Below are 72,089 nucleotides of genomic sequence, written 5' to 3'. Positions count from 1 at the left end.
AGATCTACCCACGACACTTTCTTTTCTTTCCCTTTTGAAACGAGAAAAAATGTATAATTCCATTTTAAGGTGCGACCTTAGGTACGCCATTGCGAGCGGTGATGAAATTGATATTGCCTCGCTTGCTACGAGCAGCAGTCTAATGCTGTTATCCTAAATTGACTGCGTGCTTTACGTTTGTTTCCTTGAATTAATTTATAAAATAGCCATCCCATCAGACGCCCTAGCCCATCCACGGTTCGGTGCGACCTTTGCAAACGGTAGAACGACTCCGTTTAGAATGGAAGTATATTTTTGGTGAAGAAAATTAATAGGAAATAATATTGTACTTCTCGCAAAATGGTAGCTGACTCGGTCCGAGGGTGGATGATAAGCGTTTGCACCGACTGTCCCAAGCATGGAGCCCATTATTTGGTTGGGCGTGCTATAAATTGCCGATAAAAATGTATAAATAAATGGATGTTTGGCCAGACTGTCAGCTGGAGCAACCGAGTCAGCAACACCTCTACAAGCAGGGTAGAGCTTGCTTATACGCTTGCCAGAAGTTGATCAGGTCGAGAAAAAGAAAAACAAAACCAAAGTACATCCCATGGCATACTGACCGTTCCGGTATCGAACAACCAATACGGCAAGCGGCACGAGAAGGAACGGTTCGGATAAAGTATAAAATGCATTAAAATAAACCATAAATTTATCTTCCGTCTGCTCGATTTTAAGACCGACCAATCCGGGAAATGGAAGAAAATGAAGCAATCGGGACGAAGCTTTGGTGTGGCTAGCAAGCCCAGTCCATGGCCTCCGAAAAGCAACAGACAGTTTGGCCTCTCGGTAAAGATTGCTTGCATTACATTAATGGCAAAATGGTTATAGCAGGACGGCATTACACTTTGCGATGGCACCGAATACCGAACAAACGACACACGAAACAAATAGAACCAAATGTGGTCAACGAGGCACAATGATACGACGGTGCGGTTGGACGTCCGTAGGCAAGAGAACAATGTGTGTCAGCAAGTTAGATTTTAGGGTTAAGATTTCAAGTGATGAAAGTGGTAGCTTCACAAGGATAGAATTGTAATTCCTTTCTGTGAACTCTCGTACACTTTCGTACCGGAAAGTGTCAAAGATGTGTTGTTTCTTGGTAGTGTGCTGGGCACAAAACAAAAGGATGAATAGATGGAAAGTTCTGATACAAAGTGGAAAACACATGGTACCCAAAGATTGAAACCTTGGTCATTATCTGTGTAGAATGTTTTGATGTTTGATTGTACTTATTTACTTACTTACTTACTTACTTACTTACTTACTTACTTACTTACGTACTTACTTACTTACTTACTTACTTACTTACTTACTTACTTACTTACTTACTTACTTACTTACTTACTTACTTACTTACTTACTTACTTACTTACTTACTTACTTACTTACTTACTTACTTACTTACTTACTTACTTACTTACTTACTTACTTACTTACTTACTTACTTACTTACTTACTTACTTACTTACTTACTTACTTACTTACTTACTTACTTACTTACTTACTTACTTACTTACTTACTTACTTACTTACTTACTTACTTACTTACTTACTTACTTACTTACTTTCTTACTTACTTACTTACTTACTTACTTACTTACTTACTTACTTACTTACTTACTTACTTACTTACTTACTTACTTACTTACTTACGTTTTTTGTAATCTTTTTCCTTGTTCTGCCTCTTACTTTATTTCATATCGTTTTTGATACTTTTTTACCTTGTTAATTTTTGTTCTTCTGCTTTTTCTTAATTTTGGTAGATTTTATTTTTCTTATTCTAAGTAGGTTAACTTTTCATCATTGTTTAGTTACTTTTAAACGCCCATTTTTCTTATTACTGGTCTATTGCTTATTCAATTACATTTTGTTTTCAAGCCTACTCGATTTTTTTCTAATTCATCTATTTTCTTTTCATATTGTCTTCTTTCGTTTTTCGTTTATTTCTTGGACTGCATCCATTCCTTAACTTAATGTTGCTCTTTCATGTTTTAGTTTTTATTTCGCCAACTCTGAATTATAATTTTATTTGTACTACTCTTAATTTTTTTACATTTATTCTCATCTTTTTTCAAAAGCATGGTACACCAAATTCCCCTCGCACACTGCTGGCAAAAGTTTATTTTTAAGATTTATTCCAGCCGGTTTTTTTTCTTCCTTAAATTAAAAGGAACCACATACCTTACGGTTTGCTCTCGGGAAGGCCAACGATTAAAGTTGGTCGTTTCATGTGCCAGGTAACGGAGTGCAGCTAACGACCAATGCAGGTCCGTAATGGTGCTCCGGGTTCGCGGGGTTCATTGTACAGCTTAAGATTTGTTTCGGAAGTTCGGCAAACAGATTCTTAAGGTGCGGCAATGCAATTCCGTACTGCAGTGTTTCGGCGAACCGGTCGTTCCGTTGGACCACCATAAAACGAATGGTGGTTCGGTCAGTTGGAAGTCAAAAGGAACACTTTTTTTGCTGCTTTCCTATTTCACAACTATTCTTCCCGGTTCGCAAGGGGGCCGAAGCGTGTGCCAAATGTCAAAGCTTTGGAAGTAAAAGTTTCTGCTGTCAACGCCATCTTGACCGTCATTGTTTGATTTTTGAAGTTGTGATTTTTCGCTTCCGGGTGGTGTACCTTTCGCCGTGCCGGGAGGTGATGGTCAGCAAACCCGTAAGAACGTTGTAAGAACACAGCATTGGAAAGCTTTCTTTCGATTTGTGTGTTTCGTCCACTTTTGAAACAAGAACTTTCGCCATTCGCTTCTTCGGCGCAGGAGGATGCACAACGGTTGGTAATGGTTAACGTGCAAAGCAAAGTACAACATGCGAAGTGTACTTGGCAAGTGTATACTAAGTTGAGCGCAAAGGTACACGGTAGAATGGTGCGAAAGTTTTATGCCAAGGAAAGTATAATTTATTAATGCTACCCACCTTGGCGTCTGTCAGCGACATTTGCTGCAGCGGTATCGTACTGGACGTGCGGTGGGCACTGTGCGCACCAATCGGTACCGTTCCAGCCTTCAAAGACAAAGTTTCGCCGAGAAAGTTGTCATTGGATCCACTTCAGAGGACGATAATTCTTTCCCACCGGATGCGTGCGATTGATGTGCCGGTGACTATTAATGATGATTATTGTGTAATGGGTTGTACGGTTCCATTGATCGTATGTTCTCCCTTGGTTCGAATGATAAAAAGTTATTTCATAGGTTTTTGACCAATTTCATTGAAATTTTTAGCGAGTAATCCAAGAGCTGATTGAATATTTTATAAAAATGAAAAATTATCACATATGTGGTTGGAAAACTTTCATAGACTCAGTATGGATCTGCGACAGGGATCCTTAACTTAACTTGTGAACTTAACTGTACTCACTTCAATCTAGTGATAAAGAGTGCCCTCTGATTCTTAGAGGAGTATTGTTAAGAGACTCTATTTGATAAGTCAAACCAGATCCTGGCATAAGCTGACGACATGGACATCATTGGCATGAAGACTTGCCAGGAAGTGTTGGAAGCTAGAGAAGGAATCTCAGAAGACTCGGAGAAGTACAGTTTGGGATCTCTCTTCTATTAGTCAATCCAGAGCCTGCTATAAGTCTATGACATGGACATCATTGGTTTGAAGAATCACAAGGCTGTTTTGTCCTCAACAAAGAACTAAAAAGGGTCCTGGCAATAACTGATGACATTGACAACACTGGTTTGAAGACTTGCTGTGCTGTCTTGCCCCCAATCTGGAGCTGGAGGGCAAAAAAGGGCCTTCCGATATTTGGAGGAGTACAGTTTCCATCCATCTACTATCCTGGAATTCGTTGAAGACATGGAAATCATTGGTTCGAAGGCTCTGGAGGCCTAGTCATGTCATGAAAATGACACGAAACGTCAATTTGTACACAGAGTACTTCTCTTCTTCTTTCTTAGCCTGCTCCTATAGAGCACGTCTTGAAGACATGGCTTGGTGAAGACACGATACATGGCTGCACTCCTCCACCGGTCTATCTCTCTCTCAGGTCTGTCTTCACTTGACGCGCACGCTGTCCTGCTCTACACCTCGTGCCGAACGGGTCGATGGCGAGCACCTTCCTTGTATGGCATGGGTTTGGCATCCTTATCACATGCTCCAACCAGCATATCCTTCTGGCTTTGGTAATCGTCAAGAAGTCTGCATCGCCAAACAGCTCTGCTAGCTCTTGGATCATCCGAAGCAATCGCCGATCGAAAATGGTGAGTACATTGGTGTCTTCCGCCAGCATAGAAGGACTTCCAGGACTCGTGCCCGTAGTGAACTACCCACCGCTTCAGTGTGCAATATGTGGCGCATTTTGAGAGTTGTACGAGTCTTCTGGATCTCAGGAGTCTGTGGAGCTCGAGGCAGAGGCCAGAGGTGGCGTCTTTGGTCTTCGTTGAGATCGAGCGAAGTCGTTGAAGTCTCCACCAAGGATTTTTTTTTAATGCTCAAGACCACGATTACCATTCTTTCTAAAATCAAGTTTTCTTCTGTACCATAATAAAAACAACGGTCCATTTGAATCATCCAATTACAAAGCACAGACGACTCCCACCAATGCACTTAACACCATCCTAAGAAAAAGTTCTCATTTTTTATTCAAACGCAACAAATATAGATGACCGAATCCGATCAAAGGAAAGCGACCGGGCTCACCCGCCCGGTTATCGAGCCAAAAACACCACACTATCCACAACCTACCTTTCAATCAAACTCATCCGATATCAATTTTGTTGACACATGCCCCGTCGAACGACAACTTCATTACTTCCTGCGCTCGGTTGGCGCGACGCCAATCGTTAGCCCAAAGCCCCGACCGAAGGTGCTGGCCACCAGGGACCGGTGTCGGATCAATCTCAAGATTACAGCTGTCACAGGGAGAGGCCAAGCAAATAGCAGAAGTGAAAAAAGCCAATCCAGCAAGACGCACGACGGAAGGTAGAATCCGGTCGATTGACGTGTTAGCTTAAGAGGCGGCACGGGAAGCAAGAAATCACGGCTACGATGCGCTATTCGTCACGTTATCACCGGGCACACACACACATATATGAGCTGAGCTGATTTTGCCATGTTCAGTAACGATATTCCTGTTTGCCCGTGGATGGGCGATACCGTGTCACACCGGCGGCTGCGGAGCCGACGACGAAAGATCGCTCGTGTCAATTGAATTGGACCACGGACATGTACCGGCACCGGAAGGAAGGACCTCTTAGAGGTCCACACCATTAGCGAGGATGGAGGGTGATTTCTACTTTTTTCGTACGCTACAGTGAAAATGAGTCCAGCGCCGGATATGGTGGACGTAGCGCACGTGTCTCATTTCGTTGCACGAATCGTTACCATCGTGCCTGGGTGGCATAATGTAGGCGAGTGATCGAGCGATTCGTCAGACGCAGTCTGGTGGATGTTTTCATCCATCATTCGATTTGTAACGGTTGATTTACTCAATCTCGCTGGTGAAAGATTCATCGGCGTAATGCTGCTTGTTCGTGTTGGGTGTTATAAACCCCCAAATTTATGCTTGCCGCATGGCATGCGGCTCAGTAGTTATGTACTGTCAACCTTTTTAAGGATTTCTAGATGGGTAGATTTAGTCAAGCAATTTGTTTTTTTTTTTTTGTAAGTTCTGTATGTAAAAATATTTGTTGTAGGTAAGATTGTATTATTTATTTATTTTTTATTATTCTGGAAGGTAGGCCTTTCTATTGTTCGTTGAGGAATAAAGGTATTGATCACTTGAACTAGGAGCTGTTTTCATGAGGCATATCGCATCATTATGTACACCAATTCCAATCGCAAGGATGGGCTACACATGCGAATGCTTAAGATCGAAGTTAATGTTACCCTCAACAACAGAAGAACTCATTGCTGTGTGTTGGCTACTAACAACAATGTCCCCCCATCTGATAGCATTTGTCAGAGATAAATGAACAGAAAGTAACTTGCACCACAAAACCTCGCAAGTCGGGACGTCAAAAACCTAGACAAAGTTTGTCCCTTGCTGACGCTCTGCGAAAGTGACCAAATGTTAAGACGAAACAGGAAAGCGCAAGAGCTTATAATTTAATTACAAATCTGTTTTCGTTAATCCACTCCAGTCCTCACTAAATGGCAAAGGACTGTAGCCATTAGCTCCTGGCGAGCCTTGCTCCCCAATTTGCGATGTTTTTTTTCTTCCTCTGTTTGTAGCAAATTGATAGCTTCGATTCGTATAGTTTCTGGTTGCTTTCCGGAGTTCAACTTCCCGATGGACTTCTTAACCATCGAGAAGGAAAGCAATCCCGATCCCGGAAGCTCAGCCTACGGGTGTAACCGGAAGCGTCGGGATCCCTTGGGAAATGCGTGCTGCATGCAATCGTTTGACCGTTTGGGAAGGGAAAAATGGCTTCAATCTAAGCTAAAACATTGACGATGATTGAGCGGATTGGAATATGATTCCCTATCTATCCGGTTTGTTTTCTTGTGGCCGGCTTCGGCGAAGGAAAACCCCAACCCCAGCGGGGTCTGCATTATTCGCCTCACGTCCACCCAGCGAAATGGTCGGCCCAAAATGGAGCAGCCAAGTGGGCTGTCGGATCAAGCGTTCATTAACTCGAGCCACGCGCGTTTTTTGTGTGTCGAAAAGAGCGAGGATGGAACTGTTACTGACGGTGGTTCGGCGATAATTAGGCCGAGCTTGTGCGCGATAGCTCGAATGCTCTAATTGGCAAAACTGCAGCTGCTAATGAAGATAAGAAATTGCTGGCCGGCGTTTTGATTAGTGGTTGCGTTATTGGTCCGGAAAAGGATGGTGATTTTTCTACTGCTTCTATTTTGGTTCGATTTTTCCTTCGATTGTTTGATTGTCTGTTTGAGATGGAAGGTGGAAAAACAATTTGTAAATACCAATGTAAATGGTAATAAAAGGCTATAAAGTAACAAAAAGGAGCAATATATTCTTCAAACGAATTTGAGAGCTATTTCTTTTGAGGAGGATAATCGATAAAATAAAAAAGACCGTAGAATGAATGAATGTAATGAAAGAAAAATACTTAAATTGACTCTAATGAAAGAAAAATACTTCCAATCATATAAATCAACATTAAATCTTGTTTTACCCAACCGAGTGTAAAGTATTTCGTTAAACAAATATTTCCTCACCCTGGAAATCACATCAACATGCCTGCAATATCCGTCACCTTGTTTAGAAATAAAGTAATGAAAAACATTCTTTATTTACAATAAAAACCATTCTTTCGGGTTCTCACCCCCAACCCCTTGAATGATATTTTTTCCCTTCAACTGGAAAGCCACTCTTCGGACACAGAAAATCGCCCACCGAATTTTCACTTCCACACCCAACATTCGCCGGGCTCTTGAGCGAGAGTTTTCCCTGCGCGCGTGTGCTGCGAAAGGAAAAACCTTCCCTGTAGCATGTGTGTAGAATAATATGTGAAACAGTTTTGCTTTGTTTCTCTTCGCTGTAACAGCGCGGTCAGCGCAACGGGCGACAGGAACCATCTTGAACAGGACCGGCTCCTTCTACTAAGGCAAGCAGGACGTTGGAATTGGAAGATTGGTGGTGTTTCTGCCTTACAAAACTGTCAGTGGTCGCTTACTGCCGGAGCCTTATCGGAAGTTGGCTGTCGATGGCTTTCAATCAATGGCAGCATGGAGACGGTGTTTGCGCCCATTGCCACAATTTATCGAGTCGTGCCAATCAGATGAAAAAAGAAATAAACAATAAAGGAAGCATCTTGTTGGAAGATGTGAGGAGAAACGTGTGTAAGGTGAATAAACGTACATGGATAAGCTACGATTAGACAAAATACTACTTGTACTGATTGGTGGCAGGAAACATTCTCTGAAGAGTTCTATATGCATCTGTATATTGAGTTATGCTCAAGTTAGCTTCAACCTGCATCGATGTTGAAATCCAACATAATGATTCAATTTTCCCTTGATTCATACATCCAGAAATCATTCAATTCCGTCCAGTAAGCGTATGCAGCTCCGTAGACCCGATTAAGAAATGTTTACAATTTTAATCCTTGATTTAATTTAGACACTATCCAAGGGCATCTTGTGAAAGCTAATTCACCCTTCAACAGCATCAGCAAGGTTGTGTGTGTGTGTGTTCAGAAAACAATTCACGCAACAGAAAACTGATTATAGCCCACAAAGTTCCCAACTGGTAGCAAAACACCTCGAAGGAAAGGTACACTACTCACGACTCGCCTCGTAGCATTAACATCGCCGAACCGGACCGGACTACTGTGGGTGTCTGCGGTACAGGCAATCATTATGGCTTCTTAAGCTCAATTCAATCAACCTTCTGGACCTTTCGCTAAAAGCGCCGGAGTGGCCAGGAATAGGTGTAGCGTGTGGTGAAGCTATCCTCTCATCGCACTCAATGTCTTGGGCTGCTGTTACGAGCAAGGCCACGGACACGGAACCCATCTTGGCACCGGGTAACGGTGTACGGCTTCAGGTTATTACTTTATCTGATTACATTTAAGTTTTCCCTGAGAAAACACTTTTATCACTCCTAGCGTCGGGCGCGTGTGAGTGTGTGTTTGCGGTTGTCAGTATGGCAAAAGACGCTGATGTGAGAAGGAACGGATCGAAAACGGACGGTACCTTGTGGCTTACGGGAACCTAACTGACTGTTGTTTTAGTGGGGGTTTGTTTATGTTTGTGCTGCTCGATTTTCTTCAGTGACACAATTTCCAGCGAAGGTAGTTTTTGGTTACGGCGAAACGGGTTTTGTAACCAGGAAGGAGCAGTTAACGAGCTTCGTTGACGTGAGTATGCATATCACTCAAGATTACGTCGGTCTTTTTTTTCCTTCAAAGAGGATCATGTCCTGAACAGTGTTGGAGAGTTTGAGGTGGAGAGAAGATAAGGTCCTGCAGAGGGTAAGCAAATGTAGGGAAAGGACCAAATTTAGTTACTAGTGAACATTTTGGGGAGATAAAAATAATTGGGAATAGAGCTGATGTTAGGCGACGAAACGATAGTGAAGCGTATTCCGGAATATTTGGAAAATAGGGCAAGACTGCGAAGGTCAAATGGGAACAAATTATGGAATAATAAAGTTTTTATGAAAGGAAGAGTCATGAGGTCCAAGTTAAATACAATTTTTTGAAAAGGATGAGTTAATCAAAAATTACCAAGATGGCGAGTTAGATATCGTAACTCTGACTTGGATTTATCACTTCAAAAGATATTGGACTAAAGGCACAATCGTCCAAGTGATATGTGTTCTTGTTCGATACGGACATGTGGATTCAGTTGGTTTATTCTGTGTTAGCTTGATCACGACATATTTGAAGGTAATACCTATTCAGTGACTAAAGATGAGCTAAGTCACATTTTTAGCAGACCTTCTACGGCAAGATTGACAAGCCTGCCGCTGGATTTTGAATGCCATGGTTTGCAAATCCATGGTCAAAGTGAATTTTGCGGACGGATAACAAAAATCACTGCCTCTCAAATAGGATCTTCCACGTCTCTTCTGTCGATGAGGGTTAAAAAATCTTTATAGACAGTGTCGTTCGGGAATATCCACCTTAGATGGCCAGCACACCGGAGGCTGGCGAGTCTGCATGATATTTAGCTCGTAGAGCTCGCCAATGTAGTGGGTCTTCCAAATTTTCTTCTATTCATACGGGGTTAAAAATCCTGCCAAGCATATCCCTTTCGATCCTGGCTAAAAGAGATTGTCATTGTTGGAGAGATTGTTCATTCATTAGAGGCGTATGGGCTACTCGTGGTTCGACAGGTTCCAATTCTTCGTCCAGGTATTTTGTGTGAATAAGATTCCTCAGGTTTTAGCTGATGGCTGATGGCGACTAGTTGGCTGCCATCTTGCGTATCTCACCATCTATGGTGTTGTCAGTGTTGACATTTGAAAAATCGTGCATCACCAATGCGATGCATCCGTATTTATTAGCAAGGATATTAGTACAGCTAAGTAAGAATAAGTTATGCAAAAGGAAAGAAAGAGAAATCCATTTCGATAATATGCACGCATTTCATTTCATAAATTAAAAAAATGATGGCAATACTCATAAAAAAATTAATTCTTAATTCAAATATTACTTTAAAATTTTGGGAATATTCGTCAAATAATTTTTTAAGATGCTCCTAACATTTTTCTAGGATAATAAATTTAGATTATAGTTTAAAAAAACCAAGTTCAAAATATTTTGTTTTTGTTTTCTTCCCTAAATCATCAAGACTTACGCCATTAATCCTCTGCAGATAATCATATTTCCATTACTGTAGCGATAAAATTATACGTGGCATTACAGTTTAAGAAGATTATCACGGAACATTATATTTGCTCAACAATAATAATTGCAGTAATCGATAAGATCCGTATTATCGCGTTAATTCACCCTCGCCCAGAACGATCGTTCCTGTGACATGCGAACCGTTGCCAGAAAATACGCTAATGTGTCGTGTGCTGTAAATTATCCACGGGATTTACAATCGAGCCAGTTCTAGTTATGTTTCCCTTAGGAGGACTGATAGGACCACCGCGTTACAGAGGCTTGATAACACCCTGGTTAGCGTACTATTCTAACTAGAATTTATGCTGCTCTCTATATATGCTGCTGCTCTCACTTTAAACAAACAAATTGGTTAAAAATGTTAGAAAACAATATTCTTTAATTTACTGTTTCAGAACACAATCGTAAAGCAAAACAAACCTTCAGCATTTCACGGACGAGCGAGCCGAAACAGTGAAAGCATCCATCCGGCCCAAGGTCGATTGTGTACCATTTCACGGCTTTGCGAGCAAAACTGACAGACTTTTGGCAGCGAGCGTCCGCTGTCCCGGGCGGCACAACAACTATGATCCGCGTGTTTCACGGTGCCTAAATCCGATTCATTATTTGTCCTAAATTTAGCACCCGTCCGTGTCGAATGTTGGGTTTTTCGAGCGAAACCCCGTTCCATTGGCGATGGGAAAGAGGACGCTTGGCTGCGAAGAACCGGAGCAACCGGAGGCAGTCAGAAGCACCGACGGAAGGTTGAGGTGAAATAATAAGTTAATTCAACGGGCGTGAACGATCGGTATCGGTGCGTTTTTGTTCGTTCCAAAACGGAGCTCCAGGGGCAGGGCAAATGGACCCTTTTTTTTCGCTCTCGCTCTCTCTATCTTGTCCCGGGGATTCTCGGTTCTAAGGGTAGCGCGAAAGCCATTTACTTGACGCCTCAAACTGGAAGCCAATCGAATCACCTGGAGTCACGATTCATACGAATGAAATTCCGACGCTATTTGATCAAAATTTCACTCCATGGTAAATTAATTTAAATCGTTTCCCATCGTGCCATTTTAACCGTGCCAAGAGGGAGCTCGTTGGTCCTTGGTTGGTCCTTGCGCCGTTCGAGCAAAGGGCTGGCAAACGATTGTTGTTTTGCTTGGCTTTATAGAACGGACTCGACACGATGATCGGTCCTCGGGTTGTTGGGCACAATTGTCCCATCAGGACCTAAGCAGCGCTCCGAGGAGCTGTCGTACCGAACGGGACACTGCCGATTCGATTTGCTTTATTCTTAACCATTCCGGGCACATCCTTAATTGAAAATCTTGATTTCCAGTTGGCGCTTTTGTCGTGTGGGATAGGGAGCCGATGGAAGAAAATTGGAGTCAGCATCACTTACTTGCAATGTTTCTTGGTGAAGGCGCTAAGAAAGACTGTGTCGGTTGGTGCACAAAAGGTCAACCTCGGTACCCGTCTCGGATCCAGCATCAAACGTAAGCAAATAAAGTGAACAAACAGCGTACGGCCTCATTGTGCAATCAGTAGCTGTAGCATCGTTTTGTGATTGCAATCCTTTCATTTGATTTGTTCTCTGTTCGTTCGATGCTGTTGGGACTAAATGGACTCAACTGAGGACCGTGGGAGCGTTTTGTACCTGCATTAAGCAGCAAAACGTTTTGTTTGTTATCAGCAACGATTTACTTATGCACAATAAGATACAGTTTACGAAGCTGTTTTTTTGCTTTCTGCTGGAAGACGATGAGGGGTGGCATAAGCTTGTTAGGAGGAAAAGTAGTTGATTAAGTGAAATGTTTTTGTTTTGCTTTCTGTTTGCGCTGTGTTATTATGATGAAATAGGTAAAAGGAATAAGGAAAGGACTAAAGAAAGTGTGCTAGTTTAAATAGTTTCGGTATAAAGATAAGTGTTCAGAGGGATTCAGTTTTGATGAAGCAAATTGATTTTGAGAGATAAATATTATTGAGTTCGAATATATTGTGCATTACTATTTTGAATACTCTATATATAATAGTCTTTAACGAAATTTCAATAGAATATTGAATAGAATAGAGAATAGACTATAGAAGACAATAAATAATAGAATAAAAAATAGAGTTTATTATAGAGTTAAGAATAAAATATAGAATAGAATATAGAATAGAATAGAGAATGCATTATCGAATAGAAAGTAGAGTAAAATACAGCATAGAATAAAGAATATAGAATTCTGTATCGAATAGTTTAAATAGAATTCTAAATATAAATATATATGATTGTGCTGATGGTTTTCCAGTTATTTTCTTCTCATTTAAGTACAAGAAAAATTATGGCAAATTTTGAAAATAAATTTCCTTTCGTTGTGTATGCTTCGTCTTGCCAACAGGAGGCAATAATCAAACCATTTAATATAAACCTCATCAATCTGATACCAGCTACAGGTCCCCTTGTATACAATTATTCTCCTCAAGTCAAGCGGTTGTGTGGACACTGAACCCCGTTGTACGTTGAGCAGTCCCTATAATCAACTAAACCAAAGCTCATCACTTTTCAAAAAGTAAGTAAACATGTTCGCTAAAATACGTGCCACGCTTGCAAGACTGTACCTTCTAGCCGGGTGATTTGTCTTGCTGAAAGCAACCCATCCAATGCTAACAACTACACATTTTAATAATACCTGTCTCTTTCCCGGGGTTGAAAATGAGCTCCTCCGTACGGCATGTCGGCCATAATTAATACAACCAACAGGGGAAAGAGGCAATCGTCGAGCCACCCCCCAGCCCCAGGCGAGCGCAGTCCGTTGGCATCATACATCGAATGTGTTTTAGCTGCAAAACATACGCCATTCACCTCGGCGAAAGGTTTGCCGAAAAGTTTTGTGCGTAGTCGCAGATAGTATCACGCCCCGAACTTTTGCTTACTTGCCACCTGTCTGCACCCAATTCCCTTCTGAAAGTCTTCCCGAAAAAGTTAGCACCAAACCCAAAATGGTGAGCAAGATGAAGATGTTTGGGCGCTGTTCAACGCGGTGAGATGTGATTCTTGCCTGTCAGCGACGTCTAATCAAGATTAATCGATTCGTGCTACAGCGTGTTGGAGCTTTTCCAATGTTCCAGGGGGTGGGGACTACACACAACACATCAGTACAATCTTTCGATCCAGTGGCCAAACCGGGCTGCAGAAACCCTGGCAACCCCAATGGAAATGGCTGTGTCACGTGAATGGCAAGCGGAAGAAGTCACCAGACGACGCACCGGAAGCTTCGGATGATGTGCATGAGATGAAATGTGAGTGTGCCATTGCAGTTCGGTGCTTTGCGGACCACCACCTCACGCGGGGCTCGGGGGAGCAAAGTAATAAATTTTCATACATAATAACCATAAATCATAGTCGAAAGCCGGAAGCAGGGGAAACTTGGCAGCTACGTCACTGTAACGTCTCGCAGTCAACACTGGCGCTTCTCCGCCGTGTTACACAGCTCGCATCCTTCCGCCTGCCGCGACTTGGTTGGCTTGTTGACGATGGACAAGCTCCAGGGGAAGAAGCGAATCTTGTCGCCCCGAAAAGAGCTTTTCCAATTCGTACAGCTATTCGCTTCTCGGTGTGAATGACCGCAACTAGCCTGGGCGGAGAATAGCTGGCAGGGAAAGGATGTACCACGGATGTTTCATTTTTCACGCTCATCGTGAAGGAAATGGAATGATAAATTTACATTTCACCGTAGGCTGTGCATCATCAGGCAAAAGTTCCAAAGCGGTTGACGTTGTAAAAACGATGCCTATTATTTTTCCACTAGCTCGTTTAACCCAATTCAAGCCGCGGGAAAGCATGATGGCGAATGATGGTCCATTTTGAATCGAGCAATGTTTTGGCAATCCTTTGACGAGGATTAATCCATTCCGGGGTTTGCGATTGCTTCACCTGCTCCGTACGAATGTATCGTGATCCAGCCAGCGCGAGCACAGCAATAAAGACGAAAAAAAGTATAGTCGAGATAGAATAGCTTCAATTTTATGACACCCTTGGTGGCCGTTAAGATTGCACCGGTAAACATTTGGAGCATATTTCCCGGGGAGCAACATCGGGATAATTACTTTTTCGGATTCTCGTCCCTCGGACCGCGGTCCGCAAAATCCCCTGTCCATCGAACTCCACCAAATGCCATTTTGAAAATGGTATTGCTGGCTCGGGAAAAACCTGCTCTGAAGTGATCATCAAGGTGCATGGACACCGATGGCCACCCCAGTAATCGAAACGGAGCCACGCTTTCTCCGGGGAGCGAATTTTATGACCGTTCGGAGTAATTAAAAGCAAAATTAACAAATTGTATCCAATGTTCGGTTCGGCACGGTTGGGGGTGGGCCGGGCGGTGAAAAGGTTTTTCTGAAAGTCGATACTTGAATGAGGCGTTAAATAGCGTTCAATAGTCATGGCGCACTAATTGGCGAAGTGGTCAGGGCCGAACGGTGGTAATGGTTCTGATCGGGTCGGGTCGGGTGTTGTCGATGGTTGTTTAAATTAGTACAGCATTTATCCTGGGTCATCCACAAACGGGAAGGGGGGAGCAAAACGGTTCGTTTTCCTGTTAAGTGGTTTGCAACTTTTTTTTTAAATAGAAACATTTTTCTTGACTGTTTGTTGGTGTTGTTGTTGTTGTTGCTAGTTGCTCGTCTGGTCATGGCGGGCCATTTCGCTTAATGACTAATTAGATTTGATAGAGCTCGTTCACGGGGGCTGCGGACTCGTCAGCGTTGGGATGGTGAAGAGGAGCATTACATTGTTGACAGTTTGGAAGTTGTTGGAGTGTTTGTGTAAATTAATTATCAGCTAACTGAGGGTTTGATGAGGTAATATTTGACTTGCAATTAGTTTGTGTGTGTGTGTACGGAGTATGAGATTATCGATGGGTTTTTTCTCCTTAAAATGACCTTTTTCTATGTGTTTTAACTCAATGGGATTGGTTCGATAAATTACAGGTCTTCCAATCTTCAAGAACCTTCAAAAGGCATCATGGATATGATGGCTTGTTCGTCTTAGCTGTCACTCGTCGCATGAAACAAAAATAACTGCAGTATTTTTTAAATTTTAGCACGGTGTTGCAATACGGCGTCAAGCCGCCATGATCAAACGAGCCCCGGTTCTGCCGTGTGAAGATCGGTGCCATTATCGACTTGGCCACCGGACCGCCTAGCCAAAATTGTTTATCATAATTTAAATAGCAAAATGATGTTAAACACTCGTTTGAATTTGACTATATAAAAAACACGGGACAAATTCGTTTGGCTAGCTGGCCCGAAGAGTCCCTAGTTAAGGCCTCGAAAGCTTCAACATTCAAGAAAGGAAAATCTCTTCCTAATATTTTTGAAAAAAAAGCACTGTTTATTGTAAAGGTTAGGGTTCTGATGCGGTACACTTCGATAAGGTACGTGTATGTATTATGAGACTGTCCAATAGATAGCTTTTTAGCTATAGTTTCTGTTTAAAGTCTTTCAAGAATCCGCATACATCTTTCTAGATTTGTATTTTTTGAGGTGTAAATAATCCCAATCATCTGGTACGTATACGCTATACAGTACTAGCCTTCCTGAAACGTAGAAATTGCTGAAAATATCTGAAAATCTTCATAATTTATTTTAAAAATCAGCTAGTTACCTAAGTTCTGTTCCTTAAAAATGTCATCTCAGGAAAGCGTCGAACATTTCACTCCTTCCCTATAAAGATCCTCAACTTTATTTTTAATGTACAAGAATTAACAAGTTTTTCTCTTATATTCATTTTTTAACTCCATCCTTAAAGGTTCTTTGTCTACCATTTTCGACTGCTTTGACTTTGTAAGCCCGCTCAAATACTCAAATCATACGAACGGTAAAAGGCTCCGTCAATAAAGAATTATGTTTCTTTTTTCCTTCGCTAGTAGTTTAAATATATTTTCTTCTAAATCAAAGCTACATAATTCTGTCTTCACCACACAACTCGGCAGCAATCACTCGCTCGTGCCATATTGTTAACAATCGATCAATTAAGAGCACTCTTGTTCATACCGCACCGTTTACTAACGCACTCGCTCACGCACCGTGATACTACGTCCGCAAGGCCTTTCGAAAAGTCGATTTGCAAAACCACTAAGCGTCCACTAAACGAGCGTTCCATTTAAATTGCATACACCACTGACGAAGGCGAAGCGGCCCGGTTCCAAGGACCCAACCCGGGTGGGAAGACTTGATGCGTCAATAATTGTATCGTCCATCGTGCAATTCAGCGATCATAATCGGGTCGGGTTGTTTGAGCGGGTGGAACACAGGTGACTGAATGGGTCCGGATTGAATGTCCGAACCCATTCATGGCATGCAAAAAGGCTTCCACTTGAACTGAATCCTAACGAGCGAGTGTGTACGGGGTTTTTTTTCTTCTCTTCCTTTCGCTGTTTGCTGTTATTTACCCAGGTTCAATCACATCCACGATGGAAACGGTTCGACTGATGGTTCACTGTTGGGCTGATCGGAGGGTTAGAAAATTGGTGGAGAGAACCGATAGGAAAAAAAGAAAAATGGGAGTACGTTCAATGTTTAGCAGCGCACTCGTGCCATGTTTGCGAACTATTCCCACCAGGTGTGAGGATATGTTGACGTGACGGCAAACAAACAAACAAATGAACTACGTCAATGGTTTAGCAAAACTCTCGCACGAAACGCACCATTATTATTCTAATCACCACTGGCCGACAAGTGTGACGAGCATCGAAACTAATCGCTGCCATCATAAATCGTGCACCGGAAGCCGTCCGCCGAGTGGGCGCCAAAGAAGCGCGAATCCCGTTGCGTCAGCGATCCCACGATATCGAACGGTTGTTTGATACTGATTTTCGGGTTGCGATTATCATAAATGAAAATCACGAACCTCAGGAGCAACCGAAAAATAAACCGCCAACCGTCTGACGCTCCACGGCCATATCCTTTGCTTACTCCTTTCGGGCCGGACGGATACGCCCACGGCGGAAATCTGCCGTTCCTTCGTTACGGTTCAGTAGCGAACCATGGTGTGTGTGTGCGTGTGACTCTCGCTTTCAAACCCGATCAGATCTTGCCACCGGAAGAAACTGGCCACAGTAAAAAGCAGAAAAATCATCTCACCGAAAACTTGGAGGCCCGTAAAGACCGAACGAGCAGCCAGCTGTTGTGGTTCTCAGGCAGTGATGTCCCAACAGCAGCACGCAGATTGCCTGCGTTTGATGGGACGGAATGATTCGTTTAGCTGAAAATGAGAAAAATGGCCGCGGCAGGGAAAAGCAAACAAACAACCAAAATCAAACGGGAATCCAGAAGGTGTACCGAAATAAAATGCTCAATCCCAACGACGATCGTCAGAAAAACCTGTCCCGTCGGCGTCGATTTTAGGGGACACGGACGACGCACAATGAAGTAAAAACAACAGGAATGTCCTTGGGTTTTTTGTTTTTCCCCCAGTTGGTCGGAGTTTTGGTTTCGCCAGTAAGCGTTTCCCCGTCAATCCCACGAAAATCCTTCCGATTTTTGACCATTCAGTCAATCAGTCGTCATTCCCGTGTTGCGTGAATTGTTTCATCCTTTGGCGTTGCTTTAAGGACGCTTCAGTAGGTGATGATGAGGATTTTGGGTTGGACGGTAAAACGGGAGGGAAAAAAAAAGGAACGGATATCTACACCAACTGGTCGACGGGAGCGGATCCGTGGATCCGTTGTTTTTACGACACTTCCCGTTAGGGTTACGGTCAACCGAAGAAATGTGACAGATTCTAGCCGAACGTTCAAGCTCGTATGGTCCAATTTTTTTTTTTTTTGGTTAGGTGGATCTTTTCTTTCCAACATGCTGCTCTGTAGTTGAAGGAAAACGGGGTTGAACTGGGAGTGTCATTTGCTGCTCGTTTGAAGTTGAACAAGTATGATGAGAATTCGTCGTAAATTTAAGGCACCATAAAGGACATTCTGGAAAGGCAATGGAACGGGATTCCTTGTTTTTGTGACGAAAGACAGCCAACTGGTACAAATTAATCGTGCACTTTGGGTTTGGTGAAGCGTAAGGAAAGCGAAAGGATTGATTTGATGGAAGAGAATCAATAGGGAAAGAGGTGATAAAGAACAGCTACGTTTCACATGCGGGCGATGAGTTCTAGAAATTTTTTCATTCCAATTTGTTCATCTGGACATTTCATCTGTCCATGAGACGAAAAACTGTCCTTTGAGATGCACTTGACGTAGTTTGACAACTTTAAGCACTTGATGATCAAATGTGCAATAAACATTTGGTTCTTAGAGGTAGAGTCATAGTTCATTAACCTCTTATGGACACAAAACATTACATTTATGCTTAAATATTTTCCAAGCAATTTCTATTTTCCTACAGAAAATTTATTTTAAGATCATTATTATCAGTAATTAACTGGTTGCTGAAATAGCATAAGGAAGCTAACGCTCTTGTGACTCCATCTCTGTTATTTCATACCTTATGTATCTAAGTCGATCACATAAGGATCATTTTTCTGATGCAATGTAAAGCTTTATCGAAATTGAGCAATAGTTCTTCATATCTGGGAGAATATCCAATACAGGTAAGAGGTCATTAAGATGTGATCTAGTGCTCTCTAGCATTTCAATCTTCTTCTTGTTGGTTTAAAGACCTCCAAGGTCCATTATTGGTTTACTGGATTGAATAATATCACGCACTCACTACGGGAGAACGGCCCGGAAGGGAGTTGATCCCCCGAACTGTTATGTGAAGATTAAACCCATATCATTCAAATATACAAGTTGATATTCTGAAACCACCTTCACATAGCTACTCCTAACTAAGGACCTTTGATGATTTAATTCTTGCTGGAAATTGATGATTCTTCGATCATTGGGACTAACGATTTGGCATATGCCATCGTTATTAACTAGATATCCTAACTTACATAGTTATCACCCTAGACCTAGGAGTTATTCTACCTATTTTTAAGGATAGCTTCCTTCTTTAGGGATAGCCAGAGGTGGGTCAAGATATTTAGAGTCCCCGAGCGGAATTGCAGTTGAAGCCCCTCTAATTTTGAAATTAGAGGGAAACAACAGGATTTCCTTAGCAGACGAGTCCCCCTGACCGACGAAGCCCCGAGTGGTCGCTTCTTCCGCTCCTAGGTTGATCCGCCACTGAAGACAGCATATTCTAGCTCTCTATACGAGGCAATGGAAATGTCCACAGTATAGTATTGTTATTCACTAGTTAATTTTAATCAACAAGCTACTTAAAGAATAATTATTGGGTTCCAGAGGAATGTATGGTTACGCATTTAACTTTAAACATGCATCGAATGTTTGCTATAAGCGTATGATATCAACTCTCAAAAGGCCATCCGACGATCACTCTTATAAAGTCCTTAGTATGATAGAGCAAATAGATGTAGTTATTCTAGCTAGAATCCAGAATTTGTATTTAAACTACTTGTTAAGTGTTATTATGACTACCAACTTAAGCACTCTTACTTCCATTATTTTCAAAATTCCCCAAAAATTGCTTTCATGTTCAGCAGCACAACGAGATGTAAAACGTCCTGCTTTTAAATTCCCACCTAACATCAGCACAAAATTAACCCAAAGTTCCACCGCCAATTGGCCATCAAAAGGTACCGGGCGTGCACTTTCAATCCGTTCTGCATGCTGCAAAACGCTGTTCGGTGATTGAATACGCGCACCAACGTTCCGGGGTTTCCGGTAGGCCTCAAGCCGATTAGTGTCGTCGCTGCCGAATGCTGGTAGTCGGCAGTGTGGAAAGTTTGCCCAGTTGGGTAGCAACTTTTCCGGCACCCGCATTCGGCCACACTGTGTATGTGTGAGAGAGTAGTTCGTTACGCAGCCCATTAACTGAGGCAGCCAGACGCCAGAGAGACGGGGAGCAAAACAGGGGCACGGAAAACTTTTCCACTTACAGCAGAAAACTCTCCACGAACGCAACATTCTTCGAACGGTGGTTGTCTTTTCTGCTGGAAGGGTGTGTTTCTTCGACCGGGCATTTGTGGGAGTTTTGAATTTTTCGGAAGACGGGGATCGTTTCGGTAACGACCAGAAAGGGGTCCAGAGCATAACCTGGCGCAGATCCTGGAGGTACGGCGAGAAGAAAGAAGCAACGCTTCGGCAGACATTCGGTGTGGAGCTGGTAGCGTGGAAAAGTTCCATCGTTCTTGGGACCACTCTCATCTGTTTTGGTGGGTTGTGTTTCATCATGGAAAATTATCCGACCAACCTCTCAGTCCCGCTGGTAATGCGAAGGACCGGTGAAGGTTAGTAGATTCTTGAGATGGGAAACGTACACGCCAACGCTTGAACGCTTCATCCCACAGCTCCAACGATTGGCCACTACCCCAAAAAACCCACAGGAATATTTTCACGAACAATTTTCCCCGGGCCCAGACTGTTGAGACTGTTGTGTTGACTTGAGGTTGGCCGGTAAATTCCGAACCGTTCCCCACACCGCACACCGGCCATGGATGTCTGCACGCTCGTAGCGAACACGCATTGCAAACATGCAGATTCTTGCGCAGATGTTGGAATGCTTCAACCGTGTGTCACCGTGTTTGTCAGCCGATTTATGCCAGCGCGCCGTTTGTTAGCTTTCGCCTCCATCAAACGCGTGACATCGCTAAAGCCCGATGTCCCGATGACGGAATGACAATGGGCTGTGGAGATGGGCCGAACATTTAACCCCTCATTTGACAGTGGGAGCGATTTATCGGCTTAACTCGTCCTGGTTCGCAAGACGCGTACGAACTTTACCGTTTCCTTCGGTCGATGTTTAATTCATATAAATTGTCATCCATTAGATGTGGAGCACAGCAGACACGGGTAGATGTGGCCTGGTGTTGGGTAAATTAATACTGCTAATATTTTAAATCTAAATGTACGTCATTTTTAAAGATCAACTATCACTCTGGCGGTAGGTTGTCGGTTAGGTGGGTTAGGAGGCCCGAATGGAAAATGGCTCCGGTAGATCTACGGTGGTGATAAGATATAGAAGTAAGGTGAAGATGTACACGTGCTTCTACTAGCTTCTAATGACTATGGGAAGTTGTCTTCAGTGGCTGGACTGTTTTCAAAACACTGTGAGTAATTTGTTGGTTATTGAGGACCTAAAATACTAAATTGACATCTGTAGCATTTTTCATCCTTCTGAAATGACCTTCCAAAACCCTCCAAAATTATTCGCAACTTAGCAGATAATCTATTTTAAAAATACTTCAGAGGAATGAACAACAGTGCTTGTTCAAGAAAACAGCTTCGATGAAGCTATTCTTGAACCTGTCAAACACAGTTACTGGTCTTGCTCCAACGAACTTTATTACCGCTGGCACGAACGATGCAGTGCGATGTTGATGAAGAACCCACAGAAATTACCGACAGCCATGTTAGCAAACCACTGAGGGCGCCAAGGGTTCGACGAATTAGGCCTCGGTGTCTTGTGTTAGGTTTTGCTTCGCCTGCTTCTGTCTCATCAGCATCTTCCAAGATGTTCTGACCTAAAAACTCATCTTGGAATCATCTCTTCCGGGAAGCGCAGGACGCTCGGTTCTCGTAGTACTCGTCTCTGGACAACGGACGGCTGCCAACAGACGAGCAGGAGGGATAAGGCACACGGTCAGGGCATACTGATTGATGCTTTTGGCACGTTTCACCGTAGTGTTCTGTATCGTCTTCGAAGATAGTATGTTCACACAGCTCTACATGTGCTACAAAGCTCAGCATACGAAGCCGTCCGACTCGAGGGGAGGCCGTTGCGTGATGAGAAATGGCCGTATTGCCATCAGATGCCAACCTGAGCCACCGAGAGGGATCTCCCCGAACACCACAAATCCTCACCACACTCACACACAACCCATTCCGATATGGAGTGGAGGGAACGCCCGAGTCAGGGCTTTTAATTAGCTGGAAATGCAAAAAGGGAATACACCTTCTCCACATGTTATGGCGAACAACTTTTCAGCCGTTCATTAGAGTGAGGGAGGGGCACCAGGAAACGCTAATCAATGTTTCAACGAGAAGCGGATGTGGCTCCCCAGCATCCCAACTTCACCAGGAACGGCAGAATGAGGGATACCGGGAGACGGTTTGCCTTTTAAAGTAAGCGGAAAACTGCTTCGAGGTGAGCAAATCACTCATGAAGAGGTGGTGAATATATTAAACATTTCGGGACGCAGGAAGCAAATGGAGTGTGCCGGCCCAAGATCCCACAGCCACGTGCGCCAAGATGAAACACAATACACACTCTCTAAAACACCCGGGCCAGGACTATTCTCGAGGAAATAAATTAAACCTCCAATCTTAATCATTATTCATGATATTTATCCTTTCGCTGTCTGCCGGCGTCGTTGTTCGGCACAGAGCACTATTGCGTACGCCGGGTGATGAGCGAATGTGACGAAATTGAGCATTAATTTTGCATTGAACTGGGGGAGGCTTCTAGGGTGTGTTTTGCGACGATGGGTTTTGAGAACCACTCCAAAAGAGGTTGATCTTCATTTGCAAGTGTTAATAAATCACACGAAATGTTTAATTAAGGTGAAAACCAGTGCGTTGGTGCCAATGCTTGGGAAAGTGTTTTCCGGTAAAAAGTTTTCGGCGAGCTTTGGGACGTTTGAATAAAGCAGCGTGTTACAGCAATCCATTTGATTCTTGGAGCTTTCAGGTTTGGAAAATATAAGAAGAATCATGGGTGTTACAGAAAAAATGATCTTCAATTATTGCTATTTTAGCATTCCTTTCCCTACAATTACGAAGAATCATATTGAATATCAAAATACTCATATCAAAAGTCATTGCAATATCCTTAGTCATTGCTTAGAGGCTCCAATAGGATAAATCTGCTCCTGGATCAGATTGAAGTCACTAATGCCATCAGAAGATCTGGTAAGCTCAGTACATCAATTCTAAAGCAAGTCGTATTTGGAGTGAGTCTTGTTCTTCTTTCTTGGCCTAACGACCTCTTAGATCTTGTCTGCCATTTCTGGCTTACTAGACTTATTGATACCGCATAGTTGGATAGTCAGTCCTTACTTGCTAGTCCTGGAGGTAGACTCACTTTTTGTATGTGAAGATTAACCTTACAACTCTATAAGATCTCCTTACACATCGATACAGCTTTGAAGGATTTCTTTAGAGGCAGCATCGTCTCGAAGATCTATGACATAATAATGACTTCTTCTTCGGTGGCACTCCAATCTCGAAAGGTCTCAGCCAGCCATTTATGGCTGTCTGTGATTTGATTTCCTCCTACCCGGGGAGACGGTCTAGATGGGATTTGAACCCCGGTTCTGCCGTGTGAAGACCGGCGCTGTTATCGCCTCGGTCACAGGACCGTCCCCTCATAATAATAGCTGATATAATAATGACAGTTTAAACTATAATCTCAAACAATTTGATATAGGCGTCGGAAGATTCCTTTTCCGGTATTTTAGTCTTCAGTCCGGTATTGAACTCAAGAGGAGGTAGCTATCTCAATCTTGAGTTATTTTTTAATAAGTTTTATAGAAGATATATAAGTAGAACAATCTGATCAATCTCTCTCAACCAAATAAGTGTCCTTGAAGATACAATGCTAACCCGAGACATGATGCAATATTCAAGACTTTATGAAGGAATTGAAATCTAATATGGTTTCATTGAAGTCTTCTACCCTTCTATTGATGAATATGTTTTTTTAGAATTAAGTTGACCTTCGAATGCAGTGACATGTCCAAAGAATTCAGATATCCAATCCGGATCGTTCCCTAGTAGCGAGGAATGACTATGCAACTGCGTAGTGTCAATAAGTCTAGAAAACTATATGATAGCTGGCATTACCTACAAGGTCGCAAAGTCCTGAAAAAAATTTGGATAAAAAATCTTGCATTCGGGAGATTCTCTGTAAAAATGTATTAAATCAAGTAAATATATAGTTGAATATTTCTGGGCGAGGCTTTCGTTCGAAAAACCATCCTTTTTAGTCACTCAATGGAATCCTGAGCGTTACTGATGCTTTATTATTCATGTACATGCCGCTGATTAATATTGCTTTTATCCAAGACCAAACGCTAAGTAGTTTCTTGCATTCACCTGAGCTCCTGACGGAATCTCGAATGCCTACAGCAGGTGGCCAGCATTCATCTCGGTCTAAACTTCTCGCCCATTCAAAGTATGACATCAACAGTATCCGCTTCTGCTCGGATAAGTTGGTTAATTTGGGCCTGGTCATTCACTTGTTGCAACTATGGCAAACTTCATGATCTGGTCGTATTTTTTGTTGTGTGCGTCCTTACTCTCATTCACTTCACCAAGTTTGCCAAACGGAGGAGAGTTACTAAAGTTGCGTCGAGCAGCATTTTTTTGTTGCGTTGCAGGATCGTTTTCAAAAGTCTGCTCGAAACAGGGGACGTCTCCAGTAAATCATTTGCTATGAAACTTGTAAAAGCAAACGGCCACCGGGTCCCCGTCAGAAACTTGACCGAAAGTTTTTCCTGGGGAAGTGTTTTAGTCGAAACAAAAACCGTACCTCACAGCCACTACCAACCAACGCTCTGTGCCGCTGTGTTGTGTAGGTTAAATTGTGTTACATTCCTAAATGACTTATCACTGTGGGCATGGTGGGTGGGATCCTAATGCGATCCAGCGCTGAAACGGGGCTGTACCATTAAAGCGGGCCGGCGATAATTTGTATCGGACCGGTAGATTTTCGCTATTTATACGAGCTTTGCAAAACCTGAGACCAATTCTTCCTGCCTGCCAGATGATAATCGTTCGTTCGCGGTGTCCATGGCGTTTGGGTTGGAGTCCTTTTCGGCTGGCTTAATTTTCCAAGCAGATAATAAACAAGGTCGTAATCCTGCCGCTCACGTTTTGGGCCCGTGGTTCAGGTGAGCCCGGCCCATTTTGAAATTTACGGTAATGGACGGACATAACTCAATTTTTGAACCAACATTCATTGGGCTTCCCTTGGATGTCTTTTCCGGACGATGTTCGGTTCCCCATGGCAATGGCAGAATAATAGACTCCGGGGCGTCAATTAGCTGTGCGGGCTGTGGAGCTGTGTCCTCGTCGCTTTTCGGTCACTTTATTGGTAGGATGACTTGTTCCAAGAATGTACCGAATTCCGGAATGCCGCACAAGTCCGCTGTTGTTGGCCTTCGGAGGTTTACGATTAGCGACGTGCTTACCTTGATTTTCGGCCATTTGTTTAGTTCCCCGTTTGCCCGGCCGAACCCATTGCCCGGAAGCAACGGGTGGGCGATGTAATTGCTGGACGGACGTGTTTTATTTGTGTCGTTACCGGACGCTTAGCGTCATCAAAGACGTTGGTCCTTAGAGGCCTGGCCTGCTCGTCGAAGTCCTTGACATCGAAGGCGTGTGGCATCGTCTACAACCATTACAACTTTTGCTTACCGAAGGCCTCAGGTAATTAAGTAATAAAATTTTAAATCACTTCCCGTACGCGCCGACATTACCTGTAGTACACCATTCGTCAATCGGGAGAGAAAAAGACCATTACCGTAATGTCACGAAACCTGGCACAAGGACTCCGGGTACAATTTGTTTGCCATAACTGGCTTGAGCTGAAGTGAGATGTCCTCCAGGGTTGCCGTGTGGCCCATAAAGCCCTACCATGATTGGTAGGGATAGGATCCGGAACGATTGGAGAATTGTTTATGTTGTCTACAATTTACTTTGCAATAATTGCCTTGCCTTGGACGTGCCGTGCTGGCGTGCTGGCGAAGGTCGTAAAATGCCGCCGGTGGCTCGTGTCTTCAAGCAGTGATTGAAGGCGAACTGTTGCTTCGTTTCTTCGAAATTCGGGTAAAAATTTGCCTGGAAAAGACTGCAGAGCTGTATGAATGGGCAAGAAGCAATAGTAAGCTTTATTGCACGATAGCTTTAAGAATTGTTGTCACATGTCATAGTTTTGGTCTTAAATATTTCTTTAAACTAGCAAATTACCTTAAAATTTTTCAAAGATTCCAATAATAATAAAGCAGTAAGTGATTGATTTAAGTATTTATGTTTGGGATATTTGCCAGTAATAACCACAACAGCTTTCACCGAGATTCGTGGATTTTTCTGGTCTTCATCATCCGCGTATCTCGAGTTTCAGCGTAACTCGAATATTGTTTGACTTATCGCCTATACTTCGTATAAAGAGGTCGAATTCGCTTGTGCAGGTTCCAATACACAATCACACCTGTAGTTTGATTGTAAGTTCCAAAAAATTGTGACAAGTCTTTCTTAAATATTCTGTTTAGCTCTTCTGTCTCGGGTGAAGACTGTAATCCTCTTGGCATTAGATCTTCGAATGATCTTGTCCTACAGTTGCAGTTTTCTTTGATTTCCCGATACCCGTAGATCGATACATATCCCTACTATAACTTTAATTTGAGTTATTTGAGACATTATACTTGTGCTCAACATTCGTACATCTATGGAAGAAGATCAGTAAAAAATTGCCTAAGAGAAGCTGATTATTCATATCAGTATAAAAGTTCAGGCAGAGGCTAAAATGCTGGACGTACGTAAAATTATAATTTTAAATTTTCTTAATTTAAATAATAATTTATTGAATAATTTACTTAATTTATTTAAAGATTATGCTTAATTGAACCATTTAAGACATCTGTGGAAGATGCGACAGCGGCAACGGTCCTCATACGGCAGGAACGAGGTTCAAGACCCATCTGGGCCGTTCTTCTATAGTGAGGGTTGACTATCCAGCTATGCAGTATCAGTAAGTCTAGTCAGCCAGAAATGGCAGGCATGACTTTAAGAGGTCGATAGGCCTAGAAATAAGAAGAATAACAAGACTTTAAAATGCGCTGAAACATAAGCTTTCATTCAGGTAGTACAATTTTTCCTTTCGAATGAAGAATAATGCACTAACGCGGTGACGCTATAATAAAGTGGAATCAGTATCAATTAACAGCAAGAGCCAACCTTTATTCAATTTCGCTTGTACCTCATGCAGATCTTTTTATCTAGGATGGTAGAAACTGCAGGCAAAGGCAAAGACTACTGGAGGATATAATGCCAAGATAGAAGAGCTTTACAAAAACTCATATGGCAGTCGAACAGACATTTGTTTCTTTTACGATTGTCCTTTGTAAGAAACTGTTCTGCAAATACAACATTAAAAAAGTTAGCTTACTGGCAAAAACTGCGCCTAATAAATGAAATCCTAGGTTATTTCCAGTAGTTCTTATAAGGTGGTAATCACCCAACAATGCTCATATGATCTGGTGCTGATCTTTTTTTTTTGTATTGTGTACCTTTAAATTTGCTAGCCAAGTCTAAAAGAAGGGACGAACTATTACAGTGACTATTTAAATCAACTAACAAAATTGACAGGAGCAATGCAGAGTTCCAGGCAAGGCTGTCTAGAACTGGAATGAACCTATACGGGTAAGCATCTTGTGGCAACGAATCGGTTGAACTCCGCTCGGGTATTCCTAGAAAATGACCACTCTGGTCAACCTTCCCAAAACTTCAATGTGCCGCACTCTAAGCGCATTCTCATGTAAGTTTAGCAACTAAAATAAAGGACAGCCCCGGCTAATACGCGTCCAGATAGATTATGACATTCCCTTCATGGTATGCCATTTCCATTTGCGTTCCTAGCAAAAGCAATCAAGCGCAAGCGAGTTCGGTTTTTCGACCGTTCGTTCGGTTTCTCGCCTGGCCAGAAATAACCGCAGCTGTGAATAATAAAAGCCTTCGCAATCCTCGCCGGAAACTCGGCGAACCGGCTCACACCATTGGTCACGCGGCGGAGGCGATATGTTTCTTCATAATTCGCTTGACGTTTCCTTCACCGCGAGGCGATGAAATGGAAGGAAGCACGAAAGAATTACGAAATTTCGTAAGGATGTCCGGTAGAGTCTGTTCCCTCGCGACCAACCACCTGATGTTCGCCTGCACGCAAATATCCTAATTTATCCCACTCGTCGCCGAAAACTCATCAACACGATTGTTTTTACACACGTTCCGACCGGTCAGGCGGTGACGGCTGGGCACACAAAAACCCTCCAGAAACCCCAGAGAAGTCTCCACAGTCCACTCAGCCCGTCAGCTCCGAAACCCCCTTTTTTAATCTGATCCTTCGCCTCGACGGAGCGAAATTCGCCGTTCGCTCGTCCGGCTATATCACACCGGTGACCGTACCGTGTGATGTTTTATTATTTATATGCCCCAGGATACGATTTTGGCTCGCAGTTTGGTCGGTTCCTCGTACAACCGTGCCGGCCAATGCACAACGTCGCCGGGCACAATCCACATTCGGCGGCAGGAAGCCGTGTACGTCCGATCGTGAGAAATACACCTGCTTGCGGTGGTGCGCGCCTGGGAAACGTCCGCCGATGAGCTGAGCGTGTTTTCGTCCGGTCAAACGGTTGAAACAGGTTCTTTCCAAAACTCCGTCGACACTGTTGAATGCAGCGGCTACCGGTGCACGAATAGACAGCACAAGAACACACCACGAAACACGGTTCGACAGCAGGATGGATTCTTACGAATGTCGAAGGGAACATAGAATGCGAAGAGCATGAGGAGAGCTCGGGTTCAGGTTCTGTTGCTTAAGCTTTTCCGGGCCCGGGCTCTCGCCCCCGGGTCCCGGAACGCTGAAAGGGATCCGGCCAGCGGGTTTTGGATGTGGGATTATAAAGATGTATAGATAATGAAGCACGAACGTCGCAAAGGGGGCCAAAAACCGAGATGATATATATTTATGATCTTACAAATTGTCATAAGAAAGACAAATCTATGATTCGAAAAGCACTCCGATCTTTTTCGACCGGGGTAGAACGATTGTTGGCACGAGAAGACGTACGTGTGTGTGTGTGTGTGTGTGTGCGTTCATATTTCGGGGACGCTTTCCGGTGCTTAACATATCTATGAATCTAATAACCACGAAATGAACAATTGGCCCGGGAGGAAACCATTTCTCTTGCACCGAACGAACCATTCCGGTATTCAATTTGAATAATTTTATCAAGATGCCGTCCACTCCAGGCGGCGCAACCGCGAGCATCTGGGTGTGGGTTTTTTTTGTGGAACTGTTAAATATGAAAAGTGTTTCTGGACACGGTTCCTGATGTCATTATCGTTAATAAAGTGTGTGGTAGAATTTAGAAGAAGAAGAAGGAAAAGAGAGGTTGACAATATTTTACCTCAAGTTTGTGGCAGGGAGTTTGTTCATATTTATTCGAGCGTTTAGAGGATGCCGATAGCCCATCTCTGTGCTGTGATTGACAACAGTGCGACGTTATCGGGAAGAACATCTTTGGCAGGATGCATCAGTTTTAAAAAGATGATAAAGTGTCATTTTATTTCAGTTTTAGTGTATGGTAAAAATATTTATTTCAGTTTGTATTGAATTAAACAATAAACTCGGATTATTCTGATCAGCGGTAATGGTTAAGAACTGAACTTTTGAGCACTGTGCTTGGAAGCTTACAGTGTTGTGCCCTAACGTCTTAAAGATTGCATTAATTTTTGTTCTTTTGAAGAGGCTAATATTGCATTCTTGCGTAGAGCGGTCCAGTGGCCGAGGCGATAACGGCGCCGGTCTTCACACGGCAGGATCGGGGTTCAAATCCCATCCACACCGCCTCTCCACCGTTATCGCTTCGGCAACCGGACCGGATCCCAACTCGTCATTAGTCTTGGCAAAAAAATGTGGAATTTCTTGATCAAAACTGAAACTTGGAGATAGTTAGACATTCAAATAGTTAATAGTATATTAACTCAAATGTAATGTAATCACGCTCGAAAAAGCATCTCTAGATTCAGGATTTTTATATGCCAACTTCTGGCTAGCTATACTTCAGGTCTCCATTATGCTAACGATCTGAATTTGAAGTAAGGTAAAAATAATTTTTAAAAATTATTTATTTAATTTTTTTTAACAAAATGTCTTCCAAACAATAATTTGTAGGCTGTTTTATGCCACTCTTTGTTTACGGGTACCCGTTGTCCAAAATCTGCTATTACCATCGACTACGCTTTTAATACCTTGTACCTTGCAGGTATATCTACTCTACTGCTGTAAACTGTACAATCAAATAAGTGAAAGAATTTACCTGTAAGCTAAACAACATCACTCATGAAAAATTGCTTGACACACATGTCCGTCCTCTGTCAACAACATTAGGGCAAAGTATGAAGGGCATGTCCATCAACCGTCAGTAAAGTGTTAAGCAGTTAAAAAACGCCATGATTCTCTAGTATAACTTCTATGCGTATATTTTCCAAGAAGAGAAGAGTTTTGCTAACGAATCCTGCAAGCTTGCCAGGTACCATGTCATAAAATTTGGTGAAATTGTTAGCACAAAATCATCACTGAGCTCTTGAAACTTACGAGCTTGCTGAGAGCTGATATCTTTTGGTATTAGTTAGTTCGTTTTATCAAATGTTTAACTTTTCTTTTCGTCTATAAAAAATCACATTATATGAACAAAAATTGGATTTATAAATGAAGCGATAATTGTGCTAAGAACGAAATGGTTTGGCCTCTGATTTACACATAAAAAATCGTATAGCTACTCAGCAGCAAGAAAGCCACGGACAGATTATCATAAATTAAATGTTGATACAAGTCTCTGACACAAAAAGAAAAGCAATATTGACTAGAATTATACCAAACAAACACAATCAACGCACTGTTGTTCTGCTATTCAAAAATGACTATCAACTGTCACATTTGCTTACCATTCACTGAAAAGCATTCACAACAATGATGGGTGATTTTCACATTAAGATTAAACACGATAATTCCATCGGATTAAAAAGATGATGCATTTTTTTCCCACCCATCGCACTCACTCTCCTCAGGAGACTGGGCATCGACTACATCAAAAATCAATCCCGCTACCACTGATCACGTTCGACCGATGGCGGTGGTCGAATCAAAATTAATCTGCACCCAATCCAACCTGGCCTGGCCTCTCGTTTTACCATCACCCAATCGTCCCAATTGATTGATTGATCGTTTGGACTGGACCCGTGAGCATTCATTTAACTGTCCCCGGTGCACCTTAAACCCATTCATTCGATGCATGCCATGCCTTGCTCGATGATCGTGTGAGACGGCTCGCTGTAAAATCAATGGTCCAGAATCCATTTAATCCGTTTCGGGATAGCGTCAAGCTGAGGAAGGAATTAAAGATGACATTTGTGATGAAAATTAAAAAAAAGTCCCTAAAATGATACGTTGAAGGAAGGACTTTCAAACACTAACAAATCAAACGAAAAAAGCACACACACATCTTGTGTCACATTATTAAAAAGCTTCGGACATCAGTACCGCGACTGAGCCCATCCATTTTCCTCTCGCTTTAATCCTTTAATGGACGCATAGATTGTGCCGGTTGGGCCCACCTAAGCAGCCGGCAGCAAAACCTTTCCCTTTCGGCACTGGAACTGACACTGGAGTGGCGTTCAGGAAGCGATCGGCAGAAAAACTCATTTCCTTTCCAGGGTTCCCGAACAAGCCGGCCTGGGGAAACCCCGGTAGCCTCCCGCATAAGTTTTGATGGCTAATACTTTTCGTTACCGGATTTTAACCGTGGCACACCCTTTTTTTTTGGTCTGTGAATAGCGTCCCATCCGGTTGGGGCGAAAACACGCGCCCGATTGCTGGACTTTCCGGGAATGTTCCTGGTTTGGTGTTTGGTGCTTTTATTTACACGTCTTCTTATAGCCGAAAAAGCAAGGCAAAACCGGGACTCCATAAATAAGATTTTCCCCATTTTCACTCGTCAGCCTGGAGCTGTATTTTCTTCACTCGCGGAGCAACCAAACAAAAAAAAATGGTTGAAGCAAATCAAACCCTTACACGTTACACTTTTCGCTTTCTTGTTGGTTCGGTTTTTAAGATTTCTTTTTTTACTTTCGCGCATGATGGAAAATCTTTCCGATTTTTCTTTCACTTGCAGGTTTTCTTTTACTTCTAAATAGTGATGGGAAAAATGCCTCCTAAATTAGATTAAAATTTTAGATTATTAATTAATTCCTAGTTGAATCCCAATGGAATCTCAAACGAAACCCAATCGAATCCCAATTGAATCCTGATGACATCCTAATGGAATCCCATCAGCATCACAATGGCATCCAAATCGAATCGTTATGCCATCTCAAAGGAATCCCAACGAAAGCGCAGAATTCTAATGGAATTTAAAATGAATCCAAATATAATCCCAATCGAAACCCAATAAAATTCCAAACGAATCCTTATAAAAACATAAGCCTGTACCACTCGAATTAAAATGGAGCTCCAAACCAATCCCAAACGAATCGGAATCGAATCCCAATCGAATCCAAATAGAATCCCAATAAAACTCCAATATAATCCTAAACGAATCTCAATCGAATCCCAATGGAATCTTCATGGAATCTCGATGAAATCAAAATGGAATCCCAAATCGAATCACAATCGAGTCTCAATAGTATCGCAATGGAACTCCAGTCGAATCCTAAACAAATCTCGATTGAATCACAATTGAATCACAATGGAATCTCAATGGAATCATAATCGAATCTCAGCTGGTTCGCAATCGGATTTAGATCGGTTTGGAATCGGATTTAGATGCGTATATGGATTTGAATTAGGATCAGATTCGAATCGGAATCGTATCCCTATCGTATCCAAATCCGAATGAAATCCATTAATTAAGATCCATTCCGATTCGAATCTTTCTAAGGCTTGAATCTTCCATTCTTCCGTATCCCGAATCGCCCAACACTACTACCAGGAAAAGGGTTCCCAGTGCGAAGGGCACAATCCTTGCCCCGTCCGCCGTACATGAGGAAATACCGTGATTTATTGATAAACCCTTTTGGCAAGGATCGTCGAAATAGAACAGTTTCGGAAAGGCCATCGGCTAATCGGATCGATGGTGAGGGAGAAATTTTGGGGGGGGGGGAAGAAAAACACAGTGAAACGTCAAAGATCGGTCAGCGAAGGGTGAGCAAAGTGTGTAGGATCATAATTTCACTGCACACTCCATTTAATCCCTGTTCGATTTCCTTTCGCCCGTCCCGTTGCAGCGGTCGGAAAATGAAGAGGTCAGGTTAGGTTTAGGTCAGTTTGTATCGTTCCTGTTTTTTTTTGTACCGTCTCTCCTTCTATTTCCTGGCTGGCCGGGAGTGGGTGGAAGGTGTGGGATGGGGGTTGGTAAGAATTTCTCTTCAACCATTTTATCATCGGAATTATTTATCTACCGGGATTAGTCGGGCATGCGATGCGCTCGTTATGTCGCTTTGCTTTCGAATACCGATCCATTTCTTATCTATCTCGTTCGATTTTAGGATTTTTTCTTTTTCGCTGTCCCGTCTCGATCGTACGGATATCGATAGCCGTAGCTTGTTGGGTACGGGTCGTTTCGATTTTCTTTTTCCTCCAAAACCCTTTGGCAGCAGAAAAGAAAGAAAAGGGAAGCTAGAAGTCACCCGACTAATGAACAAATGCGTCTTTCCTAGCAATAGAGGAGAAAAAAATAGAAACACACACCGTGAGACTTAAATGCTTCGTATGGCCGGTTTCAGGCTTTCGCTCTGGCTATGCTTTAAAAAGAAAGGGTGATGCCGGTTGCGTGCATTGGGAATCTAGTGGGAAGGAACCGCTCCAGTCGGTTAGTCTATAATCTATTTTTCGAGCTTACCAAACTCGGTCCGGGTTGGGTTGGAAGTTGGTGGTAAATTAATTCAATTTGTAAGTGTCTACGCCATAAATAACTGGGGGTTGTATCGATCATTCAATTAAGTTGTAAACTAATGGAGGTTTTTTCTTTACCGTAGTGTTAAAAACCTTATGGTTTTTTTTGTCTCTTCTGTTGTTCGGTGGCTTTTTGAAGTTTGTCGAAGGGAACGTCATGGCATTACCCACTGGCAGCGTGTGGAGTAGATAATTGGAAAGTGATTAGATAAGTGATGATGGATTCAAATTAAGCGTTTCAATTTTGCCGTATTTCGTCTGAAGACAATGTTTGATAGACCAATTGTGCGAAGCGGAAGCCGAACTTGGTTGTTTGCAACAGAAGACCTTGGCCCAAAATTGCAGAATTTAAAAAAAAACTTTGAAATTTCTTTGTAACAATCAAATCCACAAGACTTCTACTCCTTAAAATTAAATTTCAAAGTAATAAGAAAGTTAATCTCACGATGGGCAGTCTTGTTGTCTGGCGAATACATCAACGCCATCACTCCATCTCGGTTAAGACTTCCGTCTACGTCTACGCATCCTATGTCCATGTAGATGACCTAAAAATACATTACGGGTTGTGTCGTCTGGTGCCATTCTCATGACATGACCAGCCCTCCAGATCCTGACGAGTCAAATTTACCACCAAATGAGGTGAGCACCGACAATGGAAGAGGTCCTTCCCCACACTCGGAGCCCAAGATCCTTCTGAGCCTCTTGTCTTGGACGATGCAAGTATCATCAGGTTTATACTCAGTCCTTGTCTCAATTGCGTATGTGAGAGCTGGAACTCTCCTAGTTCTGCATAATCTTGGCTTCGAACGTCATATTGGAAAATATTTTTTGAGATTTAGCTGAAGAAATTTATGTTGGGGAAGTTTGATTGTTTATTGACCATCTTTGTTAGTCTTCATAATTTGCTCCTTAGTTACAACAGACTTTTGTTCTAGATTCCAATACTCTGAAGTAATTATATGCTGCTGACAAGAATTTCTTATAGTTTAAACTGAACTAAAAAAAGTCTATTGATTCATTCCAAGGCTTGACTTCCAAAAAATCTATTTAAAATCTATTCAGGTAAATAAATTCCAACTCTTCTTTCCAACAAGAAGCTCACACCAAACACAAAAATGCATCAAAAGCTTTTGTTAAATAATTAATTTGCCTCTCGATTCGTCGTGTGTACCCAGTGGCTAGATATGTATCAATTGATTTATAAGCGATCAGTGTACGGGTTTTGATTAATGAATGCTGGTCATCTTGTGCCGCACGCACTGACCACAGCGGCACGGCGCGCCCATTAATCATGCACAAAGTGAGTCCTATAAATTAGAACAAAATGGTGTGTGGAGGTTGGGGTGGTTTATTTAATTTTTCTCCACCAAAACCTGTTTTGTTTAGAATCATCAAGATTTTGGTGATGGAATCACAGGGCACTCGTGGTGAGTACATTGTAATGGAAGCGAACATTATTTTATTTAATATAAAATCATGTGATTGCCTCAGTTGAGATCTTCATCAAGCATTAAAGCTTCAGTTTAATCACAATGTTTCTGCCCCAATGTTGCAAAACTGGTCATTCTCCCGCAGTTTCGATGGACGGAAGGCGAAAGGGCAAAAGCTAAAAATAAATCACCGTTTCATCTTTCCCGGAATGCCACGGCGATTTGAGCGATGATGAGTTTCGCTGTTGATTTATTGGCCAAGGCGGCAAAAGCTTAATTGCTTCACGCTACCAACTGGCCGGCTACCAACTACTTCATCAAACCAATCTCTTTGCACCTTCGTTTAATCCAACGAACGCGAAAAGCGATTATGATCGAACCTGTGCTCACATTCTTGCATTCTCCCAAACGACATGGAACCAATCGGAAATCTTCTCAACGCCAGCGTCTTTGAAAACCCCTGAGCTGAGTTGTTTGAAATCTCATCAAAGTAAATGAAAAAAAAAACCGCCAGCATTACATTACTTCCCATCAATTTAAGCAAAAACCTAGGTTCTGAGCTACCTCAGACCCTAGCATGAAAGAAATGAGAAAAGAACTCGGTTCATCAAGTGATCGGCGTTTATCGGCCGACAGGAAAAGCTTCCGAAAAGTCTCTCAAACCCCTCTGATTAGTCGGGGTGCCGATCGGTCCACCAAAGGGCAGAAGATCGCTTCACACCATCCAATTTCCTTAACAATTAAAATATTTTTCCCTCCCGCATGCAACTCTTCTTCATACGAGCGAAAGCCTCAGGAACATGGGCTCGATAATGAAGAGGATCGAAATGATCATGCGGGTTTTCCCCAACCAGCGGTACTATCTCGCTGCTGCTGATGACTTTCCCTGCCCTGGGTGGGGAAAATTAATTTCACGGATCGGAAGCAAGATCAAGTGGAAGCACAGACACAGGGGAACAGTGATGGTCACACAGGTTCTCAGCCACTCGGCTTATCTAATCCGGCCGGCTCAGGGAAACCCGTAGAATTTGTGGCGGGAATTCTTGATCGCCTTGAAGGTAGTTGGGCGATTCTATGTTTCTTCACGCATTGTTTTCTTCGCCAGGATCTTATTGACCCTTCGAAGCCCCTCAAGACGCGAAGTTAGTTAACTGCTTGCAGTTCGGAGGGTGCCATGAGAGCCGATTGTTGGAAAGCGGGAAAAGAATCATAAAAGGAGATAAACAACACATTTACCCGCGCGATCCCGGGTAATGAGACCAGCATTAGACCCGGCCTTCCGATGAGAAACTGAAGTTGATGAGCGGACATTACTTTTCATGGTCACTTCCTATAGTTATTGAACGTACCCTTTTCTTTCACCAGTCTCGGCTTTACTTTTTATTTCAAAGCCGAAAGTAATACTCTCGATACTTCAACTACAAACATTCGGGGAGCGGGCAGGCAATAAACTAGTACACGGCATTGCTACCATAAACGTAACGTTGGGAAAACGCCTCAACGCGCTTAATGGCTGCCGTTTAGAAAATGGGCAGTAAGAGCAACACAACCAGTCCGAAAAACCGAAACTCTTCAAACTGGTCTTCGTTGCTTTTTTTGTATTGTCCGGTTGCTCAGCAAGTGAACGTGAACCTTCACCTTCGTGGAACTAGACCGGACCCCCTAAACTGCCAAAACACTATTCATATCTTAATTAATTTAATTTTACGAAATTCGCTCCCATCGTACGCTGGGGTCAGAAATTCCTCAAAGAACGCTCTGTAAGCGTGTACGGTTGTTTGCTTGTGAGTGAAGAAGTGAGCGGTGCGGTCCAGATTAGGGAGGTCGAGTTCCCCATCGAAATGCCCTAAACGCACCCGCCGAAACATTCCAACCATTGGTCAGACCCCTTTTATTCCCGTACACGGTCGGTGAGAATAGGGCTCATTAAATATTCATACGATTCCCGAATCAATTAAAACAATTCGGTACTATCGATTGCTCCGGGCGATTCCGAAGAATCGAACTCGAACCGTTTCTACGGTACGACGGTACCGACTGCAAGAGATCGGTCGGTCGGTATGCGAAAAATGGCACTAATCTAATCATGATTTTCAAACTTTCCGATTTCCTCTGCCTATGCTCATGTGGTGCACGGAGGTTGGCTGTCGCCCATTCCCGCAAACGAGGTTCTCAAGTTTCATTAGGCGGTGTGAGATTTGTCTGTCCGGATGGCGGTCCGTGTTGCTTTCGGGTTGCCTTAAGGCAAAACCGCTCGTACGGTTCTACGGGCTAGCGGGTTCAAGATAGCCGTCCAGTGTCTGGACGAGCACGCGTTCCTGTGTCCTCGGCGATGGTGAAACGCTAACACGAAACCTGGACCTGGCTTTCGGAACTCGGATCGGAAATAGCTATCAATAGCGGGCATAGTCATTGGCCGGATGGAGTTAGATTATGCGCGCCATGTCGGGGAAGATTCTGAAAGGGGGTTGGGCTGAATTGGAAACACGTTCCCAACACCTGCGGGCAGTGGGAAATGATTTTTGGCCAGTCATTGGAAAGGTGTCCGAGGTGATTGGGTTCGTCAATGTGCGTTCCGTCGCGGTGGGCTTGGACGGTTTAGGGTCAGGTGCGTTCTATACGCTTGATGAAGTTGTCTTAGCGATGATGAAGTTGAGACCTAGCGACAGTGAAAAGGGAGCGAAGATGGGCTTTTGCAGGCGGAAGAGTTCCTAAAAGTTTCGAACGCCATCGCGAATGGTTTGGCTCGTGGAAAATGGAAACTTGGAAAGGATGACTTGTTTGTTTGCTGTCAGAAAATGATTGGGACTCTTCAGAAGCAGTGTGTGGGGCATGATGAGGTAAGTGTTATTAAAAATGATAACACCTCGTATGCCCGGTGCCTTAGACAACAGTTTCTGTCCTTTGAAGTTGATTAAGAAAAAAATTGGTTTAAGGTGTTTAAACTAATAAAATGAGTGCTTAAGGCACACTTGTCCATGAATATAATTTAATCCTTGGAAATATTGAAGATACCTCAATCAGTATATCATTCTTACAATGCGTTCTGGATATAGTAATATGCAGAGTTTGCAGGCCTATACACCACGTTTTTGCTTTAAAATCTCTTATTCGTAGAACAGATTTAATTGTATACATCATAGATGAATGTTTGAGAGTCACAATTTGCTTGGTAAAATTGAGAAAAATATTTTCTTCTTCTTCGGCACTACAGCCACGAAAGACCTCGAATTGCCATTTCTGAATGTCTGTGACATAATTTTACCTGGAGCTGGATGGTCTGCTAGGGATTTGATCCTCGATTTGAAGTCCAGTGCCGCTATCGCCACGGCTACCACATCGCCCCATGATACTGCTCAGGCTTGACTATCCTTTGAAACCTATATACCAGTCTAATCAACGGGGTAATCGAAGTCAAAGAAATAGTTCTGAATGATCCCAAGGAATAGTATTTGTCTGACAAGTCTGGCCTCATATCTCATCCTAATCAATCCCACATACTTTGAACAGATATAGCTAAATAAAGCCAATAACTCCAACATTAGCCAGCTTTATCCTCTTAAGGTTTTACTTATGGTTTCTAAGAAACCTTATAGAATACTTCGAGCCATCTGAGTATTATAAAATTGTATGATTTGTCTTCAACATTAAAGTCCACAAACAAATGCGTAAAAAAATTAATAATAAACCCTCTTCATATTTGATGTTAGTTTAGTGGCAGCATATAAGCAACTTTCATTAAAACTCCTGCCATCTAGAGGCGGAAAACAAGAGCAAGTGAAAACTATCGCTATAGCTGGAAGTGATTCATGCTTGCTGGACGCAATTTTTCACCGACGAGTCCACTGCAAACTCTGAAACTTATATCCAATTTCCAATTTCTCCTTGCAGTTGCTTCTGCTCCAGCCTTGATTGCTCCGATGGACGTATCCTTCGCCACGAGACGGAATCAATTTTTACCGACAAAAAAAAAAGGTTTTCCACGTGCTTGCTTCGGCGATGCCGAGCCCGGTGGCCATTAATCAATGCGCTTGGGAAAAATATTTCTTCCCGATCGACGCTTTATTTGTTTTCGGTGGCTGGAGCTGGTTGGCCGGGTTAGTGCCGCATCAACGATTCGCGAAACGTTTCGCAACGCCTCGGGAGCACACATGCAGGGGCAAAAATGCAAGAAAACGACAATCTTGCATGGGAATGCTAGACGCCTTCCAGACACACGAGACACCGGACGAGAAATTCTCGAGACGGTAGCACCATCATTTTCACATAATTCACTCCTGTCCAGCCCGGCATTAGCCGACAGCGACTTGGTGCACCAAAACGACGTTTAGCGGCCTCGTGTGTAGCAGCCAGTTCAAGGCGGCATCACCTTTTTGACACACACACGCCAAGCGATCCGCTTCAAATCGCGGCAATGTGTTCTTTGTGTCTGAGGCGAACAGTGGCGCTTCGCGGTTCGGTTGTTCGTGGAAAATTCTTGGAAAATTCCACGTGCGTTGCGACAACACCCTTGAAGTCGTTTGTAGCTGTGTGACGAAGGAATTAATAATCGCGCTTTTGCTTATTTCTTGTCCTCGCTGTAACCAATGTCACGGTGACGGAACGATATGGGAACGGTTCCTTGTTCCACGACGTACACGGCTCGTCTCAAGCAGCGAGCCTAAATTTAGGTTCTGCCCACCGTTTAGATGGGATTTTCTCCCGCTCGGAGCGTGGTAGAAAATATTTGGGAAAACTGTGCCCGAGTCTCTGAGAGCGATTTAGAAAAAACTCACGAGAAGCGAGAGAAATATAAAATAATGGTTTAGCTGAGCAATGAGTTCCTTGAGATGCTCACCAACCCAAGTGAGTGTGGTTTTGTTTACACACTCTCTTTCCATAAATTGCATAGGGCAAAGCAGCACATTGTGCGAGAGATTTATGCTGGCAGCATAAATCGAGAGCAGACTTATGCTGCCGACCGGATCGGCGAGTGAGCTGGGTCTCTTTTTATGCTTCTTCCGGATGTCCCTGGCCCGTGAGCATGAGTTCCACGGTTATAATCCCGAGCGTGAGCATTAGGGAAAACCTTCACGCTCTGTACACATCTAACGCCGGTCGGCCGTACGTTAGAAGCAGAAACCGATAAAAGCAAGCGTATTTTGCTGAGTGACCCGCAGTCAAAAATACCATTCGGACGGGAAAGTGCCGCACACGGCTCGTGGAAAAATCTTTCCGCTTCGAAACTTCGTCATCAGGCGCTCTAACCAGCAAAAGGGCTATTAAAATCGTATTACCAAGTTCTAGTGCGAGTACGGGAAAATAAATCATTACGCTCTGTGTGCTTACGGATTCAGTGAACGAAACACATCAGTACACATCGTTGAGACTGGAGATTCTGGTAGCAAAAAAAGCAAAAAGTTAACTTTCCTCCAAAACAGGGAGCCCCCATGATCCTATTTTGTTGTTCGGAGGCCTCGTTGGTTGGAGGCGCGTTATCGACCCTGAAGGATTTTGTGAACCCAGCCCCAGTCGGCAACAAGGAGCGAAAGTGATTCTGTGTATGTGTGTGTTTGAGTGTCTCCAAGTCTCTAAGGGAACTAAAGCTAAAATTGTGTCGAGCCCGGTGTGAATTGAGACTGGAAATTAAGGGCACCGGGTCTTATCGGAGTCTAGTTGCGGAAACTGTCGTTGTCAGCAGGGAGAGTCCTCTGGGCGACTGACGGAAACATATCAACCGTTTGCCCTCGTGAAAGTGCTCGGGTGACATTGCGCGTGAATATTTAACGTTTTCTGCTCAACCCAAGAAAAGTGCCTTCTCCAGTATAAGAGCATTCACTGTGTGCGTGCGTGTGTTGTGGAGCATCGGTGGTTGCGTGCCGTGAGGTGTGTCCATAACTTTAGCAACCGTAGCGTTGATTGGCTTTTTGGCCCTCGAGTCTTGAGTGTGGCAGAGGAGGAAAAGTTCTAAAATTTGTGTCCCGATTGAGTGTGAGTGTGTCGTGGAAGGAACCGCAAGCCCTCATGCATTCGAGAGCGTGCCGGCGTGTGTGACAGCGTTCCCGGTGGAAAGCGTAAACAGTGACGGCGTGCAAAGTTTGGTGACCGCAAAATGAAGAGCCAACTGTTGGTGGGACTTTTGGTGGTGGCCGTGGCGTTCGTCGGTGCGGTTTCGTACTGCCCGAACCGGTGCGTCTGCGACGATGACAAGCTGCACGTGACGTGCGGCGAAGGTGAGCTGGACGTGCTGCCGATAGCGCTCAATCCATCGATCGGCCGGCTGGTGATTAAGTTTAATCGTATCAAATCGATTGACTCGTCGATACAGTTCTACACCGAGCTGACGATGCTCGACCTAAGCTACAACCATCTGCTCAGCATCCCCGAGCGGATCTTCATGTACCAGAAGAAGCTGCTACAGTTGCATCTGAACAACAACAAGCTGGGTGCCATCACGAACCGCACGTTCGGCGGGCTGGACGAGCTACGGGTGCTGAATCTGCGTGGCAACTTTATCGATGAGATTGGGAGCGAAATGTTTAAGGCGCTGCCGAAGCTGGAGGAACTGAACCTGGGCCAGAATCGGATTGCCACGCTGCATGCTAGCGCTTTCGATGGGTTGGCTAATCTGAGGGTGCTCTATCTGGACGATAATTCGATCAGCACCATTCCAACGCTTTCGTTGACACCGCTCAAGGGGTTGGCCGAACTGTACCTCGGAACGAACTCCCTGTTCCGGGTACTTCCGGGTGCATTCGAAGGGCTCACGCAGCTACGCCGGCTAGACATTCATGGTTCGATGTTGGTAAACATCACTAGCGAAACGTTCCGCGGGCTGGAGAACATCCGATCGCTGGACATCTCGGACAACCATCTGCTGAAGGTGCCAACCGTACAGCTAAGCGGATTGAAGCGTCTCGAGGATCTCACCATCGGTCAGAATGATTTCGAGATTATCCCCGAGGGCGCTTTCTTTGGGCTTTCCAACCTAAAATCGATCGACATTTCGGGCGCTCTCAACCTTCGTCAAATTCAGTCGGGAGCATTTTCCGCCAATCCCAACCTCGAATCGATTACAATCGCATCCAACAAGGAGCTGCTGGAGCTGGATGAAGGCGCCTTTGCCGGGCTTCCGCACATCCGGAAGGTATCGCTGCGAGACAACAAAATCACCACCTTCCACGAGGAACTACTGCCCTGGAAGCATCTGGCGCAGTTCGACCTTACCGAGAACCCGCTCGTTTGTGATTGCAATGTGCTGTGGTTAAGAAATTTGCTCCAGCGCCAAAATCCCGACTCCGATGAGGACGCCCAAATTGTGTGCAGCGGCCCGGACCGGTTGCATGGTGAGTTGCTGCGTGAACTGACCGCCGACCTACTCGGCTGCCAGCATCTGCAGTCGAAGGAGCGTGCCATCTTCGGTGCCATTATCGTGGCGTCGGCGGCCAGCGTAACGACGCTGGTGCTGATCGTGTACCGGCTGCGGCATCGCATCCAGGACGTGCTGCGCCGGATGGGCTGGGGCGGAAGCAATAAGCGGGCGACGCTGCATGAGGAGAAGGACGTGGAGGTGCAGAAGTCGCTCGGCGAGGTGGAGTACCATCAGCCGCACTGCAACATCTACACGTACAACTACCATCCGGCGTACAGGAACTATCAGCATCCGTTCGGTGGACAGTACACGCTACCGTATCCGCACTACCAGTCACACGGTGCTTCCGGTGGACATGCAGCAGTGCCGACCGGGACACTGCCACAGCAGCAGCAGCAGCAGCAACTCCACATCCACCAGCAGTCGGCACCGAACTCGATCGTAGCCGTGACTGGTAGCTACGGAGGACAGCCTCAGCAGCAGTCCCAGCCCCAGCAGCATCATCACCAGCATCATCACCATCATCAGCAGCCACCGCTGCCCCAAACTCCCAAGGGTACGCTGAGCACCTCGTCCTCCACCACCTCCTCCTCCACCTCCTCGTCGGCGCTCTCGTCGAGCGGTTCGACCGTGTCGGGCGTATCGGCCCAAACCCAGTCCTCCACGATCTATTCGCCCCAGTACGCACACCACATATACGAAGTGCCCAAAAACATGGCCGACACCTAAGTGAGGTACACAGTAGCGTCGTTAGCAAAGGGAGCTGAAGATTTCGCACACACAAGTATCACGAACACACACACCGTTTTACACCGTTTTTACACCACTACATCACCTAGCGAAAACGTACACGCACTAGCAAGCTCATTTCGGGGACGGTCACTCTGGTCACTCGCCACAGTAACTACGGCTCACACAAAACTTTAGTATTAACGCGTACCGTTGTCTGTTAGGAGGTTGAGAGTTCGGTCGGATGTTTGGTGAGAAGTCAAACCAGGACACCAGGGCATTCATTATTGATGGCATCCGGCGCGAGGGATGCCGCTACGATGAGTCATATCCGCGAAGAGCTCGTCCTTCGCTAGGTTTAGAGCCTGGGGTGCAGATCTTGAAATCTTCAGTTGTGAAGTTGAGTCCCGTCGGTGGGTTTTGGCTTCTTACCGGTGGGATGCAAAGCGCATTTTACTTCTAGTCAATTTTAATTTATCTACTATCAAGAGTATGAACGAGCGTTCTCTAGAAAAGCTGAACACACTACAAAGCAATCGAGCGTTCTTTGTTTACTAAGTACGCACAAAAGCAAACAAACTTCAGACTAATATATTTCTCTTTTAACGGTTTAGTTGTCTTAGCGTGTCAAATTAAACGAGCATTAAGGGCTATTACAAATCCAACAGTACAACCATCAATGTTTCCATGTGAGCGGGCGCGCGCGTTTGGAGGTAGACGATTTTTCCGCCCAGGAAAGGAAATAACTTCTCAGTTAGTTGTACATATTATGTAAATAAACTTTTTTAACGTATACCGATAGTGATGAGCGAGTTAATAGCGAGATGTTACAAATGGGCAAAGAAACAGGCTAAGAGGGCAGGGAAAACAGGCAGGCAAATGTTATGGCAGTGGCTCAATCAGCAGCACTGTTTTAGTGTTTAATTTACCCTTTTTTAGAAGTGTCGAAAAATCAAAACTGAATTCGTGGAGGGGAAACATAAATGTACGACAAAATAAACTTTTTGTACCGATAGTTTATCGTTTCATCGTTGTTCTGTACACATTTTCCTTCGTTGAGGTGAGAGAAAAACATTTTTCTAGTACTGAAAAGCGACTTTCCTTCCTTTGCATAATGCCACCCTGTTCGCATTATCAAGCGCGGGACCGGGTGGTCTTGTGTGGCAATAGTTCAGAAATCGGGTAAAAATCGAGGGCGATCGTTTCGCAAACAGAACTGGAAGCAAAACGGAAGGCGGAAATAAAGATGTGATTTTGGGTAGACGGCGGGCGTAGACGGGGCGTCATTTTTTTACACGTTTAGCAAACATAATCGGGAGTGTTACATAGAAAGGAAGGTGAACAGTAAAGGGAAGCTCGTACATTTCAAAATCACTCAAACACCCATACACACCAATTGATAGGCATACGGGGGAATGCCGCTTTGAAGCAGCAGCAGCAGCAGCCGCAGCAGGATCGTTATAGTCAGTAAACATTAAAGAAAAACAAGAGAGAAAAAAACATACAAAAAATTGTACTCGTATTAAAGTAAATACTTTGTATAGTGTGGTAAGAGCGAACGGAAAGCACTCGATGAAAAGGAAAACGTCGAAGCACGATAGCAACGAAAGACATGAGAGAAAAATTAATAAAACAAATCAAACTTCAGATAAAGAAATGAACTTGCGTCTGGAATGTTGTGTGTGGATAGCGGATGGGGAAAAGAAAATACGGAAAGAACTCTTGACGGTAACAAGCGCGTAAGTATAATGTCATTTTGTTTTTTTAAATTATCTATAACTCCGGGTAACAGGTAACGAGGGCCGGCGAGCACCTGGATGGATGTAATTGGGAAAAGCTCGGGATGTTGTGGGCCTTTTTTTTTCTTGGGAAGTGTGGCGCCTGTTGAGATTAATTCGTTGTTCATTGAGTCGTTCCCTTCTTGGGTGGTATGGTTTGCCAGGATTTGTTAATGATTAGGTGCCAGCTTGATGGGAAAGGTGAGTGAGGTTTGTTAAATAGGCACAAATGATTTTTGTTTCCTTTTCGCTGTGTTTTCTATTTGAACAGTTCCGATGAATGAGAATAACTGTTAATAACTGCAACAAAGAGAGAAAAAAACTTATTTTTGATGCAATATCTTAAATGCACCAGACTGGAAGTAATTAAACATTCAAAAGAATAAAACTTCTAGTAAAATTTGTAAATCTGTGAAAAAACAATGATGGATTCTTTTAAAGTTAATAAATAGTTGTACAGTTCGTGCCAGAAAATGCTATATAAAAATAAACTTTAATAAATCCTTAAATATAGTACTAAATTTGCTATTATTCAATTCTTAGAAATTGTTTGGCTGGTTTGCAATGGCGGTTAAAGGTCTTTGAAGGCTCCCTGAGCTGAATGGCAGTTGATTTGTGACCCTCTATTTGTGACTCGTTCGTGAGTGAAGACCAACAGGATTGCCCTCGTCGACGAGGCCCCTCTAACCGACGAGGTCGCTCCTTCCGCTCCCAGGTTGAACTGCCACTGCCGGTTTGATGCGGTTGCTATTGCCGGTCAAAGTTAGCAGAGTAGGAGCGGATAACAAATTTTATACTTCGAATTCTCAAGTCAAGTTATTCAAGACCCTTCCCTTTCTCGAAGACCCATAACAAGAAAGACAGTTAACAGGACGATCAGGAAACTGGATTTCTTTTAAGCATCGAAAATGAATATTAAATTTTAAGACTATCACAATTCATAGTTTAAACAAGAATTTTGTGAATATTACTCCTGCCGATTTAAGGGAGATTGATTAATTTTTATTCATGTAGGATGGCCTGATCGTATTGCTTAAGGGAGATTGATGCTCTTCAATGAGCAGGACTGTTGACTAAAAGATCTCAAGTCAATTCAAAAATGACCTTTTTCTGTTGCTGGAAGTCAGTAGTTTTATGTAAAGGAAATTAAACGCAATTGGCTTGAAAATCGGAAACAAAAGCACTTATTAAAATTCTGTATAAAAATGGCTTAATTTTAAATCAGAAATTTATATGCATAAATAAGGCATGACTATCAAGGAAAACAATACTCTTTACTCTTTACTCAAAATTCAGCTGTAGGAGTTGAGAAACGTCCTGTAACGTCATTCCAAGCTAGCTTTTATAGTCCCAAGGATTGTTTCGGTACAATCCCTTTGACTGCTTATAGGCCTGGAAGCGCTGGAAGGGACCATTCTAACGACCGAGCTGCTGTATCGTGCAATCACTTCGAATGACCGACAGTTAATTGTTGCTATCCCTTCGAGACGGGCGTTTCTTGCATAACCAAGCGTCAGAACAGACTCGGCATGATTCTTTCAGGCAAAAGAAAAAATTGGACACATGATTGGAGTAAGAGAAGAAAATAGAAGAAACAGCATGTTCTTCGTACAACATTCTGCTATTGGAGATACCTTGATGAGAGAAGATCATCCTAAAGTGAGTAGGTTATTTTCATATATTTGAGACGACGCTATGACGCTCAATATTTATTCATATTTTTAGGAATTCGAAGAAAATGCTTGATGAACAAAAAATGTTTCTGGGAAAACAAAAATATCCTGACCTCGAATTCACATACACTCATCAGTACCATCCATTACTTAAGCCACACCTCCGTCGCACTTTCTACCCGAAAATCGGAAAAAACCCACTGAACACAGCTTTGGGATGTTACTCTGGATTGCCTTTTTTCCTTCGCCTGCTTTCAATTGCTTCCAACACAACCATTTTTTTGTCCGTGGGCTTTCCTTCTATTCATTCATTGGCGTTGTTTACCGGTGGGAGAAAATTAAATGAACGGGAAAATGAAGGCTCCATTCGTGGTCATCGGCGGAGGTGGAACTTTGTGTTGGTCGCGACTCATCCAACCAACCAACCGACCGACCATCATCCCTTGAGTGTGGTTCGCAAAACATTAGGAAAACTGGTTGCCGCACACGCACACGAACCACGGAACTCGGAAGGACTTACCTTACCTTGTGCCCAGCCAGCCAGCCAGCCAGCCACCGAAGGGACCAGAAGCTACAAACATTTTCCATTTGCTCGTGTCACCGGTCGGTGCCGGACCCAGCGGTAAAGTTATTCCGGTTCAATTTAGTGTGGGCCGAAGCTTTTCCCACGGTGGGTGTTACATGGATAGAAGAGCGAGATGGGGGGGTAAAAAAGATAGAAGAGAAAAAAATCGTTTGTCGTACCAAGGCCCTGAAACCTTCTAACGATCCGGTCAAAGTTTGAACGATTACATGTTGTGTACCATATACTACAGCCTGGCACGGGTTGCTGCTCGGAAGACTGTGCAACAGATAGATAAGCGCAACTTGCCCGTGCCCGCACGTGGGACTCTTTCCGATCCCTTTTCCTTGCCGTTGGGAGTCCCACAACCCACTCTCGTGAGGACGGGTCATCACCGAACCGACGGTCCTTGCCACCTACCGAAGCCATATCTCTTTCGCGTTGGACGCCAAACTCCAACAGCATCAACGACGCCAGGACAACGGTCCAAGTTGAACAACATTTTGCATCCTTCATCATCGTTTGGCGGGAGAGCGCTCGCTGCTTGGCTCGATTAGGAATGGTAAGTTTTGTTACGTTTCCGATAAGAACAGTTATTACAGACGGCAGGCAGGCATGATTCTTGTTTTGCTCCTGTGGGTAATGCCCCAAAAGCGGGATGGTACACTTACTTACACCAAATCATGCTGGTAGACTCATGTTTCCACGCAGAGCAAAATGGTAGAAAAAATAATGTAGAAACAGAAAACACTCACTTGACTGGGCCAGTAAGCTCGATTAATAATTTGTTTCTGCAATGAAATGGCACATCGTAGCCCCTTGGTGGGCTTGTTAGCTTGTTTGTCTGCACGTAATGGAGAAGTGGGTTGATGAAATGGACGCTCGTTGGGCTGTGGGAAGAGTGACCCATATTAAGTAAATGCTCCGGAAAGTTGTTTGGTTATGAGTGGAATAAGATGTTGTGGTATTATAAACAGAAAAAATCAAAGCATCAATAAGAAAATTTAGTATTTCTGTGACTTAATTTGACCCGTAGCAAAGTAGTCAGCTTTGTGAGGAGGCGATCTGGATAAGAATTGAACCCCGGTCCTGCCGTGTGAAGACTGGCGTCGTAGTCGCTTCTGCCACAGGACCGCTCCAACCTATTTTAGGATTTAATTATGCTCCCAAAGTTTTGTTCAATTTCGAAAAAAAAACATAATTGTTCTAGTGAGTTAAAAAGTTGATGATTCCTCTACCAAATTTTAGTATGTTATATACCAAGTAGAAGGAACGATCGAAATAGTAAAAAAAACGGATTAAACCTAATCTTATTCTATTGTCCATTACTGTATATTCTATTCGATGCTTGTTGACAAAATAGAACGTCAACGTCAAGTGCGATGACAGCCGACCGCGGAAGTACGCAGCCACTTAAGGATGAGTCACGAGCGCAGCCGAAACGAGTAAATCTAGCCAGAGAGAGCCGGAGAAAGAGAGCGAAGGGAAAGGGCGAATGACCGCGTTACACACGGCAGTAACACCCAAAAAGCGAGAGAAAGAAAACGTTTAGGTTTATTATCTGCTAAAAGTGTAACCGAAACTTACAAAAAATACACTTATTCATGGATGTAACGAAGGCGTCAAATTGATTAATTCTCGCGGATTGTTGCCTGTTGCATTTACAACAATTTGTTGTATCTTATTGAGATTTGTTTCTTTGGTTTTTTGTTTAATTGTTTATTTTGTTTTTGTGATGAACATCAGCGATTTTTCTTTTTTTTTCGTCTGTCGCCTATTAATGTTATTTTATAATCAACAGCTAAGGCCTTTTATTTTTTGCTGCATTTTTACTACCTATTTCTCATATTTTAACGCATCAATTTAACTTCAAAAATTATCTTGATTTGTATCCAACTCTAACACAAAGTAACAACCATTTGTGTTGATCTTTCCCAAATTTATCTTTGAAACTAACCAGGTAAAACATTCATTGTCCATACCATTTGCTACCTTTGGCTGGATAATATTTTGAAACACTGCACCCAAACTTCTTGGCGTTGATGAAACAAAGTCTTGAGCTTTTCACTCCTTTTTAATTATTCCTTTTGTACAAGGCGTGCATTGCATTTGCTGCAATGCGCGTCACTCCGGCTTCGGGCCGTACGATGCAGCAGCGGTCGCAAAACTCCATCAACTCGAACGAAAAACGAAAACAATCGCCGTTGCAACTAAATGATGCACTTTGTAGGGTTAATGTGTGTGTGTGTTTGTATGTGTGCGAGAACTGAGAGTGTGCCAACAGGAAGTCGGCTCCCGGAATACGGGAGCTTTGGACAAACTTTCCCAGCCTCCCGATCGGTCGACCCCGGGTGCTATCCGGGGCCACCGCAGATGTATCCTGCCGGAATCGGTCGACTACTGTCGGCCGGTAGCCCGACAACGTTTGCTACGGTCTCTGCGCTAGTTTTGAAAATTTTTTGGAACGCTGTCCAAAAACTGGGCAACCAGAAAGAACAACAAAAACTACACGCTGACCGAACGAAGGCCCCCGAGAGCAGGGATACAATGTAGAATAATAATAATAGTTGAAAGAAGGAAAACAACGATAAACGGGGTAAACGGTAGGCCAAGAGGATAGATCAACTTAATTATCATTAGCAGGCACACATATTGTACCGGCTAACCATAAACATATAATTATTTTGTTGTATTTTTATTGTTTCCCCCGTGGCGTTCGGTTCGTCCCTGGTCGTTGCTTGGTCTCTAGGCCCGCCATCCACACGGAGTGCAACCAGGCGGATTTGCTGCAGTTTAGTCGACTGTACGTGTATGTGTTTCTTATTCAGTTCCTGTTCCGTAAAACAAACAACAAACTCGTTCACTTCCGGTGCGGCAGCTTCGCTTGGCTGCCAGCTATCCGTCATTTGCGCCATTTTGTCGGTCCGGGTTTGGGGCGTGACTGGAAAAGTCGATTTGAATGATATTTGTTTCCGAGTTGTTTGGTGCACCAAGGCGCCTAGTTCGGTTTAATGACGGTTTTTGTGTGTGTGGCGGCATTTACGGGGTTTTGGAAGTGCTTTATTGTTCCAGTTTCGTAAAGGAATGCAGGCGGACTGTAGGGAAACATAAGCAAACGGCGGCGGTTTTTCTTTGGCCACATACATTTTTTTGGGGCGGATTTGTTCCAGTTTTAAGCGCAAGGAAGGCGCTAGGCTCGAAAGGAAGAGATGTTAATACAACAGGTATGGTTGGGATGGTTTAATTGTTAGGGAGGAACACTTCTTGATTTAATGAACGTATTGTTGAATACTTCTACAGGTCAGTAGGTAATGGAGCGAAGGAGCGTTTCTTGAACTGTTGCCAATTAACTCGTTTTTATAAGCATTTTTATGCATCGGAAGATTCGAAGGAAGTGTTTTTTTCTAATCTGTTTTAGGCTAATAATTAAACTTGAATAGACCAAGATTCCTACTAAGTTCGATACGTCATGCTTGAATTATTTAAAGAATAAATTTTAGTTTTGAAAAGGTACAATAAGTAAAATAATAATAGCCCCAAAAACTTATCCTGTGCATAGTTTATGGCTATGATCTGGGAATCAACGGATATATGAGGAGCTGGTTTTGGTGAGGAGATTGTGACACAAAATCTTCATGGCTTAATATCTATGTAGGAACGGCCCATGTAGTCAACATGTTCCTATAGTATTTGATGAAGCGAAGGTTTTAATAATAATATGCCAGCAGCATCTTACAACACGTCGAACGATAGAAGATAGCACGAACATCGGCGGATCAACCTAGGAGCGGAAGGAGCTGCCGCTCGGTGCCTCATCGGTTAGGGAGGCCTCATCGGTGAAGGAAATCCTGTTGTTTCCCTCTAATATCACAATGAGAGGGGCCTCAACTGTCACTCCGCTCGGGGCTTCCAAATATCTATCATACCAGGAAATGGAGATTCTTCATCGAGACTTGCCTGCAAAGCTTTCGCAGGTGAATACCAATAGAACAAATTTGCACTAATGTCTTCAATTTACTTTTCTTCAACTGCTAAACCTACCCCAGATCAGTGAACAAAGAAATTTTAAATCCTACACAGGATGTCCTCTCCTATTACAAACTTGAAAGGATTTGGGCCAATCATGTGTGGCTGGCCTTGGCTTGATTTTTCTCCTTAACTTAATAGCGAGTCCTACTCCGTTCTTATCCTGTATGGGGAGATGGTTTGGATGGAATTTACTGCTCTGGTTCTTTAGTGTGAAGACTGCTATCACCTCGGCCACCGGACCGCCTCAACGCAATATCTACACTTAGATTATTTTATAACTTGATTCCAGGTATTCAATGTGTGACGACTACTAAATATATGGCTATCCTTAACAGATGCACCAGCTACTCAAGTGTTGGTCTGAGTAGATTCTGATACTTGCCCTAGCTCTGTCATATTAATCTCGATCTATTTCTTCTTCCTATTTGACACTACAACCTCCAGAGGTCTCTACCCTGACATTTCTGGCTTTCTGTGACTTAATTTTACTCGTAGCAAAGTAGACAGCCCTACGTACGGGGAGGTGGTCGGGATGGGATTTGAACCCTGGTCCTGCCGAGTGAAGACCGGAGCCGCTGTCGCCAGGGCGGTTCCAGAAAAAAGCAAAAAGCAAATTCAAATATGGAATAGTTTTGTTTTATAATAATTTCTTTTGCAATATTTAATATGTGATATATTTACTAATAAAGTTCTGTACAACAAAATCCTAGACCTTTGGCTTCCTGCCCTCTGTTTAACAAGATTAAAAACACGTTCCCAAAATAAAACTATCGGAATAAAAACATACATAATTACCGAGAACATCATATACAAGAAAGCAACATATAAATCATTGTGAAAAGTGCTAATATGTATTAGTCTTTTGAATTACGACAGAGTTAGCGTTTTTGTCACTCGTATAAAAAATACACACCCATAAGCATGTAATAATGGTATGCATTACTGTGGCGCATAAGATCTATGCTTTTTGGGACGAAGAACCCCAACGAACTTACGTTAGAGCACAGAAACACAGTTGGCAAATGAGACCCAAGGACGGCTCAAGCCAGTATGGGCCCAGCCTTTTTCGGGGAGGCACTGTTTTAAAGGCGAGCAGTTTAAAATAGTACCACGCACCACATTCAGCAATTTATATTCTCGCCCCGGCTTAAGGTCTGATGAGGTTTTAAGCTCTTTTTAAATATTCGAACTTTTTCGTTATTCTTTCCTCTTGGTTTTCCTATCCACAGTCATAGGAAGCTATGGTCATGACGATTGTCTTGCCGACATTCGTCTCGACACACGCAGGGCGTCGTCTGTAGGGTGTCTGAAACAAAAAAAAAAAAAACAAAAACCGAACCTTTACATTAATAAATTTACCACTTTAATGACACTTTACGGACGCACTTATCTTATCGCATGTGGCCGCTCGCGTCCGTCCCGGGTGTTGGTTTTGTTATGGGATAGGTTTTTTTCTGAAACGTTTTTTTTTTGTTGCTCCTCTTTCTGCTGGTATGTCTAGCCCTTTTGGGAGAGGGAGCGAGTGATGACGGTGTTTTTACTTATTACTCCTTTGCATTGCGCTTTACCTAGGCAGTGAGCAGTATGCAACCAAATGGTTCACCGAAAGAAAACCTCGAGATCCCGACAACAACAACAACTGAATTTAGTCGGCACAACAGAACAAAGGCACGCTGTAAAAAGCTAAGGCTGGAATCATATCAATGGCGACGCGCGATAAGACGGTTGAAGGGTGAGTCGCAACACAAAAATAAAACAAGTCTATCAACCGTGGCCGTATGCTTTGAAAATATGCTTGATTATGCTGGGATAATTCATGGTAAGGAAAACTTCATCCCACCAAGCCCCTCGCCATGCCCTTTTATCCGGGTCGAGGTGAGCCTTTGGCGCCTTAAGCTTGACAGTGCTTTTCATACCAAACAAAGAGAAACAAAAAATAGACAACCGCGCGCACACACACAGAAAGATGCCGCTGGGCATTGAAGAAGTGTGTACAGAAGATTTTGCTTCACCTTAGACTGATTGTAATGTGTACATTGGAACTAGTGACGGGTTCTTTGAAATGCACTCACGGTTCCATTCCGGGTTCGGTTCCGATTTTGAGGAAATGGAATCGTTGGTTCTACTCGGAACCGTAAGGAATCGCAGAAATCTCTCTGACTCGCTTAAGCCCATCGGAACCGTCGGAATCGACGAACCAGTTCAGAACCGTCCGGAACCGTCGGAGCTGTTAGAAACGTCCAGCTCGTCAAAAATCGGTGGAACCGTCCGGAACCGCCCTGTCATAACGAACCATTTCATAGTTGGCCAGTTTTAATGAGTATAAGCCAACCTTTGGTAAATGAACAACCTTGGACGCTTGATTGACGTTGGGATCGATGCATGATGCTATCGCTCGATCGATGGATTACCATACTAAAGAACTCAGGGATAATCAATGCGTTACAGCGGGTCTACGGGTGTTCTACTCAGATACATCTACGTCAAACGGCATTAAAATCTGAAGATGAAACATAGAAACTTTTAACATTGTCGACTCGTTTACCAAAGGTAGGCTCATACTCACCCATAGTGGCTGGCAACGATTCCGGAAGGTTGCGGACGGTTCCGTTTGTTTCTTGACTATCTTGAACGGGTCTAGAAAGTTTAGACGATTCCGAAGGTTCCGAAGGTTCCAACGAATCCTTCTATTCTGGACGGTTCTGGGCAGTTTCATAAGATCCAGCAAAAATTCAAGCGATTCCAAACGGTTCCAGCGATTCCGACGGTTCCAAAGATTCCGCATGGTTCCGGACGGTACTTTTGCATCTGCATTATGGAACTGGGTCCGATTTTTTAAATCGTCTGGAACCTGTTCTACTCTTTTGATGATTATGCTTATCTCTAATCGTGATCTGGACCTCGTTGTCCTTAGTACATCCTGCACGAATAATTAAGATCACAACCGACGGTTCCGAACAGTTTCTCTTCGGTTCTGGATGATTTCGAGCGGTTCCAGCGATTCCAGACGGTTTCGACGGTTACAGCTGTTCCGACGATTTTGAGGATTCCAGTAGGTTCCGGACGTTTGATTTGTACCTACCTTCTGGAACTGATTCCGATATTTTTATCTTTAATCGTCCAGGAACCAGTTCCACTCTTTTGACAGTTATTCCCATCTCTAAATCGGTCCTGGAAGCCGTTTTCCTTAGTACATCCTGCACGGATCATCATCAGCACATGAAAGACGCCCCACCTCCCCTTTTTTTTCTCTGAGTATTTGTTTTTCTTTCAATGCATACACACAATTAGACCGGGAGCACACCGGAGATGTTTATGATGGTGGATGAGAAAAATGCACTCCCTTTCATGGAGTGGTAAATGGTACGTGAAAGGCAGCGAGGCTCATTATTTACATGGACGGACATTGTGCCACAGCGAACCTGCTGAAGTGGTTCCAGTGAGGTGAAGCTGCTGGTGCTGCTGAGCGCTTACAACTTGCAACCTTGGCAGTTCAGGATGTTCATCATTACGTTGCATTTGAGCAGTAAAGAAGATTTATAATATTTCTTATATTTGGTAAAGTAATGAAGTACAGCAAAAACATGACTAAAATGGGTCGCTACTTGCAAACGGATCGTTGCGTTGATGCTTAAAGCAAAATCGTGTTCTTTACCATCCCACCAGCAAGATGACAAACTTCTACACCACAAATTATTCCACTAGCACATTAGCTCGGTGTGTAACCCGAGCTCAATGATGCTCTCCACATTATCCTTTTCAATCTCGCTAGAACAATATGGCCGGTGCAACCGAGACAACCAAGGTGACCAAGAGAGGTGCATCAACAGTTGCGTCTGTGCACCCATCCTGCAAGCTCTCCAAGACTCTGGCAGAACGAGCTCGATTCATTTCAAAAACTCCCCCCCCCCCATCCCGGCCAACCCCCCTGGCAGTATCATTGACATTGAGTATTTGTCGTTAGTGTGGCTTGTAAAAGCATAAAGAGCATATTCTAGCTGGCTCTTGATGGTGCATATTATCCTGGCCCGTAAACCAACCCTGTGTTCCACTCGGTGCGGTTTCTTTTCACCAGCTTTCCGTTTGCTTTTAGCACATCCCAGATTCTTTAGCACAATCGTCATCATCATCATCATCCCTATCCTCAGCGCTGTGGCACTTCTGTTGTTCTCTTCTGTCTAAGTGCACCCGAATACCTTCACTGCTACACCTGGCCCGGCTAGTGCGGTCCCACTGACACGAAGCAACCAGCAGCAAAAGGTGATTTAATGACTCAGAAAAGATGTGCTCCTGAATCGGGTCGTTTGCTGACAAATTGCCGTGTACATTGTCTGTTTAAGCTTTCGCCGATGCTTTTGTGAGTGGGTGTGTTGGCAAATAAACAGGGGAGCAGAGGAAAAAAAACTATCTCCCACCGCCCCATGGGATGCTGAGCTGAAGATCAAGAATTGAAAAGGATTGTCATTAATGTCAGCAAAAGGTGGGGCATGATATTGAAAGGGATTCATGATGAATGGATCTTGGCAAATTTTTGTGTTGAAATAAGGTGAGTTTTATTAAGTAAATTTTTAAGGATTTTTTGTAGAAAGAACTTCGAAAGGTATTTGCCTACCATTACTGGGTTCCTCGACTTGATAATCCCCGTAGTTGGATAGTCAACCTTGCCTATGGACAGATGTTCTGGACGAGATTTGATATCGAATCCTCCGTGATTATGGGACTTATTTGATATCAATTTACTAAGAAATTGGAACGCATTCAGCAATAGTGGAAATAGACAAAAGCAGGTGTTCGACTCAGCATCAGTTGACTTAGTATGGCTCTGCTATGATATAAAGAAGAATCTTCTATGAATGAAGATGAAAATACTGGATGATGCTTATCGCAGATTATGTATGGAGTGCGGTGGATACTAAGGCTCTCACAATGAAGATCGGTGACTTTGACATCAGATATCTAGAACCTAGTCCTAAGCGAACTGGACCTAACAGAGTATGAGCTTCTACATTACCAATATAATTACTCATACCGTCACGCGATGTGTTCGGATTTTATGAAGCCATTTTTTGATCGTGACATCAAAGCTCCTAACCATGTTTCCTTCGTGTTCTTAGGCTCTACATCCTAGAAAGTCCTATAGCTGGACCTATAACTAGGTCCAGTCCTCCATGACGGGGAAACGATTGGGATGAGATTAGAATTCCAGTCCTGCTATTTGAAGGCTGGCACCGCTATTGATTCTATGTTCTTTTTCTTCTTCTTTCTTAGCAATAAAACCTCTAGAGGTCTCTCGGCCTGCCATTTCTGGCTTTCTGTGACTTTATTTTACCCGTAGCAAGGTAGTCATTGTTACGTACGTGGTGGCGGTCTGGAACCCCGGCCCTGCCGAGTAAAGACCGGCGCCGCTGTCGCCTCGGTCACCGGACAGCCTCTATGTCCAGCCAACTTCGAATCATTTATGATAGACAAAATTTAAACAAATTAAGCAAAAGCTTCGGACATAACAAGAATCTGAATTTCGATATGCTTATTAATCAGTTTATTTATTTATTTAGTTGTTACAATAAATAAAGCTCAAAATTTATTCACGATTGTTGTACTGTGATTTGAAGATGAACGTGAAATGGCAGAAAATAGCTAAAATTTCAAATCAGCTTTAAAGGATTTGAAAATCTGTTCAATATTTTTAACCCATCAAACTTGATAAAGTTTTTATCTTTAGCTTGCATCATGAAGTAACGTATTCTAAAAAACTATAAATTAAAAGCTATAATACATCAATAGGAATATAAAATTACTTCTCGATATGAGTCACCAGTTTACTAATTAATAAAACATCTCTTGCATTTCACTTTCCGTTTTTTTTTTATTTTTGCTGTTCGATGTTCTTCAACTACCCTCTAAGGGCATTGAAATTATTTTCTCACCATAGATTGTAAGTAGATGTCGAACTATCGCGGGCAAGAACTGCGAGAAAAAGAAAAGACCCCACCAAGAGCAAGGGCACGTCTGGGCAACCGAGAGTGAAGTACTTTTCTCTAGAGCCAACACTTGACTCAACGGTCCGGATTGGACCGAACGTGTTCGTGTCGCTGAATGAATTGTCGCCGAACAACGCACCAGGGCCGAGGGAAGGCAATCCGGATGCGCTTCACGAAACCGGAGCGTGACTTGATTTCACTCGGTGCAATTTCACCCACTCTCCGGTGGGGCGTAAGCTTTTGAGCGACCCACCGGAGGCGAACCCGACTTCTGTGACCGGGGCTTGGAAAGCTCTCGAAGTAGGTGAAACCTACTTGACATTTCCAGTGCGCGCTGATAACGATTCCAGCGTTCCTGGGCATTCGGCAAAGGGTGGCGATGGATGCATCACGCGTCCGGAGGTTGTTACATTGTCTGAAGAAGCGGATCGGAGTTCTGTTCAATTTTTGATTCACTCGCCCTTTTCCAAACTAATGTACGCGACGATTTGTGTACTTTCGGGACAGGACAGCGATCTGAACACGAATGCATATTGCTTGCTCGTCCTTTTCGCTGTCCGTGTGATTATTGTCTGCAGCCGAAAACGGACGATTGCGCCCTCGCCGCCCACCGAAAAAGGCAGCCACCCACGAACATGGCTTGTTTTATGTAAATTTATTCGCGCTCGGTACACGGCCACGGGTACAAAGTGGGTTAATGAGGTGTTTATTGCAGCAGTGATGCTACTGTGCTGCGCCATCACCGTTCGGCGCGATGTCATTCGCCAGATTTTGCTGGCCGGGTGCCGCGAACCGACACAACTTTTTAATTAGGACGGGAAGCGAATGAAAATAGACACTTGCTCGTTCGATGCAGACACGCTGGCAGGGGGAAGTGGGCTGGGCTGGTGGTAAAGTTCTAGGGATGGGCCGGCGCCCGGTTACTTAATGAAGGATACGAACCGAAAAAGCATCATATCCAACGGCGATGCGTCTCAAGAGGTTCATTACCGGGCTGCGAAGCCGTAACAGCTTTGCCAACATTGGCAAACGATGTTTGCCGTCTCCGATCCTGCTCATTGTGGGGCAGTGATTCATGGTTTCACCGCCCGAGCTCTGGACGAATGTTTCATTTGCACGCTGGCGGCCCCCGGTGAGGGCTGTCCGGCTAAGGTGGAACGTTTGTGTGAAAATGTTCACGAAAGGGGGTGGTTGTGATATATTTTGAGGATTGAAGTGAGACTGTGTGCACTCGTATCGCTGGTCGGTTTGCAACTGTGTATTCGTTTGTCCATAATGATTTACATGTAATTCGAGTAGTTCGTGTAAGTGTATAACAGTCGAGTAGTCCTAATCTTAATCCTTAATTGTCTACTGTTTAATTCGTGAAATTTAAATGCATGCTCGAAAATTGTAATATTAAATCCTGTAGTTCAAATGCATGCAAGATTATATAATTATTCTAATTCCCACATTCCCGGCCACCAAAGAAGGAACTTCTTTAAATTTCATGCAAATGTGAATTCAAAACTAATCGTGTACTCCTGACGCAATGCTTATCTCCTATCTGCCTGTTATCATGTGTGTGTGTGTATATGTGGGTGCGTGTGGGCGTGTGTTTGTTTATCTTGATCCGTGATTGACACTTGTGAATGTAAACAATGTAGCGTGGTTTACAAGTGCGCATTAATCAGTGCATGTGGTTTCCGTGGTTTCAAGATGACTTAGCGGGTCTGGATTTGGTAGAACAGCTAGACGATTAGCTGCGCGGACGATATGCTTCCCTGAAGCAGTGCGCAGTGTAACAACGCGAACTACCCCGTCCTTTCCTGGATGTACTGCAACGATGCGCCCCATGGGCCAAGAGGTAGGATGAACATTGTCTTCCTTAATAATCACCAATTGATTTTGTTGTAGGACGGCTGCTTTACCGGAACAATATTTGGCCCGGGCTTGTAACTGTTGCAGCTACTCCGGATACCATCGGGCCCAAATCGATTGGAGATGTTTTTGTACCAATTGGTATTCCTTCAGGTGATTGCTCGGCGTATTGGTGTAATCGATGTCTGGTACCGCTTGCATATTGCCACCGACAAGGAAGTGGCCCGGTGTCAGTGGTTCTAAATCACACGGCTCATCGGATAAAGGTGTTATTGGCCGTGAATTTAAACATTGCTCTACCTGGGCAAGCAAGGTAAGCATGTTCTCCTGCGTGATGCTTGTAGTGCCGATGGTTCTAATGATGTGTTTTTTAGCTGCTTTCAGTTGTGCGTTAGTGAGCCGGCCACCGATGCGCAGGATCCCGTCGATGTCGATGAAGGGTGAGATCCACTTCAGTTTGGAGTTCTTCGGAATCTCTTTGCCCTTCTGTAGGGCTTGTATCTCCTCGAAGAAAGTGTCTCGTTGTGATAGGTAACACAGTTTGAGTTCTGCCGCCTTGAGTTCGTCCGTAGTGAGAGGTGGTATGTGTTTTGAATGTGCCGTATTTCCCTTGTGAAGCTTCGCGTTATGAATAAAGCGCAAGCCGTATGCAACAACCCTTTGCAGTGTGTGGTAAGCCGAAATTCGGGAAAACAACCTGTTCCGAAATTCGCAGATTGTAGATGTTGTTGCAACCCGTGGTGAAGTTAACCTCTCCTCCTCTGCGCTCTCAGCCTCGTTTGGTGGTGAAGTGTTTTGTGGCCAATCTTCAGCGTTGCGTGCTAACCAATGTGGCCCGTGCCACCAGCGTTCACATGCCAATAGTTTCTCTGGTGTTAAGCCACGCGAGATGTCGTCTGCTGGATTGTCGGTGCCTGGAACATGCTTCCAGCACTGTATGCCGGAAGTTTGCTGGATTTTAGCCACCCTGTTGGCTACGAACGGCTTCCAGCGATTTGGTACGGAGTTCAACCAGTGAAGTACAGTCATTGAGTCGGTCCAACAGATTGTAGTAGCAGAAACCTTCAGTGAATTAATCACCTTCTCGTGTAGGAGTGTGGCCAATCGCGCTGCACATAATTCCAACCTAGCTATAGAGTGTGAGTTAGATAATGCGACGACTTTCGACTTGGCTGTTAGCAGCTGTACGGTGACTCCTTCCAAGCCTTCAGCGCGGATGTAACAACAAGCGCCGTATGCTAGTTGTGATGCGTCAGCAAAGATGTGTATTTGCAGACTTGTGGCCGTGCGTTGAGCTATGTACCGTGGTATTCTCAGGTTGCGCAGTGAGGATAAGGTAGAGTGGAAGTTCAACCATTCTTGCTGTAGGTGCGATGGTAGCTCGCTGTCCCAATCCCACGATCTTCCGTTCTGCTTTAGAGCCCACAGTTGCTGCATGAACATTTTGGCGATGATGATCGTTGGACCCAGCAACCCGAGGGGATCGAATATTTTAGCTATGTATGACAAAACTAGCCTTTTTGTCATGCGGGATGGTGTAGGTGGTATATCGATCCGAAAACGTAGAGTGTCAGCAGCTGGTTCCCACATGATACCTAACGTGGAAACCTGCTTCGAATCCTTCCATTCATGCGTTAGTTGAACTGCTACATCTTCAGACGGTACGGTTTGCAATGCTTCGGTGCGGTTTGAAGCCCATTTCTTCAGTGTGAAACCAGCTGAATTTAACATGCCTGATATCTGCTTCTGCATTTCAATCGCTTCATAGATATCATCGGTACCCGTTAACAAATCATCAACGTAGAAGTCGTTTAGGACAGCGTTCACTGCCAGCGGGTACTCTTCCTTGTTGTCAATAGCAGCTTGTTTCAAGGTCCTTGTAGCTAGAAAAGGAGCTGATGCTGTGCCGTACGTAACCGTCTGTAGTTCAAAGGTTGAGATGGGTTCAGCAGGATCTTCTCTGTACCGGATGCGCAGATATCTACAATCATCGGGACTGTGTAAAATTTGCCTATACATCTTCTCTACGTCGGCAGACAATGCGATGGCACGAGAACGGAACCGAAGGATGATCGATAGGAGATCTTCTTGAACGACTGGTCCCACCATGAGTTTGTCGTTCAACGAGTAACCACTCGACGTTTTGCACGATGCATCGAACACGACGCGAACCTTCGTGGTTGTGCTCGACTCTTTAACAACGGCATGGTGTGGAAGGTAATAGTGATCTATCGAATCATCTGCAGGACTGGTAAGTCGTTTCATATGCCCCAACTGTTCGTATTCTCTCATGAATTTGGCATACTCCTTTTTCATTGTAGGATTACTGTTCAACCGCCGTTCCATACTACGCAATCTACGATCAGCTATTTGTTTCGACTCTCCTAAAACGACATTAGGATTGGGGTTAAAAGGCAAACGAACGACATACCTTCCACTTGTAGTGCGAACAGTTGTTGCAGCGAAATGCTTTTCGCAAGCATTCTCCTCGACCGATAGCACAGGATCCTCGGCTATGGTTTCGCTCTCCCAGAATCGATGCAGGATCTCCTCCAATGTGGCATCGTGTGCAGAAAGATGACACAGCCGCGGACCGGCTGATATATGATGAGAGATGCCGCTGACAACCCAACCGAAACGGGTTTCAATCAGCCACGGCTTGCCTCTGCCAATAGAGCGCTTGCGACCGGTGTGCAGCTCCCAGAACGTATCGCCTCCGATGACGATATCGACTTGCCCCGGATGATTAAAGGTGCTGTCCGCCAATGCCACATCCGGCATTTCCCATGAAGAGATGTCCGTTGGTGAAGTAGGAATGTTTGTACATGGCGTGTCCAGAACCAGGAACGCCATTTCCGTTGAGAAGGGTTGTGTCTTGGAGTGAACGGTGGCGACGATCGAACCCTTGACCAGCTGTACCGAATTGCCGATGCCCGAAACAGCGACGTTGACCCTTTTGCGACTGGTCAACAGCCTTCGAGCTAGGTCTTCCGCGATGAAATTCGATGTGGAACCCGAATCCAATAAAGCCCTTGCTTCGTGGATGTTGCCGTAGTCATCCTTGATTTGGATGTTTGCCGTTGCAAGGAACACATTGTCGTCATCCGTTTGAGCAGACATTGTAACCGTTGTGGGAGGAGTGTAGCGTGGAGTGTGATGCAATAAGCTGTGATGACGCTCCCGACATATGCGACACGAAAATTCCGATTTACACTCCCTCACCTGATGATTGCTGCTCAAACAATTCCAGCACAGTCGATTCGTTGCAACAATGTCTCGTCGTTGCTGAACTTCTTTACCTGTGAACACTGGGCAGTTGCGCAAAGTGTGACCTTCGGAACACTCCAGTGGACACTTTGGCGGTTGGATGAGGGCAGACGAAGGAACAGGAGCCGGGCGAGAAGTAGCTGCATACGCGATGAACCGTCGTTGCACTGGCTGCCGACTGTTGCCGGCCACCTTGGTACCACCAGCGCTTTGATCCATCACGAAAGTGTTGGTCGATTTCAAGATTTGGATCCGATCTTGAACAAACTCGATCACATCCTTGTATTTGTCCCGCGTGAAGTGTACCGAATGCTTTTCCCAAGCCAACAGCGTTTCCCGATCTAACTTCATAAGCAGCATATTCGACAGCGGTGTATCCCACGAATCTACCGGTTCCTTTAACTTCACTAATCCGTTCACGAAGCGCGTGAATTCATCCACCAAGTGGGAAAGCTTATCCACGCACACCGAATGCACTCCGGGGAGATAGTGCATTTTCCGATAATACTCACGGATTAGTAGACGCGAGTTGTCGTACCGTTTAAGCAGAGCAGCCCATGTGATTGCGTAATTGTCTTCCGTTAGAGGTGTGTGCTCGAAGGGTAGTGCAGCCTCTCCTTTTAGCGATGAAAGTAAGTACTGCAGTTTTGCGATGGACGGAAGCTCAGGCGAAGCGTCGATCATAGCAAGGAAGCGATCGCGGAACGACAGCCATTTCGTATGATCTCCATCGAACGTTGGAAGCTCGATTTTGGGTAAGCGTAGGTTTGGTGCGTGCGGTCGACCAAAAGCGAGTGTCGACGAAGCCAAACCTGTCGTATCGTTGACCGCTCCTTCTTCCTTGGGTTGATTTGCACGTAAAAATGATTTCAGCTTCCTGCAACGTTCCTCGAAGTGGATTCTCTCCATAATGCACGCTTCGATTGTTGCATCACTTTCGTCGAGTTCCTCCAGTTTAGAAATAGCGGCGAAGAACACTGCCTGATGCGATTCCAAATTCTCTAACACCTCCGGAATCTGTTGGGCGTCGTTGGGTTGGAAATCCGTCTGGAACCGCTCCATGGATTTAATGCTTTCCACAGCAATCCTTTTCTTCAACTGCACTGCCTTGATTTTCTTATCCATTGCTTCTCGAAAATATCACACGAAATATCACACGACGGTAACGAACAACTCGTTGGCGCGAAATTCGAAATGGTGGAGTGTAACCGACCGTTGCCCTTGACGCGGGGCCGAATGCGATGGCGAATTTGTCACGTAATGACTTGCACAATTTCCGTATACCGAGTTCCACTCTTGGTTGCAGAATGAAACTTCCTCTCCGTATATCACGATCCGGTTCGAAGGACCAACAAATGTGAAAATGTTCACGAAAGGGGGTGGTTGTGATATATTTTGAGGATTGAAGTGAGACTGTGTGCACTCGTATCGCTGGTCGGTTTGCAACTGTGTATTCGTTTGTCCATAATGATTTACATGTAATTCGAGTAGTTCGTGTAAGTGTATAACAGTCGAGTAGTCCTAATCTTAATCCTTAATTGTCTACTGTTTAATTCGTGAAATTTAAATGCATGCTCGAAAATTGTAATATTAAATCCTGTAGTTCAAATGCATGCAAGATTATATAATTATTCTAATTCCCACAGTTTGTTTTAAAGATAGCCAGCGTCCTTAAGGCTTCACCATTTCGTACGATTCGCTTTCGGGGACGGTGAACCTGTCAGAATGTTTTGCTTCCATCATGCGCCGGGACAATATTTATTCTACATTTTATCATGCAGAAATGAGAGCAAAGGAAGCTGACAGATGGGAGCTAGAAGATGTCCTTAAAAAATGGACTCATTGATGGGAATGGGATAATAAAGTTTGAGAACTCTTTCGAAGGAAATGTTATAAAATCAGATGTATCTGATAGTTAGGAGCTAGTCTAGAGAAGCTTTTACGGAAGAGCGTACTGTGCTTGAGAGTTCATTAAGTAACAAATAAATCCTGTAACCAAATGCGTAGTCCTTGAATTTATAGGATAACGTTGGCAAGCTTCAGCCGGTAAAACTTTCTAAAACTGTTATCGATGCCTTTATAGACGAACGATTTGATGGCAGAGAAGGAAGTAGCACTGATCTTCACTCGGCAGGATAGGATATCGAATCCTTTCTGAGTCGTCTCTCCGTACGTAGCTCTCACGATTCAGCTTCTGGTAGATCAGGTCAAAGAAATCAGTTATGACTTGCCAAGACCTGGAAGAATCTTAGGACCTCTTCCTGTATCGGGGAGGCAGTAGGGATCGGATTTGAGCCACTGTTCTGCTGTGTGAAGATCGGCGCCTCTGTCGCCTTGGTCATCGAACTGCTATTTGGGTGACTTAATATAATACATACCAAAAAGAAATATTGGAGCTTCCCATTGATATAGGAGAGAGCGTCATCAGCCTTCAAACGGCAGGACCAGGGTTCAAATCCTATCAGGACGGTCTTTCGGTAGTAGAGACTGCCTGAGTTAACTTCTTGGCATCATGTGAGTCCAGAAAGCCTGAAATGCCAGACATGACCGTAGCCGATAAGAAAGCCGATAAGAATATGAAGACTATGTCGCTGTAATGTGAGGTGATGAGACGTGATGAGTGCTTGTATGTCTGACTGGAAATTAGGGCCGTTCGGAATTTTTTATCCTTTTTATACTTTAGTGTTTAGCTCTTGTTCACATTTTTCTGTCTCGATAAATATATTGCAATTAAAGACATTTTATTTTGTTATAATTCTTTTTTTACTGAAAGCATTACCTTAGCTATCCTTCATTTTATACTTCAACTAAACTTATCATATCCTCATATAAATTTTTAATAGTGTTTAGTAAAAGAACTCAATAAAGTATGGCGCAGGGGTTTGGTTTATTTCCTAGCCCTCGTCATAGGTCGCTGAAGGTCTCTTTTAATTATGCCCGTGACTTTCATATCACTTTTATTGTATGATTGCGCAATAAAAGAGTTGTGTTCGCAAACAGCTTCCATCATAAGCAATTAATTTCTAAAACTAAACTATTTAATGTAATTATCCTTTTTTGTGTGCCTCCTTTCGCCCTAAAGTCCAAACTTTAACAGGCGCTCAAAACAAGCCCTACCAACCGATTATCCCTTTTTGCGTGATGCCAAACTACTTCATCGTTAACGAACAATAACGGTCTGGCCTCCCGTTTTCGCGTGTTGTGTGTGTGTAGGCGCTTTTTTTTTGCTCACTGCATATGGACAAAATGGCCTTTCCCAACAACCATCCCCTGATGGTGCTGCTTCTAATGGACGGTCTCATTAGCGGGACGATGTTTTGTTGGTGAGCCTTAAAACTTGTCAACTCCCAGCCATGCCAGCAGGACCTCAGTGCATGGGAGAAAAAAACAACAACAACAATAACTACACAAACACCAGCCCACTTGCAGCGTCCACACCGAGGATCGGGGGTTTGGGGTAAGTTCGACCAGCGTGACTATGCGCTGTAGTAACATCTGTTGGCGTTAACCGCAAAGTTGACACATATTCATGGATGTGCTCCATCAACAGGATCGCCGGCAGGCAGCGTCCGACCAACGATGGGACGATAGAACTTTGCTGAAGCTTATTGAAAAGGCTACCCCGAAACGATTGGAGAGAGAGAAAAAAAACGCATCACCAGCCCACTGTTGACGAAAGCTTGTACCCGGTGCTGATGTGTCGGTCGTTCCGATTTCCCCGATAGTCCATCAACTGACCGCCCGACCGACCAAACCCGTTTATTATCTAAATACGATTAAAACCCGCAGATAAGGTCCCACCAAGCAGTCACAGTGACAGCCGTTTATCAGGAAAAACAATAATTATTTGCGATTGTTTCTCCCGCCTTCAGTTCGCGGAACGATTTTCCCTTTTATGCACGACGAAAAGGGGTTACGCCTTCCCAGCAAAGAACGAGATTATCCTGAATGATGCCGACGGTTTCGCGTTCGCAACGCCGAAGCTACGACACAACTTTTAACCGGCCGCATAACAGGGTGGTCGGTTAACATGCTTGCCGTGTGTTTTCTCGATTGCATCACGCCCCCCGCAAGCGGTTCGGGTGCGGGTTGTAATGAATTCATATAAAACATAATTTTATTTGCACACCGAACGACCGACATGTTTCCGCGAAACAACGTCAAAAACGACGTGCACGACACACACACACACCACAATTCGGCAAGGTGTCGCATCCGTGTGACGTTGCATCGATCGGGGTGCACCGGGTGGATGGAATGTTTGCGCAAACAAGATGCGATAAAATACGGGCATATTTATTTTTCATAAATCGTACAACCACGAGACGGATGAGGATGGCCGACCGGCGATGCGAATGATTCGTGCTGACGATGGCGGTCAACCAGGTTATCGTTATGTTCGATCCGAGCGTGCGATGGGAACGTTTCAGGGCGATGGTAGACAAGCTGCTAGATTGCGGATGACACTGATCGTTTTGGGGGATGATGTTGGATGTGTTTGCGATACATCTGTCCCACCGGTTGCTGCGGAACATCAACACCGAAGATCAAAGCCCGGCTGGAGGCTTGGTATAAAGTTACAGGCAAGCACAGGCCTGCTGACGGCTTTTCTAGGGGAATAAGGTCAATATTTGAGAGTTGCTTCACATTTTCGGTGCATTCGCAACATCGGCTGCTCAGAAGAGTTCACAGAAGCCAATTCTTTATAAAAGTTGGTAAAACCTCGGTTTAAAAAATATTTTATGAAAATTGTAAAAATTCTTCCTTCAAGGGGAATTCTTTGAAAACAACTCAAACAAAAGGAGTTTTTGATAAATTAATTTTAACTAAAAGCCGATAAATTTAAAATAATGAAAAATATTTAGTAAATCTTTCAATTTTTAATCGTTACTCAAGCTTTCGATTGTTTACAGTCACATGAAAGTCCTGATCACCATTCTCGATTGTTTGACAAAAGTTCTCTAAATCGAGATATTGGTATTATGGTCGTCAAATTGGCTATCCGTTAGACAACACAGAGAGCTTCAACGTTCGTATGATGGTTGCCCTTTCTTGAAACTCGATTTTGATCAAATTTCTTCCATAGGCCCCGGAGATAGGGGAACAGATGTCTTTTAGTTGTTGTTCGAGGATTTTAGAGCATTTCCAGGAATGATTCAAATGATTTTTGCTATCTTATTGTTAACGAACACCAAATCAATTTTGCTTAATTTTAAGTGAAAATGTATGGAATATGTCTAATAATTTCTCGCTCAAACGTATCAACACTACCTAAAGTGAGTTTAATTTTAATAGCCCAGATGTAAGAAAAGTTTTTATTATTTCTCAGAAGAAAGGCTTACTTTAATAACTTAAATTGAACAGATTAAAAGGTCTTCCTTTTTGCCTTTCTGCCTGCCATTTCTGTCAAAATTACCCGTAGCTAAATTGTTGCGTCTTTAGTACAGAGACGCGGTCTGGATGGGAGCTCTGAGCTCCGGTCCTGTCGTGTGAAGACCAGCGCCGCAGTGTTCTTTGAACATGTACCAAACCATTATTTATAATTTGTTTAATATTTAATTGGTCATGCGATAAATGAAATGAGATGGCACTGCATTAGCTTTTGTTTTTATTTTGAAATACACCTTTGAACTTAAATCATCACGTTTTAAGAAAGGGTTGTCTTACTCGAAGCCATAATACCGATCCCTTCCATATGTGATTTGACATGGTTTGTTTGAGAGTTAGTCTATTAGAAAATCGTAATCAGCACTAATATGACAATAGTATCCTTGAACAATAGTATCACGTTATGGCTAGGCTAGACAGGAGAGACAATTATTGCTGAAAAGGACCAGTACAGTAGATATATTGAAGCAAAACATCCTATTTTTTCTAGAACAGCAAAACAAAAGCCTATGAATTCCTTGGAAAGCTTCGAATAGTGCCAGGTAAAAGCTAACAAAAATCTCGGGAACGATTATCCTTGAAGCCTCAAATTAGATAAACGTTATTTAGCCCGCCGTAATAAGAGCAACAATCTTGAGTGTGTCCTAAATTGATCAAACCAAGGACCATCCCAGCAATCGCGCCTAACCCACTTCAAAGAAAGGCTCGAATTAGAAAATAAAAGCAGAGAAAAAAAATCTGGTTGTCTGCTCAAGGTGTGTGTGTGTGTGTGGCCTTGACATTAAGCGGATCGATCAAGTAGCCTTAAAGAGGCTTACTCATTTAAGACATCAATTTAGCCCAAAGGATGAGCACTCTTAATCCCGGCAACGTGAGGCCCAGTTCGACACTTTACCAATTTCACCATCAAAATTTTCTTATCCCGTTTTGCTAGAGAAATCCACTTCTTCAATCGTTCGTAATAAATAACGCCAAAAAACCCTCCGTCGTCGTGCCTAGACCCAACGCAATTTAACCTTCACCCCGAACTCACACGTTGACATTCGATTGCGTACTACATCGAGCACGGCATTGACAGCACACTGTCTATCGGTTTGCCGGCGGCGGGTCAATTTCACTCTTGACTTCACGTCGTCCTCCATCCTTTCCTCGTATTTGCCCCTCGTACACTTTAGCACACTCTTACTTTCAACTAAAAATGGGAATTCCACCGAGGGATCGAATCAACCTCGATATGATGGTGGGAAGGTTGGCTGAAGAATATTCGCTGACGGTCGTAAATTTTACCGAACAATTCACTTAACGCAACCAAACACACTTGAGTCCACGAGGAATGCATATCCATCGTCCACGGTGTTCCCGTGTCAATGTCGGCCATTTATTTCGCAGGGCAGAACTTGCGGGTCTCCTTCTTCAAGGGTGTCCTCTGACAGACGCCAGGACCTTTCGAGGCTTTTTGTTCTGGCTGTAAGTCCAGAAGTTTTGTGCAGAGTTTGTTTATTTGTTTAGATTTTACGTGTTACGTCCCTTTTTATTGTGTGATGGTCAAAACTGTCAACACATTTCCCGTTTTCTGACCGCGCGCTGCACGGTGGGTGGCTTGCAGGGTTTCCACAGCACGGCTGGCAATTTCTCTAGCCGGTTCGTCTCTCTGTGCCTAGAAAGAGGTTAAGATAGAAAGAGACCGAAAAAGACAGCGTGAGAGAGAGATGGAAAACCCGCGCAGGAAAAATGGCACACCAGCGTTGCATGACAAAGAAAAGTAGCATCGGTGAGCAAAAATCACTTTAATTTATTAAGGTCTCCAAATTTATTACTTCAATTTTCTATTCAATCTCCTTTTATAGGTTTATAGGATTTCAGTTTTTCCTTCCTTCCACGATGGATGTCTGTTGCGTGGAGGCAGCTCTGTGGGGTGAATATTTTCCACCTCAACACTTTCGCTCACGAAGCTGTTCGTGGCGGCTGGTCCGTTGGTTTTTCCTGGAGTTCTTTCGCCTGGTTGACGGGTGCCGGTTGGTAATATTTTCCGTCATCTTGCATTATCTGGTTGGTTTTCTTCTCCTCCATTCGGTTGACGGTTGTAGTCTGGCAAACTATGGTTCGCTGTACGGTTCTGGGCGGTTGACACGTTTGGACACTTTAAATTCATACATTGTGGGGTGTCGTTGTATCGTAGTTGGCGATGCCTTTTTCCCCTTAAGTCCTTAGAAGCTGCATCAGTTTTAAAGCGATGTCAAATATGAACAGGGCACAAGGCACAAAATGATAAAATTCTGACTAATGCAATATTAAACTTGGTAATTTCTCTTCAGCTTATTTGATATTTAACCAACTTTCATCATTTGCATTTATTTGTTATCTTTTTCTATCTTTCTGTTCTATTCTTTCAGATGATTTTCCTTTCTACTTTGTCTTTCTATGTCTTTCTATTTTTGCCTGTTTCTGTGCTGTTTCATAAGTTTATATAAGTTCTGTTGGCTTTTGTTTTTTCTTTTTAAATGTTTTACTTTCATTTTAGTTATTCGTGTTTAAATATATAATTTAGACCTTTTTTAATATTTTATTTGTGATTGTTTCTAGGTTTTTCTTTCTTCTTTTTTTAAATGTATTTTTTTCTTTTGTGTTCTTTATTTTTATTTAATTCCTTTATTTTATGGTTTATTTGAACGTTTAACTTTAAATTTTAAATCTAAATGTTTTAAATGTTTTATTTGTAATGGCTTCTAGTTTCCAGTCTTTGCTTTACTAAACATAGACTTGAAACCATATCCTTTTTCAGTTTAATATTTGCTGGATTTTCCAGTCTCATTCGAACAAAGCAATATTAACACAAACAATGCTCTCTATACACAACATAGAATTTCGGTGAAATCTTTCCGACTAACAGGAATGAAGCCGGCATGGACCCAACAATGCACTGATATGTGATGCGCCCACTTTCCAGATAGCAACAAAAAAAAACCCCCGTGCCCGTGTTTTCCCCGAAAGCGTTCAACACTCACCCGATCTACTAACGCCATTTTATCGAACCTCCATCAATAAGTGACTTATGGCAGTCATACTTGCATACCCTTTGGTTCCTGTTTTTTCCCCTTTTTTTCCCGCTATTCCACTCTGCTCAATTTCTACCGAAAACTCATCGTCGATGGCGAGTGGGAAAAACGGGTTTTCTTCGAAAATGGAATTCCATCAACCGAGTACACGGTGTCAGAGTTCCTCGACGCGAGGACATTTCGATGACTCGGGAGTGCATGAGACGAGTGTGTGTTCCTTCTCGACTCGACTGATTGCTCGCAATGGATTGATTTGTTTCCTTAGCACTTCTCGTGCGCTGGTGCTTCAGTTTCTGGGAGTCTACCATATTTGACTACGATTGGCATGCAAGTTTTGTTTTCTTTTCTAGCCCGAGAAAGGATTGATGTGACCTTGGTCCTCCCCGAAGGTTTGGCGGGTTGATTGAAAATTGTTAAAAGCCACCAATGAAGGAAAGAGCTTTTTTCCTAGTTTTGGAGAACAACAAGATACGAATGAAAAATGTGGTGTCTTGATGAAATGAACGGTGCTTGATTATGCTAATATTACTTAGTTCTGAGTTATTGTGGTAATTTTATAAAATATTGCGGTTTTTTAGTAGCTGTTCTTGTTCAACTTTAAGCAATTCTTTGCAGGACTTTTTTCTGTGAAATTCGAGCTATTTGATGCCCTCAGAGCTCACCAAACAATGGCCTGCCCCGAGTCATGATGGTAGCCCGTATCACGCTGTCAAGCATCAATTTAGTGACACGCTTTCGGGCGCAGTTTTCATTCATCGTGCCATCATGGTTTTAAAACGGGCGTTGCACATTTTTGACGCTGTTTACCTTCATGAAGTCTAAAAGTCCTTAATTATTTATTTTTTCATTTCAATGATCGCCATAAAAGTGAAACCTTACCGTGGCCTGGCCTTCCCGTCCCTTAGGTGACCAGTTGAAATGGCACACCGTCGGGCGGCGAACCACATCTTGTCGATTTGCCCTTTAAACGGT

General features: G+C 43.6%; 1 protein-coding gene across 1 annotated transcript; it reads left to right on the top strand.

The window, feature by feature from the left end:
- Nucleotides 1-40,586: 40,586 nt before the first annotated feature.
- Nucleotides 40,587-45,180, top strand: LOC118504136 (leucine-rich repeat-containing protein 15-like). The gene has a single exon (XM_036038224.1). The coding sequence runs from the start codon at nucleotides 41,535-41,537 to the stop codon at nucleotides 43,521-43,523; it is 1,989 nt and encodes a 662-aa protein (XP_035894117.1). The 5' UTR covers nucleotides 40,587-41,534; the 3' UTR covers nucleotides 43,524-45,180.
- Nucleotides 45,181-72,089: the final 26,909 nt, after the last annotated feature.

Source organism: Anopheles stephensi, chromosome 2, assembly GCF_013141755.1.
Source record: "Anopheles stephensi strain Indian chromosome 2, UCI_ANSTEP_V1.0, whole genome shotgun sequence".
NCBI lineage: Eukaryota > Metazoa > Arthropoda > Insecta > Diptera > Culicidae > Anopheles > Anopheles stephensi.
This window is presented reverse-complemented; position numbering and strand designations above follow the sequence as displayed.

Excerpts from the sequence above, each read along its gene's own strand:
- LOC118504136 (XM_036038224.1), top strand. The coding sequence starts at position 41,535 with ATGAAGAGCCAACTGTTGGTGGGACTTTTGGTGGTGGCCGTGGCGTTC.